We start from the raw sequence: 69542 nt of genomic DNA, 5'->3' as shown, positions 1-69542 counted from the left end.
CCGTTTGTTTCTCAAGCACAACCATGCTCCGAGGTGTCCTTATCGTGTGCATGAAAAGCCATTTGACCGATGATGATGGTGCCAGACGGTGTTATTTACTTCCGACAAAACCGATACGAATCTGGCGGCAGGAATTGTTTCGCATTTTTTGTGCAACACTGACAGCTGCTTGACCCTTGGTACAAGTTGACAACCGCCAAATCCTTGGATCTTTTCCACCCAGCCAACCCTAATCCATCCATCACGCCACGTGAGATAGTTTCGCTCAGCGTCCTTGCCACCCCAGCAGCACAAAGGCTTTTGATGTGACGCTTGCGTGAAGCCAAATTGATGCCTTTACTAGTGCGGGAAAGGAGTCTCCAACGGGTGTCTTTACAAAGCCTTACTTGCCCACTCGAACCCGCTGAATTTGGTTTATTTATCCACAATGCGATCGGTCACTCACTGGCATTGGTGTGTGCGTAAACCAATCTGCCGCCTGTCAACCGGCACATCAAAACAAATTAAGGAATTGAGCCACTCAGGTCATGTCTCCGAAGGTTCCGCAAGAGACGAACAGAGATGTTGTTTGTTTGTTTTTTTCAGTGCCATTCCCACCATCCGATACCCGAGGCCCATTTCTATATTGCACGGCATCGGGTGGGATATCCCGGACCGCTTGTGAACTCGTCCACCGGAAATACCACACCGATGGGTGGTGGGTGGAGAAAATCACCACCCGTTCGCTAATGGAATGCAACAGCTCGAGCTTCATCAGTGCGGGGACCCAAACGCGTCACTAGCTATGTAAATAAACACCAGAATGGTGATGAAAAGGAAGCCCGGGTGTTCTTCCCCGGGCGTGAGTAATGATCGGTTAGACTGAGGTTCTGTATGCGAAACGCGATCCGTGATGTTTCGATCGCGATCACTGTCACAGCCTCGTATGACCCCGGACTGTAAGGGCCCATGACTCCTCGCTTGATCGGTCGATCGGGAACTTTAATTGAATTTATACTTTTAACAGGGGAGCGTGCCGATGCAACCGGTGGTTTCGATTGAATAATTGCATTCTACCGACGCGTGTATTTCCACCTGATCGGGGTGTTCCCGGTTCCAGACGTGCGATGCATAATCAAGCCGTCCAATTAATTTATGCTAAGCCGAAGCTGGTGGTGTTTTTTTTCTGCGCCTGAATCGATGCTAATCGCGTGGTCATACGCGCCGTATACGGTTGGAAAGAGCTATTAGCTGGAGTTGTGTGGGAAATTTCCGCGTGAAAAAAGCCCTCCGCCAGTCTCAAGAACGCTGCAAGCGTGTGATTGCGAAGGTGCTAAAACTAGCACACTGCTGGAGTGAAGCAAACAAATTAGATGAAGATGTTACCGATAATTGTTTCCGACTGTGGCTGACGCACGCAGTTAACCCATTAGTCGCGGGTTAAAAGTAAAGTGCTAGGGCCACAATTACAACGTCATTAGAAACGACCGAACCGTTGAACCGTTGAAAGCACCCAACTGATCGCAACCCATAGCGGTGATGGGTGCGAAACAATTCGAAGCCCTTCCTGACCTCGGACGCGATCACGCTCGACCCTTTGACCGTGCGCGATGGCAACACCCCGATAAGGTTGAATGACCCTTCTCCGAGCTGGCGCGTAGCGCGTTAAACACGCCAAAAGGACGCAGGTCCTTCGACATTCCATCAGCCCAAGAATGCTGGTGAATGTCAAGGTCAGTCAGCTCTGTCACGGTGTCCTTCCGGAGCGGTTGGAGCCGGTTTTTTTTTTCGAAAATTGTATCCCGAATGTGGTGTCCGATTTCGCTCCAGGCAAACGTCAAGGGTTGCCAAATTTTTGACAGCCCGTCACAGATGTGCGATCAGGTCAGCATCGTGACGCCAAAAGCTGACCAACTGCTGGTCAACGCAACGACAAATGGACTCATTCTCATGGGGTTGGCAATTTTTTTTCTTCGTCTTGTTAATTTGCCCGCATTCATTCTCCTTCTTTGCGCAAGACCCGAAACCATTCGCACGCGTATCCGGACCGGATTTGCCCAAGGACATCCGCCGTGCGTCGGCCACGCGCCAGAGCGAACATTTTGAAGCAACGTTTGTTGAAGGGGGTTGGTTTTTTTTCTTCTTCGTTGTACCTTTTTTCCATCTGCACACCGTGAAGATAAGTTGCTTTGGGCGGTTCGGACAGGCCTCACGGTTGGGGAGATGAATAATTCATCGATCATCGGCGCCGCCGTTATTGATATACATATTTTCTTCTCAATACCACGAGCACGGGACTGCGTGTGCGGCCTTTTTTGGAGGGTGAGATTTTGCATGTCGCGTGCCTGCGAACGACATTAGCCGTCACTTGATGATAGAAAGGCATTCGCGTGCCACCGGATCGCGATTAAAGGGATCCGAACTGGTTCAGGTGTGGGAATTGCCTTCGTGAGCTGTGGTAGGGGTGAAAAAGAAAAATCATTAGGCAATCGGCAACGTATAAAAAATATGCCCGCTGCAGTTGCTGCAACACGATCGTACGATGGTCGCGTTTTTGTCAAGCACTGTCGAGCATAGCTCCACTTTACGATCCTTATTCACGTGGTACGACGCAAAAAGCCGGGCCCACCTGCTGGCGGCAATAAATCATTAAAATTAAATCCACCACATCCGCACATCGCAGGGATCCCGGCGATCCGGCAGCAATCATTCAATAAAGTAATTACGGGCAATTTTCAAATCTCGATCCCGACCGCCACTACGACGAAATCGCGCGCTAGCCCCGTGATTTCGTGAACCGCGGTTAATTGAATTACCCACAAACCCGGGAACCAACAAAACCGAGCACACAAACCGACATCAACCCGGTTTTGTGGCGGAACCAAAAACCCCAGTGCGACTGGAAAAGATAAACCTTGGCGCGTGTCCTCGGCGCATCATCGACCCGGGGACACGCGGGATTGCCCGCATAATGAGCCAACGATTCGTTGGCCTCGGTTTTCGGACGCCATCAGAAATGACGGCGCAACTCTTGGAGGCGCATTTTTGCGTCGTCCTAGCTCGTGTTCCTCGAACAAATGGCCACCGACAGTGGTCAGTTGGTTCTGCGGTTCAATCAGGCTCCCCTCAGCAAACGATCGTTAATTAAATGTTCCCGCAATCATCCTCACAGGAGGACATCCTGTTACGCCACTCGAGAGTCCGCGTGATTGCGGAATTTGCAACACATATTTCCACGGTCGCGATCACGGCGCTCGATCACCGATAATTAGAGCTGCCTGCTAGGTGAATCTCGGACAAAGGATTATTACGACAAGTGGTGGTGTTTTTTGTTTTTGAAAATTGCCCCCCGAAAAACAATTAGCGTGAATGCGATCGATCGCAAACAAGCGGAATCGTTTTGTTTTGTGGCATTCTGCGGCTGTCCTACAGTCCAGCAGCTCATTCTCCGTGAGGCAAGAATAATTCCACTTGAGTGCGAGCGATTTCACGGCTCGTTTTCGGGTTCAATGAATAACCTTTTTTCCGAAGTGTACGTCGAGTCCCACTCCTGTACTACTTCACAGGGACATCGAAACCAATGGTGCGATTATTCACCGCCAACACCGGTTGTCATTTAGATTCGGATGGCTTGCATCCAGAGGCGTACCGGTACGGTGAGTTGAATGGAAAGTAAGAGTGTTAACGAGCTGAACAGTATTTAAACTAGTCAATGGAATTGAGCTGCGCCAAGGACACGAGGAAGCGCAACAGAACAAGGTGCTTATCCTGCTTCTGAATGGTGGTGGTTGCCTGGACATTAACCGGTGGCTAAGAATAGCCAGCCCCAAACCTGTCCACGGAACCTTGGCACGTCACCGGAATGCCACACAGGATAACCCCCTACGAAGCCGTACGTGGGAAACGTGAGTTTTACGATCGCGTTCGCTTAAAATAGAAACGAAGATCGCTCGTTCCGGAAATATCACGCGCTTGCAGCCGAGCTTTTCCATACCGGCAAGGACACCGATGGAGCGCGTTCCAAAAATAGTCCACCCGGTGGGTACACCGAAGCCGATTTGAGATTTAAGGTGCAGGATGCCCTTCGGAGGGAACGGCGATCTCGTGCACGCGTAGTGATGAGGATCGTGGTTTTTCCGTGCCGTTCTTCCGGGAGGCACCTGTATCAAATCGTCCCATGGTGCGCCAAATGATGCAGGAAGTGACGGTTTTGGACAAAAAGGATAATTACTCCACGGCGGCGCTTAATGATCAGGGGGCATGCCAGGAAAACATATTCATCAGAAAGGCGACAGGCGGTCGCCACAATTCACAGACATAAGCTTTAATTTTCGTGCACCCGATTGTCAAATGTCGTCAAGGAGAGCAAGGAGAACGGCACCGATGCTTGAGTTAAGCTCCCTGCGCGAAAATGGAAGGGAACCTGGGAACTTCCTCCCCTCCGAAAGGCAAGCATCACGCGACGCATTCTCAGGGCCAAATCGCGGAAATTCTCGTGGTAGCAAAATTCCAGCCCCCCTGAGGGCAGTGATGCGACAGAAAAGGATACCAAAAGGAAACCGACGCGTGGTATTATTTATAGCTCGCGTGCATGCGGCACGCGACCAGCTTAAGGGCAGCCGTGTGGAATTGCTGGTATGGTATGGTATGCGATTGTACTTCCTTCTTTTTAGACCTACTTCGCGTGGCCTTGTTGTGAGGTAAACAATCGAAAATTCGATCGACCAATATCGGACTAGCGAACGGCACGCGTGGTGAGCACATTTTTGGAGGGTGCGCCCCTTCATTCGCAAGGGCGGAACCCAGAAGGAGTGCGAGTTTTGCGCCTCCATCGCGAAGGATCACGCTCGAATGAGCAGCGTGTCCTTGTGCGTTGTGAGATGGATCGTCACTTTCAAGTTCACACACTGTCCCTTTCCGTGGAGGAAGGCTTGCAGAAGGGCGAACGGCGAATGACTTGCCAACTCATCGGCGGTGTGCAGAAACAAATAAATTAATGAAAAATGCATCCAACCAGTGCCGACGAAAAACATTCACCAGGCCCTGAACGGGGCCGAGTCGCTGTTGAGACTCCTAAACAACAAAAAAATAAATACAAAAACCGCCACAACAAACCGGTACCACCAAACGAGACTCGCGAACGGGTTGGGTGGCGTAAAAACGTCGACAGCGGTTCAAATATGAGACGAAACGAAACGAAAAAGTGCCGCCAGTGGAGAACAGAAGAGAAAAAAAGCAAATCCCATCAACGCCCCAGGGCGATCGTCAGCCCGGGGATTACCTTGAGGGAAGGTTGTCCTGCGCCACATCAAACGATCGCGCGCCCCGTTTAGCGCTGCACCAAAAAAACGGCGCGCATATCTCTTCATCAGCGAGACGCGTGCCCAATGACGCCTTACCACCTTTCACACCGCACCCGGAGGGGGATACGCAATAAATAAAAAAAAATTGAAGCAAAAAAAAAGAAACGAATCTACCTTATTGCACCGGCTCGTGCCAACACCGGGCGCCATGTCGTGACACCGGACGTGCCGCAATACCGGTAAGGACGCACCGGACGCGAACCAGTTAGTGGCACGCGCGTCGAATAACATTATCGATTAAATTAAACGACTTATTGCGAACCGACCTGGGGTCGCTTATAGCAGCTTAAAATATTACCCCTTTTCGACGTGAACGCGATCGCGGGCATCGCAAAGAAATGACTCCCGCTGCACTCGATCAGCGTCCATTAATCGATCGCAGACCAGAGCTGACATTTACCATTAACACCGTTTAATGTCGGTGTGTCGCGTGCTAATACTACGATTTGTGACCGTGTGAAGCCGTGAAACCACCACGATCGTCCTTGTCCCGCTTCTCAACATTAGTTCCAATTTTGTTCCGTTTTGTTTCACTTGCAGGGCGCCCTCCCCCACCGGAAGCTGAAGAAAGTGTGCGGTAGAAGCTTGCCTCTAGCTCTGATCCTCGCGTGAACCACTAACAACATGGGCACCCTGCCGCAGCTAGCCGTCGTCAAGGGAAAACTGTGCCGGCTGCATCCGACCTTGCTGCATCGCACCTTCGAATCGAATGTTGACAAATTCTGCGGCACCGATACGGCTCTCATCTACAACGGTAGGTAGCTGGGAAGAGATGAGGGAGGAAGGGGAAGGGGGGGGTCAATTCCGAACTCGTATCGATGTCACCGCGCTTGGTTGCGTTTTAGAAATCTGGCCTTCTTCCGGCACACGGTGACCCTTCGACCACGGGCGAACAATTCTTCGAGCCGGAGGTTTGTGGCTTCACTCGAATGCTCGAGGGGCGTGATTCGTTGTAGCCTTCAATGAGAGAGGACATCGAGTTACACGGTTCGGTTCGGTTCGGTTGTTAGCTTTGCTTCTACAAGAAAGACAAACTAGGGTGCGAGTAACCTAAGCATGATCGTTTCTAACCCACCAAGATGGTTAATCTGTGCCGTTTTTGGCTTGCTCTAGCTCCGCTTGTGGCCAATTTTGCACGTGTTTACGACGTTCGAGAACCTCCAACCAGCACGACCTTGATACCTTGCCCACCGACGGTTTCACGTTGCATAATTGCACCGTAGCTAGAAATAAAAGCGAAAAAAAATCACAAACATACTCACCCCACCTTGCTGCACGAGATCAAGTCTCGGGTTGGCCAAAGAGGGGTGATTTTTCAAGCGCCCCATGTCACGTGCAAGCAATTTCGCTTAATGTGCTCCTTTCACCGAGCCGTTATGAGATGTTTAAAAAGTCAACCACCACCGAACGGGTTCACTGCTCGTTTATGCGTTTATGTTGTGGCGAGTTTGGCGTTGCTTGGGCGATCGTAGCAGGCCATGACGACCCTGTCAGCGACAGAAACGCAACAGCCAAACAACGAACCATGAATTCTAGTTCAAGGTCAAGAAAAGTGAGCTTCCAGGCGTGCCGTGCTAGGCCGGGTGTTTTCACCGTGTTGCGCAGCACGCGCCGGCGTTTCGTTTCGTTCGTTTTCAACTGAGTTTTCCTTCAGCCCGCACTGACCGTGAGAGCCGAACCGGGGGTGTTTTGTTTTCCTTTTTTTTTCTCTCCTTTTGCGGTCGTCATTTGTTGCCGTTGGTGTTGCTGCTTTTTGCCACCCCTCCGTTGGGGTGGTTTTCTCGCTTGCCACCTACCCCAGCATAACGGTTTCCAGCGCCAAAGTAAGGTGCGCCTCGGGCGGTGGCCACTCACGAAGATCGTTGCATGTTGCCCAACGGCGGTATCCACAGCCATCGCTCCCTCGTTCAAGTGCAATTTCGAAGGGTTAACCGTCAACCCAAACGCAAATCCACGGCCATAACGGGTGTCGGCAATAGAGGCCCCGATCCGGGGGGCCAAACTGGCTGAACAGGTCCACGGTTGCGCAAACCACCGCGGTACACTTTGGTGCGAACTTTTGCGCAATGCCCTCGTTCATCGGCGTCATTACCCGAGCGGTGCAGGTGCGGTGGTCAGTTCTTTTCGCACCGTACTTAGCTTTTGGTTGCACACGTTGGACGCCGATGTTTAGCCGGCCATTAAAGCACCTCCTCCGGTTGCTCGGTTATCCGTTATCCAAGGTTGCGGACATCCGTTTCCGATGCTAGATCAAGAACGATCCATGGTGCAAATTGTTCCCTCGTCGCCCGTTTTCCATTGTGTAACGGATTCTGCCAACGATCGATCGAGATCTGCGAACAATGGCCGGCCGTTCGGTTCACCTCAAACAGGAAACCAAGTACGAGAGAGAATTCACGTAATGCACCTGTGTTTTTCAGACCGTTTCACTACGATGACATCGGTCGTTCGGGGCTAAATGTCAATTGCTTCACGTGACAGCGTTTTTTTTTATTCTATTTGTTTATTTGTTTATTTTTCTTTTTTGCCCACGATATTCTTCCCACTGACTAACAGACGATGGACGCGGCGAGTTGCGAATTAACTACAACGTGCTCAACTCGACGGCGAACCGATTGGCGGCGGCCATGCTGAACCGCATCAAGGATCACTTCCGGTCGCAACCGAACGGTGACGGGGACCACATCGTAGCCGTGTGCATGCATCCGTCCGATCGGTTGGTAACGACATTGCTCGCCATCTGGAAGGCCGGTGCCGCGTATCTGCCCATTGATCCGACCTTCCCACCGAACCGTATCCAGCACATCCTGGGCGAGGCGAAACCCGTGCTGGTCGTGTACGACGATGACTTCGACAACGCGCCCATCTTCGGCAAGACGCCCTCCATCCGGTACGCCGAGTTGCGCAAGCGGGCTAGCGAACTTAGCAACGCCAACATCCGCCCGGATGCGATGCTTGGCAAGGGTGACTCCCAACTCGCGCTGGTGCTGTACACCTCCGGTAGCACCGGTGTTCCGAAGGGTAAGCAAGAACCAGACCCAGTTGCCAAAAGGCACACTTACTAATGTTTCGAATTGGGCCCGGATTTTTTTCTCATTCGAATCCGTTCCAGGTGTACGCCTCAATCACGAAACGATCCTGAACCGGCTCCAGTGGCAGTGGAACCGTTTTCCGTACTCCCCGACGGAGCGCATCGGAGTGTTTAAAACGGCGCTAACGTTCGTCGATTCGGTCACCGAAATCTGGGGTCCACTGCTCAACGGCATGGCCATCGTTGTGGTGCCGAAAAAAATTACCAACAACCCGGAGAAGCTCGTCGATCTGCTGGAGCACTACCGCATCGAACGGTTGGTGTTGGTACCGACGTTACTCCGATCGCTGCTGCTCTATCTGCCACTGCAGCAGCAGCAGCAGCACCAGACGCCGCAAAACGACACACAAAAGCTGCTGTACAATCTGCGCATCTGGGTGTGCTCTGGTGAACCGCTGCAGATTGCGCTGGCCCGCGAGTTTTTCGACTACTTCCAGGAGGGTGTGCATCAGCTGTGCAACTTCTACGGTTCGACCGAAGTGATGGGTGACGTTACGTACTTCGTGTGCGAGTCGAAGCACCAGCTCGAGAGCTACGACAAGGTACCGATCGGGTATCCGCTCAGCAACACCATCATCTATATCCTGAGCCCGGACCTACAGCCAGTCCGGACGGAGGAGATTGGTGAGCTGTACGTGGCGGGCATGAACCTTGCCGAAGGGTACGTCAACGGGCGTGATCCGGACCGGTTCATCGACAATCCGCTAGCGATTGATCCGTCGTTTGGGCGGCTGTACAAAACCGGCGATTACGCGTCGGTTAGCAAAGGTTGCGTGTACTATCAGGGCCGCACGGATTCGCAGATTAAAATCCGTGGCCACCGGGTGGACCTGTCTGAGGTGGAAACCAACTTGCTCGGGTTGGATGGCGTCGATAAGGGGATCGTGCTGTGTTATCACGCCGGTGAGATCGATCAGGCGTTGCTGGGTTTCGTGACGTTGGAGAAGAATGCCCACTTTAAGACGGGCCTGCAGGTGGAAGCTGCCCTCGGGGACAAGCTGGCCCATTACATGATTCCTCAGGTGGTACTGCTCGAAAGCATCCCGCTGCTCGTGAACGGCAAGATCGATCGGCAAACGCTGCTGAAGATGTACGAGAACACCAACAACAACGGTAATGATCGGAACAACATCGGAAACGAATTTGGGTGGGTGCCACAGTGGAATAACGAGTTTTGTTTCACATTTCAGATGACACGCAGATCGAGATCGAGTATGACTACACGAACGTGCCACCGAGCAGGATGACCGTAGCGAAGGACCTCTTCGAAACGGTTGGTCAGGTGATCGGTCGATCGACGCGGGCCAAAATTTGCCTGACCAGCAACTTCTACGAGCTCGGTGGCAACTCGCTCAACTCGATCATCACGGTGACGCAGCTGTGCGGCAAGGGCTACCCGGTCAGCATCACCACGTTCATCGGTGCGAAGAATTTGGGCGAAATCCTGGACAAAATCTGCGCTGACGAGCGCGAACTGCAGAAGCACCAGTTGGACGGAAACGGAAATGGAAACGTTTCGAGTGGCATCGACTATCGCATGCAGTTAACGGCAGTTCCGCTAGCGCTGGAACACAAGCACGATACCATCGAGTAGGTTTTTGTGTTCTTTCTGCCAATCCCAAACGACGTAAACTTACAAGGGTTGCATTCCATTCGCAGCATCATTACGTCCAGTTTCTTCGAAAAGGCAGACCTCGAGCAATGGCTCAAGCCGCAGATCCACGAGACGGACTACCGGGACATCCTGGAGGACATTTGGACGGTGCTGATCGAGAAGGGGCTGAGCTTCATCGTGAAGGACGAAACTGGCCGCTCGGTGGGTGTTTCGTTGAATTTCGACGCGCACGACGAGCCGGAAGTGACGGTCACCAGCAAGCTGATCATCGTGTTCGAGTTCCTGGAATTTGTGGAGGGACCAATTCGGTACGTACCAGACTGCTACCTGCAAACCTGCGTTACTGACGATGTCCTTATTTCTCCCTGCTCGCGTAGTGACAGCCAGCTGCCGAAGGGAACGAATCAAATCCTGCACTCCTTCATGATGGGCACGTGTGCGGAGCTGTCGGCTCAGGAAAACATCGAAGCTATGCACTTCATGGAGAGCGAAGTGTTGAAGCTGGCGAACCGCAGGAATTTTGCTGGCATCTTCACCACCAACACCAACCCGCTCACGCAACAGCTCGGTTCGAACGTGTACAGCTACGAGACGATGCTCGACTACCAGGTGAACCAGTTCGTCTACAGCGGGGACGGCTCGAAACCGTTCGCAGCGGCTCCCGATAGCCAGCGAGCTGTGGTGCACTGGAAGGACATTCGGTGTTGATCCGGCTGTGCGATACCAGAGCGATAGAGCCTAGAACTAGACGATTAAGCACACAAAGTACGCTGAAATAAGTTATTTTATTTATGATGAAACGGAAACACTACGTAACACCCGCATGGACGCTCGCTCCCGGTGCGGACTCCCTTATCTATGAATCTCACCTTATATGACACCCTACTTTTTAAGACAATCGGTACGAGGGGTTCCATTTTTCTCGGCGGTAACACGCTCGTGATCGTGATATCTTTAAGTGAACAGTATTTTACGGTACGGTGTAGGAATGCGCGCTACATTCGATTAAGCATTGCATACGTCGAACTAGAATGTTTTAGTATGCCTCTAAAGGAAGTAGTAAGAGAAAACGTTGTAGAACAACAACGAAAAATTGTGATTGATAGCTTTGCAATCGGGGCGCATGTGTACCAACAATACGCTTCGGGGCAGGTTCTAAATCGACAAACGAACAGTGCGCGGAACAAAAAGGAAAAAAATACACAACAAAATGTCGAGCTGTACAATGAAGCTATATAGATAATAGGGGTAAAGCAATAAACGATCATGCGATCATTGATGTACAAGTACACTCGTGTTTGGTTTAAGTGAAACAATCGTCCGGTACCTAGACACGTGCCAAGGAGCTTATTGATCTGTCAGCTATTTTAGCAACGCCTACTGCAACGTGATCACAGCTCAGCGTTCAAGGGATGGAACTCTTCAACAGATGCATTGTGGAAATGGCACTCTACAGCCATGGGTCGATATTAAAACGCCAAATGCTCTAATTGATGATGTTTGTTTATTTATTTCTTTACATCTTCACCAATACTCTCGACAATGTCAGGATTATTCGTGAGCCATAACTTGTTTTTGAAATAAGTATCGCATATATTACTTATCGTTAATAGTTTATACACATTCACTACCTTATATCCACTGTATTGCCTGGTTTGCATACTCGTGCAACGGTAGCTTCACCACTCACACGCGCTCAGCAATCAAAGTATGCACATTTAACTACTTTAGTAATCGCTCTATCCGTTGTCCAAAACATTAGCAAACTTTCTCTTTGCCAAACTATATTTTGCTAAAGGCTAACCTATGCCCGGCTCGTTTAAGCTCACCGAATTGGTGACTCACGCTCTTCAGCGTTTGTAGGGTTTCGTTATTTAAGACCTTTTATGACATGTTTTCGTAAAAACGTAAATGTACTTTCCGACCGCTCGTCTTTTCCAATACGCGTATTTTTGGATATACATATTATATACTTTTATTTTCGTTCAGACGAAAAGCAATCGATCAAAGCTATTTTATACGTTCACCGTCAACTAAAATGCATCTTCTATACAAATAAAACCTACTGCAAATAGAAACTAAATCTTAAAAAAAAACTGCGAACCAACAATTAAAAGCAAAACATAACTAACCTATTGTCTTGAGAATGTGGAGGACAGCATATTTTTCGAAGCTTAAGATGCCGTTTCTCCTGCACGAGAAAGCATGTTGGAAATATACTACGGGTCTCTCAGGTATGCACAGACCCGCCGAGACAAATTGCGTCCTGCGTTGGAATACTTCTTCATGCATTCCCACGCTGAACTCTGTCCATCTTGGTTCCTTTACAACAGCCTATAAACCGCATTAGTACTTGGTTTTGGATTATGGATGAAAGCGATCCTCACCGCTAAAGTGCTTGCGTGTTAATTTGTGATATTCTCCTTGCCAAGGCTCTACAGCAATGTATGAGTCTTTGAAAGTACTCACTATCGTTACAATATTTCTATATATGTACACATTTTATACGGAGACTTTCTTGCTCTGTTTACGTGGCATCGAAAAACGAATCAAAAAGTTAGTATACATATCACCATACACGATATAGCACTCGGTAGCAAACAACGGTAGAACAAAACATTTTTCCTATCCCGACATCGATACATTTCAAATTAAATCAGCGACGTTTCTAAAAACCTATTACAAACGTTAAGCTTGATTCTTAGAATCTCTCAACAAAAAAAATCCTTCCGCAATCAGCCCACGTTGATGCTTCCTATAATGTTTTTCTACAAATATATATTAATTTGTATGCTAACAGTTTGCTCAAGCCAGCTAGCGATTTTCTTTGACACGCTTACTCAAATTTTACAAAGTTGCCATGGGATATTACTGGATTCTCTGCTAAATGTGAATGATAGAAAACGCTTAGTATAATGAGACGATCATTAGCTAGCTTGAGAAATCCTGCACTCAAATTTGTGCAGCAATGTCCATCTATCCATCGCCACGTTTTTTGTTTAACATTATAAGGACTATTTTCCTCTACAACGACTTTTTCACTGATAGCTGATGTAGTACTAAATGCGCCTTGTGATAGACATGACGTAATATATGTTACCGCTTGTTACTATTTTTGGTGCACTCTATGCTAAATATTAAATAACTACCGAGTTATGCTGACCGGTAGCAGAAGCCGTCCCTCCCGCTCCGCTACCACCGGATGGCGCACTGGACGCACCGCTCGACGCGGTCGTTTCACCGCTGATTCCCTCGGCCAGCTGCTGGGCCTGGTCTACCTCACGATACTTTCGGAATGTTTTCCACTGACCCGAGTTATAGTCCAACGTTATGAGCGACTCAACAAGCATTAAAGCCGTCCTGTCGTCCTGATGTACTTTTTCCTGCAAATAAACAATATTAAATTCATATTACCAACTTCACAGAGGGTTCCGTATGTACATAGACGTTAGATTTCACTTACAATACTTTCGTTTAGCTTAATGGTGACAATATTCTCTGGAGAGGGTCGTGGATTGTTTCGGTAACCGGCCATGAAGCCAATAATTATAGCTTTTTCCAACCTTGACACACAATTGGCCCGTTTGAACATGTCGTGCGCCTCCATGTAATACTTGCTCTGCAATATATTAAAATTATCAATAACTCATTTGGCTGTATCGATTACGTAGATACGTGAATTATAATGAAAATGATAATCAGATAATTTTAATCGAATTCAACATTGATATTGACATTTATAACTTAATCTCTCTAATTGAGCGCATTGAAGATTCATTTCAACTGTGTACGGATTACATTTTTCAATAAGTTGTTTAGATTTTCAGAACATAACTCCAAGAAGCTAAGATCAGTCAGTTGGCTAAAGTCAACTCACCATTGCAGACACAATAATGTTTAATGACTCCATTTAGGATTGCTATCTTGACCAAATGGGAAACCATTTTCACTGATTTATAATTTACTTACCGATATCGATAGCCCTTTCCGTGCCCCAGGTTGTTGCTGTTGCTGTCCCTGCTGCGATTGTTGCTGACCACCTCCCTGTGCTTGTTGTTGGATCGTCACTGTCGTTCCTTGTTGTTGTTGTTGCTGCTGCTGGACTTGTCTCACTTGAGTGCGTTGTACTTGTATCTGCTGGGTTTGCTGCTGCTGCTGCTGCTGCTGAGGCTGTTGGACAAGCTGAATGGTCGTACCGCCTGTCCGCTGTGTTCCCGGCGCTTGGAATTGAATCGTGTGTTGCTGCTGGGGTTGCTGTTGTTGTGGAATTTGCGTTATTATCGTTCGCTGGCCTGCCTGGCCCGCTGTTGCGGCCGCTTTTAGTATCTGCTGCTGTTGCCCTGCAACTGTTGACTGTTGGATTGTTTGCACCAACTTCGGTTGTCCGCCCGGCCGTTGGATGAGCGTTATACCCTGCGGAAGCATCGTTTGCACATTGTTCGCTCCACCGACCGGACGGAAAATCACTTGCTGCTTTACTTGTGGTTGTTGCAATTGCTGCTGCTGTACCTGTTGCTGGGTAATGTTTGTTATCAACGCCGGAATCGTAGCAGTTTGCTGCTGTTGCTGCTGTACCACGGTGGTGGTACCTTGCTGTTGCCCTGAGGCGGGTTGTATAACGACGGGCGTTAGGGCTGGAATATTTTGGTGCAAAGAGCTAGTAGGGACGAGTGCAGGAATTTGACTCATCTTTGAGTCCGGCTCAGTTTTGATCAATCCAGGCGGCCCGGTCAAAATTGTAGTCCCACCCAATCCCGACACATTTTGAAGCGGAATCTGCTGATACACCGTATTACCCGACGCATCCACCGTCTGTATGATAACTCCTTTCTGGTTAAGCACGTTTGATACATTGGCAGCGTTCGTGACGTAGAACGTATTTCCTTTCACGTTCGGTGGCACTACAACTTGCGTGTATTTTGGCTGCTGACCAACAGCTGCAGCTGCGGTTGCTTGTAACGCTTGCTGTTGTTGTTGCTGCTGCAACTGTTGCTGATGCTGCAATATTTGGGCTACCGAGGGTGTCATCGCGGCCGAGGGAGGGTTCTGTGCCGTTATTGTGATAGTTCGCTTCTGCGGAACAGCAGTGGGGGTAATTTGAAGCTGATTTTGCTGCTGTTGCACTGGCTGAATATTCAGTATCGTAGGTTGTGCCGAACCCGCAGGGATCTGCGTTGAAATTAGCGGTGGAATATTTTGCATTAACTGGCTGTTGTTCAGTGACACGGTTGGAGCCGTTTTAATCTGCACAATCCTAGTCGGTTGAGAGAGACCCTGTTGTCCTTGTACTTGGATTTGCTGTTGCTGCTGCTGTTGAAGCAATTGCTGTTGCTGCTGAGTTCGTGGGATGGTCGTAGTTAAAGTAGGCGTACCCGTAGAGTTTACATTCGAAACTATCCGTTGAATATTGAGCTGCTTTCCGGGTGAAGTCGTATTCAGCACGTAAGAGGTAAGTGGTGCTTTCTGCTGTATAATAGTGGCACCGCCGGATGTCGTCGCCGTGCCCGTTGGAACCTGTTTAGTGGTGAACAAAATATTTCCTCCACGATTGATGATGGTCGTCGATTTTGGAATAGACGCATGGAGCGCACCGGGTACGATCGATTCTGACGATATAATTTCAATCTTCGACTGGGAGTTGGTGTTACTGCTGCTCGTAACCGCTGCAGCGGCTGCGGCAGCCGCACTGATCGATTTTCCAGTTGATTTTTGAATTATCTGCACGCCTCCGGTTAGTGTCGGTTGCGTTTGTAGTACTGTCTTGGTTGGTTTCGTAGCTAATGGAACCGTTCGTACCAACGATGGCGGCTGCGATAACGAAACAATCGTATTCCCCACAGCACTAGCAGCAACACCGGTAGCATCTGTTTTAATGACCGTCGCAGAAAGAGTTTTTGTGGCAGGATATGCCAGTGGGGGCGGTGCCGAACTAACAATTGGCATAGAGCTGACCGCTATCGAAGTAGGCGTTGTTAAGCTGATAGACTCCGTATCTATATCTTTCATTTCTACTTCTTCCTCCTCCGTTGCCGCAAGAGTTGTTTGCGTGGGCGTTTGTTGTTGCTGCAGCGGTTGCTGCGATGTTTGTTGCTGCTGCTGTCGCTGTGGTGGCTGTAGCGTTTGTTGCGATTGAGGCGTTAGTTGTTGTTGCTGCTGCTGCTGCTGCTGTTGTTGTTGCGATGACGACTGAACTTGAGCCTGCGCAGGATTAGCAATGGAAGATGACATAATGCTGGAAGGTGCATCTTTGCTGCCGGAGGTGGCGGGCATTGGGGTTGCTGGCTGACTATACACTGTTGAGGGCGCCGTCAAACCAGCCGCATAATCCGGCGTCGTTGTAATCGTCGGGGACGACGTAGTTGGTGTCGTAGCGGCTGGTTTCACGTCGGTCGTACTTTGAGTCTGCTGTTCGGCGACCTTCTTTGCTTGCTCTTCCTTTTCTTGTTCTCGTTTTCGTTTCTTAGCTGCCGCATATCCTAGCGGTTGCTCTCCTATCTCAAGAAGCTTGATACCGCCATCCTTCCTGCCAGCTGGCGTACGGCTCATGGTGGGTCGGGACTGACCAGGCGTGGTCGGAGGAGACCGAAAACCACCGGTTGGCACACGTGATGGAATTCCTTTCAGCGGGGTTGTGTCGGTCATTTTTCGAGGGATCCCCCGCGACCGCAAAGGCACTGTCGGTGCTGAAATCTTCTTCAGGCAACTCTGTGCATCGGTAGACTTTTGGATCAGCTCCGCGCGTAAGGCCGCACTTTTTGGTTTACGTTTCAACGTAAAATGTTTCACCGGTGTTGCCTGCTGTCCGACGACGGACACAAGGGTTAATTTGTTCAAATACTGGCACTCGAGCGGCAACATGCCGAGATCCGCATTTTTCACCACCAGCCGGCGCAGTTCGTTTACCATGTCTGTAAAAATAGGTCGAGTCTCTTCGTAGTCTGAGATCTCTGTATTCAGTGAACCGGTCGTCGGAAGCGTTTTTATCGTTTCCGCTATCATTGAGACCCATAGTTCCGAGTCAAGACCAGCAACTTCAATCACCTCCTCCAATTCAGTCTTCCACTACAAGAAAAGAAAGTAATAAAAGTTGTACAAAATACTCAAATCTGATCTATATGCTACAAAACTAAATTTCAACTTCAATAGAAAAGAAGGCATCCCTTTGATGCCTGCTGATCGAGAATGATGATTCCGAATGTGACAGATACGGCTCGTTATTTTGTTGTTGTTTATGTTACACATCCAGAACACCAACACGCACTTTTTGTCGATGTATTTTTTTTCTTTCACAGTCCCTGACATATCTCTATGGAACATTATCACACAACAACGGATGGACTAAAACGAGCGGAATGTTACACACATTATCTTTGCCAAACTTTTGCAAACTTCTTTGTTAATTCATCATTTACGAACATCCGGCCCAACAAAACACATTTTCTTCATGGTTGTTTTTCTGCTTCTTTTTTCCAAGCACCAACACTAACGCGCCTGCAACATCAGCAATGCCAGTTTTTACGACAATCCGGCGCAACGATGATGTCGTCATGGGGTTTTGTCGTCTCACTCTGACTTACTCCGTGGCATGCTGTTGGCGCCTTTGCTTAATCGACCGCACGCCATCTCTCTCGCACGCTTACCTCTTCGACGATCCGTCGCGGAATTTGGAAAAAACTGAGCAGCAGTTTCAGCTTGACCTGAGTCTGTAAGTCTGGAAAACACTCCTTGATATTCCGTAACACTTCTTTGTTCAATTGAGATGTGATTGAGCCACTTATCCACGAATCGTTCGATGTTCCAAGCTTATTGTGTAGCCACAGAGAAATGTCGCTGTCCCGCACGTTCGCCATCTTGAAAAAAAGATTTGAAATGCTGGATGAACTAGAAACGTCAAAGCCTTGAGAAAATGCTGCTCAGCACGCTTGTGTCACATGCGGTATATCTTCACCTTGACCATGTTAATGTCAAATTTGATTTTCTACATGTCCTATTATACATTTTTACCAGATAAATGCTCCCTTTATTACAACATAGTAACATTAAAAAAAAAGATCATTTTCTTAATATTGTTGAAAATTTTATTGTTTTCTTATTGATATTATTTTCTGGTGCCTGGAAGGAATCATCAAACCGTTACTAGACGGCTACCAACGAGCGTAACGCCATAACGATTTTGTTGTTTGACGTTTTCCATGAATCAGCAGCGTCAAAACGAATAAATTCCGTAAACAATTGGTGTGTTGATCAATGTTTTAGTTTATTTTAGTTCGTATAGTTAGTATAACATTGTGAATCTATAATAATTTTTCTTCTTGGCTTGCGATGAAGCCGAGTCACGTGTTGCTGCTTTTGTTTGTGCTGCTGTTTGATGGTAAGAATCATTCTCCTTCAAGGATGCCTCCAATAGGGCGGGGCTCGCCAGGGCATACCTCAAGCAAACAAGGCGTTGCTGCTGCTAATGAGTTTTAAATGAATTAAACAAAGGGTCGTCCTGCTCCGGTTTGTTGTTTTAGTGTCGTTCGTATTGGCGAAATTCAACTTTACCATCCCAAAAATATTACAAGGATCATGGTTTTCGTGGGAGGTCGGGAAACCCACATTGACTGTTTTAGACGATCATACTATGTCCGACAGAGGCGATCTAATTCGAATGGAGCGAGAAGGATCAAACTATACATTCATTTTCCAAGGAAGAAAATGTTTCCACTGTGTACATGCCTTTCCGCGGACGGTAAACATATTTGAAAAGTTTGAATGTAAGTTCTAATCTACACATCCTGGACTTTTGTAAGCAAACGCAATATGTTTTAATCAATACCTTACGCTTCTAGCTGCTTGTGTGACACTGGGTTTAAACGAAGAACCGTCAATAAATCGTGTATGTCGAGGAATTACAACGGATCAACAGTTAATAACTCTTTTTAACGAAAACTACGTGCCCGTCAATTGTCGCTCCTCGCTAGAAGGTGTGTGGCAGTTTGCATATCAGAATCGATTCCGCTTCACAGGAGAGTGTGATCATCCGGATGCACGGATACATTCGTGTCAGCAGGCAGGAACACAGTTTCTTATTTCTAACGAAAAGTTTAACATAACCTACAAGCAGTGCATCGGTATGGCGGAAACATTTAATGGCGTGGTGGAATACAGCTGCTTGGGTGATTGGTTTGTTGGAAAGAACCACTACTTCACCGTGGCTAACACGAAGGAATCGCGAAAAGATGAAAAATATCGATGCTTTCTCAAGAATCGAGATGATGATCTCTATCTAGGCGTTTCAATCACGGCCGAATGTAACACTCTGAAGACGGTTGAAAAATCACCGGAACGTCTAAGAATTACTCCAGTGAAGGCTGATGTCATTGAGCCAGGTTGCCGATTCCCGCAAAACTTCACCGGAGATTGGATTAACACGGCTAATATAGACGGTGATGTTAAGATAAATGAAACACACATTGTAGAAACGTACAAACCAGATCAGTCGCGATATCGTCGCACGATATATGTTTGCCGAGAGCAAAGAGACACTCGTATCATGATGGCCCGACTGACGGTCGACGGTTGCCAGACAGATTACGTGTGTTTCGATTTCGTTCCCAAACACCATAACGTTATTCGTTACCGACGCGGGTTAGCCGTAATCCAAGACGATTTTTCAACGGTATGCTCTTGGAAGCAGTTCCCAAATAAGGAGCAGTGGCGGTATGATTTACTGTTGGCAGCAAAACCCGTCCCCATTCGGTGTCCCGTAGCCGGCAAGTTTAATTTTACGCAGAAAGGAGAAGCCCCATTTAAAACTCGTATTCTCGGCGGTGTCACGCTTAGCCCTCGACCGGATATTCGTTGCAAGCAGAACATATCGGACTTTTCGGTTTGCGATGGAGATCAGAAGGAGATGACGATCGATGCGGACTACTGTCTATCAGTGGATTATCTTGGACGCCCCATCGATATTTACAGCGATCCCGATTATCGCATGAATTGTATCGGATACTGGCAGGAGAATTTGAAATCCTACCTCATCACCTATGACGATCTGGATCCACTCTCCAAATACCGCTGTTGGGTTTATCAACGGGCGGATCTGAACCGTGTGTTGATGTCACAGGCAGTCGGAGCCTTTTGTGACATTAATCAAGACGTTACCTCGTGGAACTACACAGAGGGTGCCGTTGTTGCCATCGACATGACCGAATATGAACGCGAGCGTGATCAGTGTCCAATGCACTTTGATGATGGAGAAAACCCTTGGTTGGAAACAGAAAATTTCATAACCGTCTTTCCGTGGGTTATTTACCGCTCCACCGCTGCTCTCAGCAGCACTCTGACCTCATTCCTTATTTCGCTAGCAGCGGTATGTTTGAAGGTTTTCTTTTAATCTTTTAGTTTGAATCTCTCTGCAGGAAATTTTATCCGTCCAAAATGCACTGCCAGTCGAGTGCAATGTGCCTTCATTCCATCCATAAATGTAAATGTAGTACCTCATGAGAATTATAAATAAAGACGTGGATGTTGACTCTACTATAACAATTGTGTGGTCATTGAACAGCATCAACTAATTTCCATTTATAAGAATGCTTTACTTTACAAGCCAATGTTCCACATATTTTTACAGGGCTGAAGGGGATGATCCTAACAAATTGAGTTTCAAATGAATTTGAGCTCACAGACGTTTTATCCTGCCGAATGGTAGAGATAAAAGATATCTTTTATGTTTGCGATCTTTTGCGTTTTCAACAAAAATAGAACAAACATCATTTGAATTGGAAAAGCTTGCGATGGCAGTAGCTCGTTCACTGCGTTCTACCCCACCAATCGGGTATTATCTCAACAATTGATTTACACTCAAATTTATTTTTTTTAAGTTTTATCAATTGTGCAATGTTGCTAAATTAGGTTTCGATTATGATGACTTTGAGAAATATGTTTCATTTCAAATTCCAGGGGGTAAGAAAGCATCAAATTGTGTATTGTCAACATGAAACCAAAGCTGTTTGTGTCGTTCCCCCTTGGCAAACGAAATGAGAAAACCGCATATCGAACGACTTTATCCTTCCTTGTCTTTCCCATGGTGTGAGCGAAATTGAAAATTTTTCCGTACAATCACTTTGCATAAGAGTGATGAAAATTGGAAAATTTTTAGGCTTGAGTGCAAGTTAAAGTGTCAACAATCTTTATCATGGAACAGTCAAGAAGCTTCTTCGAAATATACCATAATACCACGGAACAGTGGCAGGAACAAAGCTAATACATATGGTTTGAACGTCGTCGTACCCGTCGCCGTCGTTGTTGGTGCTAATCCCTCCAACGCGTTTCAGATGGTGCGTACGGCGGTAAAAGGTGCAATGGCTTTGACTATCCATTCATTCGCTGGCGATTGGAAGGAGCTATCGCGTTTCTGTGTTCAGTGTGAGTGGCGTTTAGCAGCCAAACGAGTTCCTAGTTCAGCTAGTCTCAAACGCGCTGCAAACCGTTTCCTCATTTAACGCGAGTGTCTAGTGACTAGTGGCCGTGCACCATGGTGTTATCCTCGCTACCGCTTCTACGAATCGAACCCCAGGAGAGAAGCTGAGTAGTGGAGGATTTTAGCCGAACAGGCACGTCCAACAGCTGGCTGAGCTGTTAATCTGCAGCAGAAAAGACTCAACGTCGCGCTTGTGTTGTGGGCCCGGACTGTGATTCGTTTTTCGTGTGATGTGCATTTTAGAAAACAAATCTTTCAGTCTCAAGCGTAAAACGAGCTGTGCATAGACGATTCGTAGGGGAAAATTGCAAGCCAACTCGCCGTCGTTCGTAGTCGGCCGGATCGCTTTCTTTTCTCGCGAACGAGCACAACAAAGCGCTGTCAAAACATCGCCAGAACAAACGAGAAAGAGAAGACAAGATGACTTGTTGACGTGTGCGAAGAAACGGTGGATAGAAGAAGTGTCAAAAGTGCAGTACTAGAACGCGTGCATGAATGAGCTGCGTGCAGTCGAACGGGATAATTTGTAAAAATAGAAAGGGCGAAAGAATGCGCGGCCTATAGGAACGATCGTGCGCGAAAACGAGACCACCGGACCGAGAGGAGCACGTGTGCTGGATGCGGTGCCAACGGTGCTGTGGCCAAAAGGAGATAGACCCAATTGCGGGCACAGCACAGCTGAGCTAGGAAAATTGTCTGCATAATCGCAGATCGCAAGGGAAACAAACCGTACTGCTTCGCAACAAGCCAGCGCGCATCCCTGCGTTCGATAGTGTGTTGTTGTTGGGTTCCGCATCAACCCACAACCATCCAGTCCAGCCGTGTCGCGTGCCTCTTGGTGCCCCGTTTCGTCCGTTCGTCCGTAGCTTGCACATTTCTCGAATCATCCTACCCGAAAGGTTCGATAAGGTAAGTGCTCCGGCTTATCATCGTACACCGCTCAGGCACGAGTCATCTCATACGAAATCGTCATACTTCGTCCCCGCTTTCCATTAATCTCGCCACACATGCTGACCTCCGCGGACGTGAACGTCAGACCGAAATGTCCACTCGTCGGATTACTTAACAGTCCGCCAGTCGTCCAGCGTGTGAGGAAATCGCGCTCTCCATCCTTGCAATACCCCTGGCTGTGGCCTTGTCGCCGTGGGTCCGTGTGTCCGCGTGCGAGGTTTATCTGGTGTCGATGTTGGAAAATATTCGCACCACCGTTGACGAATTCAGCTGTCGAGAGCGTAGCTTCTACCACAATGCTACAATAGCCCAGGGCAGGGACAGAGAAATCGCGACGACGTCACGAATGGCGCGTGATAGTGCCGTTGAGATTTACGCTCCTTTTTACTCTCACACACCGGTGTCGCGTAGGGGTCGTCCTCTATTGCAGCATATTGCATCACGTTGTGCGAATGTACTAGCTGGCGTTGAAGATGAAATTTTTCTCCTTCCGAGGGACATGTGGGACAGCTTGCTTTAAGCATAACATCAATAATGGTTCCATAGGTTTTTGCTGCAAAAAAGGCAGCATATATTTGTTGTTGTTTTCGTATGTTCTCGCTCGTATGCCCGACTATTTGTTTCGCCCGAACCGAATGTGCCAGCCATTTAAAAGTACAACAGTTAGTTACGTTTCGATGATCTTTCAGCAATTTAAAACACCTGCAAGGGGGAAGTTTAACGGAAGGTTAGCCGCGTCTGCCGTACCACAAGCAAGCCGTCGTGACCGTCCACTCGAATCACATCCAGCGCCAGCAAACGCTCCGGAAGCTCATCCACATGCCAAGGCTTAAAAAAGCTGCTCGATGGTCCGTCCGTCCGTCCGTCCGGTGTGAAACCGAATCGATCGTCGGTTCAGCGGTTGGAACCGTTCCAAATTCAATACGACAGAGCTGCACTTGAGCGTCCGTTCGTTAGCCACCCAAGTGCAGAAGCCAGTTCCGGGTATTTGCCAGCTCGAAGCGGTTCTATGGGAAACGGTTCGCTTTTTGAACGTTGTTCCGAGATGTCTGTTGTTCGGTTGCCTGCTGCACGCCAACATCGCTCTCTTATACACACTCCTGCCACCGAGAGATAGAGAGAGAGAGAGATTGAGAGGGACGAAATCACCTTCTTCTGCATGTGAAGTTTCACCAGCAGCTCGTTCGGGGCGAGGTCCGGGACGACCGTCGTGGCCAGCGGCCAATGGCCACCGCATGTGCCGAGGGTATATGTAACAGAAAGAGATTCCGGATGCGGAACCGCACTTAGGCTTGGATGGTGCACGGTGACGTAATTTGAATTCGGGCGCACCGTTTGAAAACAGAAACAACGTCTGGTGCTGGCACGAACGGTGAAATGTGATTAGCATAAATAGATCTCCCAACGGGGTGTTGCAGGGGGAGAGCAGAGCAAACGAATACGGAATTATGGCAATTGTTGGCTGGGTTTGAGCGATTGATTGACGGTAATCGCAAGACGCAAGAGCTTGCGTCAAAGCCACCATGGCCTGGATAGTTTTGGGACGCGCCACGTGGTGGCCACAGCACTCGAGTACACATGGGAGCGGTTTTTGGGACGTTGCGACGGCGAGACAGGTTGATTTATCGTCGACGAGGTGCGAACAAAGCCTCAGTTTGACCTCGTCAACACGGATGTCGGAGAATCCTGTGGAAACGCTACAGCTCGTTCGCTAAATGCACGTATGAAACATCAGCAGCAAAAACCGATCGCAGAAAAAAAAAATGCCCAATCAACAATCATCGAAACAACGCGCGTTTGTACCGTTACCAGCAGCACGATCACACGCACCCCTTTCCGTGGTCACCGTTGTTACATCATCCTGCGTTGGCAGTCGAGCACAGTGCCATTAAAGTTTTGGATCACTTCAGCGCATTTTGATAAGTGTGCACGTACACGCTGGCTACTTCCATCGATCGATTGATCGATCGAACGAGCGATAGGATCGATCGCAGGATGCTCCCTCCCCGTCGATTGGGTGACGTTGGAATGGCTTAAGTATTCCCCTGGTGCCGTGCAAGGAGGTGTTGCACGAAGTATGTGGATGTGTGTTTTTTCCACCTCTTCCCTACCTCCCTCCCTCCCGTTTATAAGGCATTTTGCTAAGCCCCAACACCCAGGGTGAATATAAATTTGCTTCGTTTCATTTTTCATCCCCTAATCGGACCGTTTGTATGCGGATTTCAAACGCGAGAATTCGTGGGATAAAGCCTGAATGAACACTAACCTCCACCGTGTCGTTTGTCTCTGGACCCAAACCCGGAAGACGCCACGTGGCCGATGGCCGTTTAGTGGTATGATGGCCACTTCTTATCGGCACCACCCGCATGTCGGGGGTAGTTTTGTAACGTTGCGTGAAACTTGCGTTACCCATCGTAACGGTGTCGTGTGCCACAGGTGTATTGTTCACGCATGCTATATTTATCCATCGTAGCCCATTGCCGCACTTCGTGGCCATTTATTTTCGGTATTAATGACATTTCAGCTCCATTCCACGGGTTGGCCACAAGCTTTGGGCCACTTCCTTTCAGCCAACGGTCAGCTTTAAGAAGCTCGAAATCGTGCCGGGCACGTCGCGGCGAACCATGTGCGGGGTGAAAAGTAAAAGTGAGTTTTAATGGGCCACTCTTTATATGTTATTTTCGGTTGGCGCGTCGGTCGGTTTCGTTACCTTTTTGTTTTATTTTCAATCAATCAAAACTCCTCTGCTACAAATTGTGCTGGAAGATATTTATTGAACCCGCGCATGTAGGGGCGCGTGTGTTATGACCAACGGTTCATCAATTTGTAGTGGGCAATTGCACGGTTGACATGAGGAAAATATTGTATTTGATTTTTGGCACATTCCACCATGGGTAATTACGCCGACCAAACAAACGGGCAGCCAGTCTCTCTGTAGCGCCTTTTAAACGACACTCAACCCCAAACGGATCGTGCTGCAGATCGCATTACAACGTTTGGGGAGGGAATTGCATCGCCATCGATTATTGCCGAAGCGTGCAATTGCAGTGCCGACGTACGAAAAGTGAAGAGAGCGAGCGAGAGAGAAAGAGAGAGAGAGAGAGAGAGAGAGAGAGAGAAGAAACAATTGCACACCATGTCCAAACTGGTCGGCTGCCAGTGTCGTAGGCAATGAATATGTGCTGCACTTGCACTGCCGGTTTGTTTAGTTTTTTTTTCGTTCATTTTCAGTTGGTAGCATTTTTTTCAACCCCTCGCTCTGATGCTAACCCGCTCCCCTGCAACTCACTCGTCCAGAGCCATGTCCAGGGCGGGCGAAGCCTGAGTTGGGCTGAACATACCTACCAAAGCCGTTGCATCGACGCAGGTGGGCTGACTTGGTTTGCCTTACACCGAAACCCCAACACTCGCGGTTTGGCAAGATGGGGGCGCAAAATCGAAGGAGCAAAACAGCGCCACCGGTATGTGTATCGGGTGGTAGTGTAAAATTACGCGATTAACCAATCACGCTGGGAAGAGGACAACATCATCGCGCTCACGGTTCAGCGATCGTTTGGTGCGAAGCACGCGCATCAGCAGTGATCCTCAGGTGTGTGTGTGCGTTTGACAAGCGAGCTGGCATACTTGTGCCATATTCTCACCCGTGTATGGTCTCTTGATACCACTACGCGCCACCTGGCTATCACACGCAACCTGAGGATGAAGGGTGTGAACCCAACCGATCGGTTTCGAGGATGGCATATCTCTATTTCTCCCCAGGCTACTTCTGGGGTGTGCCCCGATTACGCAGTCGTCAATTCCGCACAAACACACACACACATACGGAATCGACCGCACGACCGGTTTACCGGATTGTGGAGAGGATGACGAAAACACGGGGCCCACAAAGTGGTCGCAATGACGGTGACGATCGTCCGACTGGGACGCGAAAAACTTGAATGAATCTACCGGTAACCGAAAAAATCGCAATCAAACGGCGGGACAGCTTGTTGCTGGTGTTGCTTTCGGCCATAACTCCGCCTGATTTGCAGCAAAAGGAATGATAAAAAGGACGAATTACGCTCGGGAGGGGAGAGCTGCAGAGCAATATGAAGGTCTCGAAGCGAAGGTATGGCGTAATCGTTTTGGCACCTTATTCGAATGAAAGTGAAGACATTGTCGGGAGCTGTATGGCTTGATCGATTGAGTCTGGGGGCCATGGTTCTCTTTCTCTCTCTGTCTCTCTTTGGGTTAATGAGATGTTGGAAAATGCAATGCGTTCGGTAAACACGGCCTCACGGTGCAATGGCTGCCCATCCAAGACAGCTGCGTTAATTTGTTAGGGTGATAGAGCCATCCTGTAAACATTGCATCAGACATTTACTATCGGAAGATGTCAAATTTTCGAAGTGCCATAAAACAACACACGGCGTATGACAACCGTCAGCAAGCGCAAACCGTTTTTGTCTCTTCAAGGCTGGCTGGTTGTTGTCGTTTTTTGTTTTCAATCGAAGCAACCGGAACAACCGAGGACTCTACTTTTGGCACCGACGGCCGCTGACAGTTGATTAACCCTACGTCAACCAGTTCCCAGACGATCGTGATCGAGACGCGCTCACTCCGACTCAGAGATGTCATCCATCTCATCGGTGGAGAGTTTGAAGCTCTCCGACGACGGCGCAGTCGAAACCACACAATCACAACCCTACACACAACGTGACGTAACTTTCACTTTCTTGGCGCGCGCGCGCGCGCGCGCGCGTTCGTCTTCCTTTCGCGTTCAATGCCGCGGGTTTCAGACTTCGCTGAGCCCCGCTTTACACGCAGGTTTCTTTTCCGAATATGTTTTATTTTATCATTAACAGCAATTGCACCGCAAAGGTGTGCCTACGTGTGTGATTGCCACGTAGTGCACGCGCGGTGGCTGTTTTTGGTGGGTTTGGCAAACGCATCAGCCCACGCCGCCTTCGGGCAACGCTTTTCTCCTTTGTTCTGCGATCTTTCGTACTGCTGCAACGGGATGCTTTTCCGTTGCGAGCGTCTAGCCCTTACGGTGGATTTTTTTTTCATCGCATTCGCTTTCATCTCACCCGCCAGGGAAGTAGGACAAACGTCCTGAACCGTCGTCGTCACCAGCACCAGCGGTTATCTGGAATGCGGTAACTAATGTATTCACGCGGCAGTCACGGATCTTTCACGCCCAGGCTCACGATGCAAGAAAGCTGTGACAGATGTGCTTCTGTCTGGCAACTCTGGGAGGCACTTTTATGGTCCTATTGTTTTATGAGCAGCAATTTGTGTGGTTGTGAGAAAACGTACCACAAGCGCACTCGTGCTCATGTGCTGCAAGTGTTTGCGAGTGTTTGGAAGGTTAATGGACGGCAGTACCGCCCGAGACGAGTGCTTGTTAACCGTATCCGGCTCTTGGATCCATTAACTTCTGTCTCAAGCGATAGATTTTCACGGTCCAATCAACGGCCTGAACTTGAGCTTAACTCGACAGTCACAACGGCAACATTGGACGCGATCGCGATCTCTCTTATTCTGGGTAGCTCAAGCTTTACGAACTTGCGATCGATTGATAATCTACGAAAGCTTCGCGCGACACAAAAAGCTCCAACCGGATCTCGGGATTTGGGACATGGAATCCGAACGCATCACTACGGGTAGAGGGAAAATGTTGACACAACAAAATTGTACAAAGCTGCGACAATTATTCTAACGACGAGTGATATTGGTGATGCGTCTTTTACGTTGCCAAAAGGTAAAGTTTTTGATCTCAGCACCGCCATGTTGTAAAGCTTGCAAACTGCTCCGTTCCGATGGGGCCAGCTGTCCGCATTCGGAAACCAATAATGTGGGTCATCAAAAGAGTTTCACTTTTTCGAATTTTGCGCGGCACTTTCTCGCGGGAAACGGACGAACCGGATTGACTTTTGCCGCCGCGCAACGACGCGCCGAAGTGTGTGCGTGAGGGAAGCATCTCGGCTGTGTGCGGGACACGCAGGTTGATAAAAAAAAGGGGAAAGCATCGAATGTTGGGAAAGGAAAACGGCATGCACCACAAGTAACGAGCCGCTATGAGGTTGATCGGAAATTGTTAAATTTATTGCTAATTTCGGAGGACAAACAGGATCAGAAGTAGGTTATTAACAGACCTTATCGTTGTTAAAGTATTGCCCTCAAAACCTCGCAAATTGATACGACGGAATCGGTGAAGATCGAAAAATGGCTCTTTCTCTTTTTATGCGTATCTCTCGTTGTTCTGTGCTTTTGACCCGTTGTTGATTTTTTTGGGCAGCCAATGCCATATAGGTAGGACATCGATCCTCATTTGGAAGCTTTAAAAACATGGCCCAGTCTGTGGTGCCTCAGGCATTGAACGATATGCTTCTCAGGTGGACCTCCTTTTACCGTTGGCGTGGGGTGCAACATCTTCCTTGTCGCGTTCGGGTGACATTCGTTCTCCTTTTACTCCTGGAGAAGTATAACGTGGGACTTTTTCTTGTAGCAACTGTTCATTTGAGAGAAAGTATAAAACCTCACATTTCGGTGGTTTCGGAAATGGGCCTTTCCGGTGCTGCCACGATCTGCTAAGTAGAGCAGAGTAACGTGCTGCTATAAAATTAATTAAGCTTATAAATCGTCGAGTCCTTCGCGATCGAACCGTTACAAACAGATGGAAATCATACACCCGTACGTGTTTGCCTTCCAAAAGGTGGGCTTTCGGGGCTGAGTAGCCTTAGCCCTGACTGTCTTAGCCCTGTGCCCCACTCTCTGCGTATGTGTGTGGATCTTCAATCCAGTTTGAAACGAGTCACAGGTCGGTTTGAAAACTTCAACGATCCCTGACCGAAAGGAAGGTTGCCCACGTGTCCACCGGATGGTTTCAAAAAAAAATAAAAAGAAAACCTTCACCAGCGCTCAAGGCGGACAAGGCGTGACCCTTGTGAAGGATCGAGCCTACGTTTCGTAACAAACCTCCCTGCGATACCGGTGGCTCTGCCGAGGGTGGCGCACGTTTCCTAATCAGTACAAAACCGAGATCGGTTTGACTTATCGGTGGAGTCAACGAAAAAAAAAAAACAAAAAAAAGGAAGACTCATTTTTCATCGACATGCAAATTTTTTCCCACAAAGACATTGACCCTCTTTCCCGTTAAGGAACTGGTTGGTCGGTACGAAACGCTGGGAAAACGCTTCCCAAGAAATAGCGAGCGCACGCTCACGCCCCTATCGCGGGAGGCGTACGAGAGAAAGAAAACCGTAGGAATTTACGTTATTGGTGGGTCAATAAAAATTCAAATGATTCTTCGCTAGATCGCCACGTTACGACATCGGGTGTCATTGATATTTTGGTTACCCTTGGCAGGCACCCGGGCGGTGGAGGCTGCTATTTTACGGTACACAGCTGAGGCCTCGTCTTTTGAGTCCGGTGCTGGTGGCCGTGGGACAGAGGAGTTTCAATCACCCCCGTGCCACACAAACCTGGGTGCGCTACATCCGCTTTCGAGGCGCGGTAAGCCGGTCCAAAGCCGCGAAAGACAAATGATTTTCGAGTTTAGGCTTTTAGCTGCCGAACACGTGCAGCATCCAGCTGTAGGGGTGAGAGATTGGAGCCTAGATGAAAGCTAATCAATAAAAGTATATGAATAAATTTTCCTACGACCACCATTCCGGCCGGTTAGCAACAAGTCGCGAGTCACTAGCCAAACCTCTGGTGGTGGACAAAATGTCATAAGTGATCGAACAACGCCTTCAACGGGTCTGTTGGTGTTCAACCACGAAGGTCATGATCGAGCATAGGTGGGGACGATGCTTTTAGCACGTTCATCACCAGCGGGTTCGTTTGAATCAACGGGCAGCATTGTGGGCAGTTATCAGCGGTATCGTCGCATTTCACAGTTATCTGCGTGATTTTTTCGGCAAAAAAACTGAAATTGATGGATTGTCGGGAGAAACGAACAAACTAAGACGAGCCGATTCCAGCCGGATCTTAAAAGCGCAACTAGGACATGCGCTAGATCCTTGCAAGTAAGGGCTTCGTTTGTCGTGGATTAAACCAACCCTGATGTGTCATCCGATGGGGAAGCACACCCACAAAAAAGGGGTGTGCCGAAGTGACAAAACTCAGGGGATCCACATCAGCAGGATGAGACGATCGTCACCAAATTGTCACCAGGTTCAGAAAGCAGGAAGCAGACCGGTCGGTTCCATTAGTATTCTCTCAATGAATCGCGGCAATGCCACGATGGCAGCGGCGTTTATTTGCCTTTTTAACCGGAATGGTTGCTAGTAAGCGCGTCATCTCATAGACCGACGAGCATGAGCAAACGAACGAAGATATCCCCAACCTTCTAACGCGTTGCTCACGCTCGGGGTTTGTCTGTTTCGTCGAAACAGCTCAGTTGTACACGAACCAGGCAGATGACTCCTCTTCGTCTGCGACGTGTGGGATTTTTTTTGTGGCTATCGTTTGTTCATTATCTTGAATCGATCTCACGCAGTCGGTCCTTTTATCACCGCACCTTGCGATTAAGCAAATATGAGCTGCGATTCTTGGCGAGTGGACATTCATATTTCATGCGTTTCTTTTGTCCAAACCGGCAAACCACACCTATAACCGGTTTCGAGGGTGTCACCATAAGCTGCGAGCAATGATGGTTAGTTCGAAAAGAAGATTCGCTCGACGGTCGAGGAAGGAAGAACTATTTACAAGCTTAACTCATATCTGGACGTTGCTATTATTTTAGCACCTTTAGGCATTAACAGTACTATACAATGTATCTGAATTATGCACCAATGTGGCTTATAAATTTTAAATGTAATTTATTTTCAATTTATTGTACAGTTTAGCATCTGTACAAAATTTGTTGAAGTTCCATAGAAGCACGTCATGTCTGATGTGCGTCATAAAACCGCTGCAATAACCTGCTGTCGTTGCAAATATGTCTAAATTGTTCTCAGAAATATTGGCTAAATCTGGTATCTAGATCGCTCTGGTACCCAAAGCGTAGATGCTGGCAGAAGCATGAAGCATCGCGTCGAAGATGTGTCTGCTTTAGATGAAATGTGCTGCCGGGATTCAGGTAAGGTTAAGCCTTTCTCCCAAAAACATAACTACGTTGCAATCTCGTAGTTACGAATTTGGTGCAAGTTCAAAATGAACGCAATTAATTTTCATTCCATTCAGTTAAAAAAAGCGCGGTTATTTTATTTATCCGAGGTTGATAAATGCTCACCCACATGCGCATTTGCAAAGTACCAGCATCCACTACACCGCGAGTCTGCTAAGACTCATGTTTCTGCGGCCAAGCGTTCCTCAAGAAGAGATCGTCGAGGAGGCGTCGAGGTCCGCTTTTGAAACGTAAACAAACACTGTTCCGGCGTTTGCGCCTGGAGGTAAACATTTCCGTTGGTAATTGTGAGCTGACCCGCTGCAACGCAACAATTTTCCCTCGAGTTTCCCTGCGGTGGGTTTTGCTCGATTGAGGCGAAAAGTGCTTGCCAAATGAGATCGATAGTAACAGTAGAAGCAGCAGCAGCAACAGCAAGGCGCCGCCCGCAGTGTGGCAACAGGTTCTATTTTCGTAAAGTCAAACCCATATGCAATTGTGAAGTGATTGATGCACAGAAACTCCTCCACAGGACTGTTTGCCTGTGGCTTGCCGCTTGAGATGCTGCTTGAAGAATGAAAAAATAAATCGTTTACGTCAGTGTTTGATTGCGTTCTGCCTAATTGCTGGATAGCTATGACGAACTACCAGAATGGTTTCCGCGGCAATTAGCCAGCTGGTTCGGGTTCATTATCAAATTGCGTCGATGCAAAATACCTTCTGAACAGAGAGAACACAACCCCAAAACCGGCTGATGATCCTGGTAATTAGGGAAACGTGGAATCATTATCAACACCTTTTTTTTGTTGCTGAAGCTCTCATGAGCTTCGTACCTTCGAGGGAAAGTGTCGTAAAACATTTGACGCAAATTTGCACCCAACCCAATTAAACCCGTTTCGGTACGATCGAAATGATTCATACTTTTTTTCTCTGCAGCAGCGCACGCATGCTTAATGAAATCTGCGCGATATCCCACCTTCGGGAGGTACAGATTTCGATTGTTTATTTTGCCACCAAATCGGTCCACCATATGGTTTCAATATCGGCCATTTTCCGCCAAAGAACGAATGAATTGTTGATTTGGGCAAGTAGGGACGTGGCTCAGGTCGTGAACTCGTAAATATCGGCTATGTCTGCAACGTGTTACCGGTAAAGTGTTTCAGTTTGGTGTTGTTGTTTAGCGTTGCCTGCCTTTTGTTGGTAGCATCTATCCGCAGGCGAAAGGAGCAAAAATGTACTTTATTAGTCACCCGGTGCAATTTCTGAGAACGTATAAATCTCTGTTTGCGATTAACGTAGCAGCGATGCAATTTGTAAGGTTTAATTTCGATTCGTTGAGCTCATTGGATCTGGATGGTTTCTAACTGGAGCTTTTTTCTGAACTATTTATTGTTTGCTAGAGTAAAACATCATGTTCTATCTCATTTACTTCGGGCGAATTGCCAAAACTCAACCTCCCAAAAGATCATTGATTCTTTTAAACGTTCTAACTGATCCCATACCTCGATCATGTGAAAACACATTCAAATCGAACCGTAATGGAACGTTCCACTGTACCATCAGACGACGGTGTTGAGGCACCATAGGAGCTTTTAAGTCGATAAGAGACGAAGTGGTGCCAAACTTCCGCAATAACGTATAAATAACATGTGAGAACTTGAGCAAATATTAGTCCAATCTCTGCACGAAGGTTGCCAGACCACCGTGACACCAACTGCTTCATGCTCCGGCCAATGTACCATTGGTTTGAGATGAGTTATGCACACCTTGCTCTGGGGACGAGTTGCCCACCGTCGGAGGATCGTCAGCACGGACACGGATGTGTGCGTGTGTGTGTGTCCGTGCATACGTTGGCCTTGTACATAACTTCCCACAATGCTTCAATCGACGAAGATCCAGCTGCTGGTTGGAACCGTGAATGAAGCCACCATGAATCTATTATCTAATAATGGATCGTGGTATTGCGTTTTCAACATTGCTATCGATGAATCGGCTCACCTCAGGGGCAAAATACTCCCGCTCGTTTGATTTGCTAAGGCTTCTCAAGCCTCGTAGTGCTAATTTTTGTTTTTTTTTTTCGGTTTGAATTGCTCAATGTTTGGAGACGCAATTTGCGCTCCTGTGAAGACGCTGCAAATGGATTCGAATCTAAGACCGCCGCATAAACGCTTGATAAACAAATTCTGTTGAGGTTCACGATGCGCTGTCCCAAGAACGACAGTAGATCAATCGTATTGTGATCGCACTGGTAATCCAAATTCATGGAAGGTAGAAACAAACTGTCACTAGACAATACATCAGGCGCAAGACTTCAAATTCTCCACAAAAAGAACCAGATTTTCATCTTCTACCTCTGGCGTGCTCCAGCGGCAGATAACGGGTTAGATAAGTGGCATTTATTTTTAGCTCCCTGCATACAAAGCGTTCCTGTGGATTGTCATTCGTACCATTTAAAGAATTCAAACATGCCCCCACACGGAAGTGGCAGCAGATTGATCTTTAGCGCATTATCATATCCATCCTACCCATTCGAAGTGTTCATACTGTTCCAGGCTCCATCACGTGCGAGTGCAACTTTATGGAAACTTCCAGCTCGCTTTAGTCGACATGATTTGGGCTCAATATTTACGCCACATTATGTCTTGTCTATTTTCAGCCACACGTCTTCCTGTTGCGGGCATCTGTTACCGATAACCTCAGCGCTCTGGTAGGGTAAACCTCCACGCTGGTTTGCATACAAAGTTCACGCGCTTTATTCGCGACGTCCTGCGGCCGGACTCAACGTACGACGACATATCGAACAGCAGGCTCGAATTGATCCGCCATACGACGTACGAGCGAAGAGACAGAAGCAGAGGCAAAGGCAGCAGAAGTACGGCGGCATCCATCCGACGGATCGCACACCGATCGTTTCCCAAGCCGAAAAGGCTGAAAGGCTGAAGATATCGCGATCGCGGGCTCAGTCGCGTCGAAACCGCGCTACGGTGTAGAAGTGTGCGCCACGTTTCATCTCAGCCGCCGAGTATCGGGTCTGTGGTGTGTTTCACGCACGCACGAAAAGTGAGACAAAACCACCGCACTCGCTCTCGCGCTCAAGATCGTGCGCGCACGCTCTCCCTCTCTCTCTCGTGATCTTGCGCTCTCTCGCGAGGCCGGATATGGACCTTTCGAGTGGACCGCCGAAATTATCGATCCGCGGTTGAGCGAAGAAGACGTGCCCAAAAGCAGGCGTGATCGTGCTTTCCTGCGAGATAGTTGAGTGGTTCGAGTATCGTGATCGTGATCTAAGGCAGTGTGGGTGCCGTGCTCTTCCGGTTCCGGGTCTGACACGTTCGCCGGTCGCCATGCAGATACGTTTCTAATTTCGTACCCTAAATTCACGAGGACCTACTTTTGTGCCGTTGCCGCGTACCAAACCGGCCGGCGGCTGCACTTCCTGAGGCCACTTTCTGAGCAGCGTGTTTTGCGTGTTTGCACCACGGTGATTGTGTGCGTGCGTGCGTGTGTGAGAGTGTGTGCTGTTTGGGTGGGAGTGAATCGTAAAGGTCAAAGCCACAACACCTGCCCTGCCCTGCGTGTCGTGAACTGCAAACTTCACCCTAAAGCCCTAAACTACAGCCGCCAGCCCTACCATGCGTTTCGGGCGGGTGTTTCGTGCGCACGGTGAATTCTGTGCCTCCCATCCGTGGGAGGTGATCGTGGCATTGGTCACGATGACGGCCTGCATTATCACGATCGAGAAGGGTACGGCCGATGCGTCCCATCAACCGCCCGTTGGTGAGGAACGGATGCAGGCTTGTCCGAGCTGGCGCTATGGACATGGACAACGTACCGTCGATGGTGTTATGCTGAACTGCGAGGATGCCGAACGGAACATCATCGACGTTATCCTGATGATGGTGGTACGCGGGACGGCCATCCTGTACGTTTACTATCACTTTTGCAACCTGCAAAAGCTGGGATCGAAGTACATTCTTGGTAAGTACGGTCACCGATGTTTTGAATCAGTTTGTGTTGGGGTTCAAAGCTGACTTCTTTGAATTTTGTACGACCTTCGAATCAGGCGGGTGTCCTCGTTGGCGCTCGAAAGTGAGGCGTTTCCTGTCCAACACCTTTTTCTCTACGTTCAAATTCATCTATTTCCCACCACGTGCAGAACCTGCTGTCAGGCTGTTGTTTCCAAGCGCCCTTTAACCAACCGGTGCCAGAAAGATCGTCAGTCTGTGTGGAACCAAATGAAACACACCACAGAACTCCACGTAGCCGATGGCGTGTCATTTGCTTTGGGCGTTAGACGGTATTTAGCACCCTCGGCTTTGGAATACAGTTCAGCATTGGGGATGTTCCGACGTGTTGCTGCTACTGGGGAAGGGACTTTGACTCCGCTTGTCGCGCACGCCGAAAGGCTTTCACGGTCGCCGTAACTGGCGCTAAACGATCCAAAACCTGCTCGGTGGCCGGTGAAAACGGTCAAGGTTCCATTTGTGGCGGGCGGTGATGATAATTTCAGCGCTTGGATTTGGGAGAATCCACACAAAATCGTTGGGAAACGTACGCCGACGATTGGAAAGCAAACATGTTGGCTCACTCGCACTTGAAATTGAAATCGACCGAGACAAAACGGGCGGACCATGGCTGGGAGTTTCCCTGAGCCACTCTGGGCCAGCAAACACACCAGGCCAAGAGTGGCAGTCCTGTGAGCATGGCTGAATCAGCCATCATTTTCTGCCATTTTTGTGAACGATGAACATCGCGAGCAGGTTGATAAATCCACTCGGTCATGCCGTTTTGAAATTTGAAAAAGTTCATTCCGTTCATGCGATCTCAGCCAACACGCGACACTGCCTTAATCGTGCCCCTAAAGCGTGCCCATTTGCACGTAGCAGGTTCGAAGCTTCGCAAGAGATTCTAGTAGCACTTGAGTGCTCGAGTCCATCGAGATCTGCCCTTTCGAGATTGTGCGAATCTTCGATTTCCAAATGAACTCTGCGGCAGATGCCGTCGAAATAGAGAGGCGTTCCGTTTGCATATGGTGCGACATGCCTAGCGGCGAATGTCGAGACTCCCGGAGTGTGTTTCGCACGTAGCCACCCTTTTCGAATGACTTTGCCAAAGCGTGGAAGGAAGTCAAGGGTAGCCACATAGGCCACATCAGTTTGCGATCGCTATTAGTAACGCCACCGTGGTGCGATCGCGTCGTAATCGACTAGATATCGGTCGCAGCCTTCTAGCCTGCAATCAAGTTCACTCTCGCGCGTCGTGCAGTGGTGTAACGTGCTGCAGGAAGATCCCTTCCGACGATCATCCAAACCACGGGTGGCGCAAAAAAAACCCTAACCCCGAAGCGATGCAGGCGTTCGCGGTAGCATGAAATGATGATCTCCCACCACGGATGACCTCCGGCTGTAATCGACTAGGTTGCATGCAGAAGGTAGTTGAAAGGGTCGAGTGCTCGTGCTTCTGCAAAGAACTTGCGCAAACAGTTGCATCTTGTCGGTGCCACACCCGTTTATCGTTTGGTATGCGGAGTTTCGAGAAACCCGCAAGTTGCCGGAAAGTGGGGATGAATGAATGATCGAAGGGTTCTCCTCAGAGGTTGTCATGGCAAAACCGTAGGATCGAAGGTATTTAAACAAAGAACCAAGAACGGACGGCTTTCCCACGACCTTATCAGTGAAACCTAGAGGGGGGTTTAATTCGCGTAAGATCTACTACCCGCGGGCGTGTGAGGATCAAGATGTATTGTTCGTTTCAAGAGCTTCACCCTGACTACGGTTGGACGTCACACAAAGAACAAATGTCGTCGTTTTGCAGGCCACGATACCGCCATTAGTATGCCACTTGCGTAAGCATAAACTCTGCTGCATTCCCGCGAAGAAGCAGCTCATAATCTGCACGACTGATGACGATCGTGATGTTGTGGCTCCGGTTCAAGGACAAGCAGTCCTGCCCAGCGATCGTTGCCATTAGTGCTTCGTTACTCGCGGAGGTTCGTCAAAACCTGTTCGTTCTTAGCAGCCAGATCCTTGGGGGGTCGGAATTTCCCAACCCTTTTTCCTTCTCCAGATCTAGATGGACGCATCCTGCCGTTGCTTGGAATGACGTCAAAGAAAGAGTACGACAAAGATAATACAACGGCTGGATGCTATTGATCTGTGATTTCGTGCAGACTCGCCAGTTGTGGTTATGGTTGTTAAGCTTTCTTTTTATAACTTCGCACCAGCTTTTATGGCCGTTGACGTAAATTGATGTGCCTTACAAGGAGGTGTGTGTAGTAGTGAAAATATCACGGTTTAAAATGTGTGTTCTTAGCGAAGCTGAAACACTAGTTGGGTCGTTGTCCTGGAACTGGAATAACTGGATGTGCTTTCGCTCCCGGGCAAGTCGATGGGAAATACCCAGCCTAGACGACAATTGGATCGTTGTGGATAATTGATGCTTGTGTGGTGGAGCTGCGTTGCGTGTGAAATGAAGAACTTTCTGGTGTCACAAATTATCGTACCATCGTGAAAAACGTTCTAAGTAACGAATTCTTCTGCTCTTGAACGGCATAGGTGGAATGTAAAATTTCAAGTTGTAAAAAGCATATTGCACCGATACAAACCTTGGTGTTGTATCTGTTTTTTTTTTTGCATAATTTATTTATGATATTTTATTCTACTTGCTAATATTAACCAAAACCAGGTGACAGTAACAAAAAGTGTCTTAAGCGAGCTAAATTTATTGTGTGTGTGTGTCCCTTTCTAAATCTTTCCTAAAATAGTTATCTTTAAAGTTACATAAGTCGCGCAACATAAACGTTTTTCCTTGCTACCTACATATTTTTAAATAATTTTGCTTCTTTTTTTTGCAAAACAATACCCAACAACGGTGGGTGATTGGTAACAACAGTTTGGTTACATAAGACGCAGCATAACCAGAAATTCACGCGTGTTCCAAAGCAAAACCGTACACGTCTGGGAGGAAGAAATTCAAAATTTACAGTACATTATTGCGCACGGAATGGTGCACGAGCGGGTGGTGGGTTGCGTTATGATTGATTGATCGACCAGGCCAACCTGTGTTCCGTTCCCAGTTCGAACACGCAGCCACACCGGGCACGCCGCCAAAGGGAGCAAATCAAACAAACAAAAAAACAAAATGAGCCCTAAATTGTGCCATTCACTTTGCTCCTTTCGGTTTTTTTTTTTATTTTCCGCTTGTTTATGTGGTGTCAAGCCGTGCCAGGCTTTATCGCCATTCGCTTCCCAACCCAATTGCCCCCTCCAAATGAAATGAACACGCGGCCCGATTCGATCGTGGCTTCTTCAGATCGCACCTTTTTCGTTTCGCAATCCTACTGTGACGTCACTAATGACTTATGTTGATCGTTTTTGTTTTCTCGTTGTTTGTTTCGTTTTTTGTTGTCTGGAGCACAGGCTGCCGTCTGGCGAGCCCTGCGAGTGTAACATGAGAGTCCTGAGATCTGGCACAATAACGCAATAGTATCCAATTGCTGCCAAGTGCATGATGCTCTCGTATGATATGCCCTCGTGGTGGCTTATGTCATGTGAGTTCTGTTGTTGTGGGATCTAGTGCTATCGCAGTCGTACGGTGAAATAAGGCGAAAAACTAAGATAGAAAAAGTGTCTGTCAACCGTCCGTTGCTGGATTGCCTACGGGTATTGGTTACTCGCGCGTTTCGCGTCTCTAGCAGCATTTAAGTCATCGCGGTTTTCGTCATCCCCTGCTAGGGAGCGATCGTTGGTTTATCATAACCGCTCATGGAAACGTTCTGTGTAGCATGGAATGCGAACTCCTTTGGAACCCGGTACCGGTCGTTTCTTTGACATAACAGCTGCGTTGGAGTTTTATGTAAAGTCGGCATGTAAAATGTTCATGTTAATGAGCTCGGCTTTGTAAACGTAGTTTCGCGATCGGTTTGCAAACTTCCGTGAAGCTTATGCCTATTCTTGGTGGGAGGTTGAAACCTTCGCATTCCGATTAGGTTTTTTTTTCTTGTTAAAATTAACATAAAAACTTTTCGCTTTTCTGCTATTTTAAATTTTAATGAGCAAAGGTGTCTCGACGAAATGTGTTCAAACTGGTTCCGGGCTAATGAAGGAACGATTTCCTTACCGGTATACCATAAGACAAACCAATTCCTGGTATCCGACACAGTGTAGATAATCGTACAAAACTTGAGCCCAAAGGACGTTCTCTGACGTGAAATAAACCGGTTTATTTAAAGATTCGTCCCTTGCGGTTTTGCGAAAGCACAGAACTTGCGTCACTAAAATTTAATTTCTTTCCAAATCGCTGCTATTGATGTTTAATTTTCTACCTTTTCTCACCATCCGTACCCCAAAAAGATGAATCGATTCAAACGATTTAATTCTCAAGATTAGCAGGTAGTTTACGAAAAAGTCAAAAATGACCACAAATATTTGTTGGATTAAATTCATATTAATATGCAAATAGATGTATTTGTTCAGTCAGTTTGCATATAATAAGTTCGGTGTACTCACATACAAACAATGCTCGCTGGACTCTCGCAGGAAATGGTGAAAAAAGCTTAAATAGTCTCTTATCATTTCAATCCATTCAATGCCACTAAAAACCCCCTAGATCAACTATGCGTTTGGTAATCATGCTGGGCCAACACACACACACACGCACACACTGGTGATCGATCCATACGGTGCGGTGCTGTTACCAGGCAGCCACCGTCGGAAAAGGCAAGAAAAATTCCGAAACCAAAACGACCGAGCGAAACGGAGCTAGAATGCACGTGGAAAAGAGAGTTTTCGAGCGCGGCGAAACAAGGTCACCCAATGCGGCATGATTTGGCTTCGCTCGCCTAGGATGCGGGCCACACGCTCTGCCGCCAGTGTGTTAGTGTGTGGGGTTTGGTTAGCTACCACTACGCACTGTGGACGCTCGAAAAAGATCCGTTCGCATCACGATCGCGAACACGGCGGTCGGTCACTTCGGCATCGTAGCAATACCGGGTGCAGCGAACGATCACGCATACGATTCACTGACCTACTTAAAATATGGGGCCGACCCAACCGGCATCCACGTACACCAGCGTACACCACGGGTCGAAGGCAGCTGCTCGGCTTCGGAGGCTGGCACCTTTCCAAAGTCAACGCACAATTAAAGCCCCCATGACGGTATCGCCGGCCTAGAGCAATGGCGGACGCCGCTTTGAGCCTCGGAACGTAAAGTCAAGCTCGCTTCAAGGCGCGAATACGGAACACCACCGTTCCAAATTGCCCTCATCGTAGACGGTGTTCCGCTGCGTTTCAGGTTACTGGATCGGTTGCCGAATATCGGAAACCGTTTAAAAATATCGATCCTCCCCAAAACCGGCAGCACCATATCAGCCGGGCTGTAATCAATTCCGGTTTGCTTCCCAACGCTTTCACCGCATCGCTTGTGATGTGGTGGTTTTGCAGGTCACACGAACTGCAATCTTTCGTGCGAGCCGGCCGTAAATAATGCACCGCCGTGATCACACTGCGATCCGCGATCGGGTGTCACTTGTTGCCATGCATTTAATTGGCAGATCGAAACGTCAAAAGCGTGAGCGAAAAGCCACCGCTTATTGATGGTGTTTAATCTGATTTCATGTTTCATCGACGTGCGTAGCATAACTATGTGCTTAGATGCCGCCAATCGACACAATGGTTGTCACTTTTCTTACACTATGTGTTTTCATTGTATTTATCCGCGACTGGCGGGTGTGTAGATCCATCGGCAAAGCTTGTCACGGCATTCCATTAGTTGGCTGCATTTGCTCGTGTTGGTGACGTTACCCGGGTGCTCGTTAATATCTTGCGCACAAAATTGCGTAAACCTTCAGCACCGATAACCACGGAAAAACGATGATCGCTCGAGGTCGAATACCGTTGATAATGATCATCGTCCATCATCATCATCGTGCATCGTGCGATGCTAATTGGGCAAAGTAAAAACGTCACAGCAACAGCAACGACTCTGCAACCGTCCGTTCTTCTTGGTTGCTTCGACAACTGGCTGCACTGTGATTTGCATTCCAACAATCGGTAAGGCTCACACGATCTCGCTGCGTGCGTTTCGTTCCAAAAACTCGATTGAAGAAGCGCAAAAACTATGAACTCATTATTAGCCAACAAACGGGCGGTGCGTGTGTGTGTGTGTGTGTGCGTGTGGCAGCTTCTAATGAACCCCACGTGCAGGTCGAACCCACATGCATAAGCTGTGAACGCATGACCGGTTTTTCAGTGGTTCACATTACTGTGGCTTTTTTTTTCCTTTTTTGTTGCTAAATTTTTCAACCCCCGCTTGACAACCCCACCTCCCCCCCCCCTTTCACCCCGCCCACCCATTGGCGTCTCCGAAAAGCGCGCATTAGCGGAGAAAGTAACCGCGCGCATCGTGCACGCACCCTCAACTTACCGCCACATTCCGCACGTTTAACCATTTGCTTTCTGTTTGTGTTGCTTTTGTTTCCCTCTCCGTGTTTTTTTTTGTTTCTCCGTTGACCACTTTCGGAATCGGTTCAGCCACGCAGTGGGTGGCTCCTTCCCACTGCTGTGCCCAATTCCCAACCCTCTACTTTGGCTCCTATGCTAGACCCCTATGCTGACGTACCCTTGCGGCTTTATGCTAGAGCTACATGCACCCATTGAACATTGGTGAGGAACACGCCAGCACACGAAGGCCACACCATTAACGCATGGTTAGGCGCCCACGAGGAGTATCTTCCGGATTCCGCTGGAGTATCGATATTTCCTCAAAAGCTCGAAAAAGCCCGCATGCTCGCTCGATCGTTATGCTGCACCCTACGGTGCGATCCTCACTGGCTATTTCAGCCAGTTACGCCAGTGGGCGAACGCCATATTCTACAACCACGAGGTGGTGCCACATTTCTCTAACGTCGGCGTTGTGCTGAGCTTCACGCAAAGCCTTTCTTTTACCTCTACCGGGTTGGGTTGCGTACGTGAGGGGATGCGCTTTCGCAAGCCTCACAGAAGGGGCTGTTCACCAGCGGGAATAATTTGGATGCCGCGATCCGAACTTCTCATAACCAACGCACGTAAGCTACGTTAGAATACACCCAGTGAAGGTTTATTGTTTTTTTTTTGCCAATTTCACGAGCAAGCGCGACCAAAATTCCACACAAATCAAACGTGTTCGACCTTTCCGCTCGATGTCATTTCCTATTCATTCAGTGTCCTTTTCATAATACAATTTCTAATCTGGTTGAGTTCCGGGATTTCACTCGAAACCTACGAAACCGTGGTTGGATTTGGGAAATTATAATGCGGTAGTTAGGAAAATCCAATAAAATATAACATATTTATAAGCTGAGACTGAGGATTAAAATTTGCATCTTGATTTCTTTCCCCCGCTTTTTTTGGGTTCTCTTTTTTAATTTATGCTAATAATATGATCATCAAATCAAAACTGTCATCAAGAAATGAAGAAATGTGTAAAAATGGAGGGATTTTGTGGCATAGAGCTTAATTTGTTTTGCAATTGCATTGAATAGGTCATCTACGATCGAAACAGAGTTGACCAAAATTGTTAGAATGAAACCGGTGTGGCGTCCCCTTTATGAAAGTATGAAGAATAATGAAAATCATTGTTATCTGAATATGCATGAGAGTTGTTTATGAAAATTACCATAACGTCTCAGTTTACCCATTGCATTTCTAAAACGATGCCTCTGGCGGCCACATTTTGCAACGGCAAATCTTTCCACAACTCTCGCTCTTGCTTCCGGTCTTATCTCTGCGTAACCAACCGAGAAAAGGGCTCGAATCGGGTGGCCGTGAAAACTGAAACCCATTCGCTTCAGTTCATCCTCTCCACACGTACCGTTTTCAGGGGGAAACGGCCATTTTGCTTCACGTTTGGGAAACCGTTATTCACGCGTACAATGTTAGGCGATCATTGGCGATCAACACGGCGCGAATTCGGTCACACTCACCTTGAACGCCATTAATTTGCCAGCCTAGACGTGAAACATCACGAGATTTGATCGTTTTTTTTTTCTCATTCCCCTCTTCACCATTTAATGGCAACCTTCACGCTCAATCCGCTCAAATTGCCTTCGATCGTGTATTATTATTTATAAAGTTTTTGGAAATGTGGACATCGGCGCGATCGAAGAGCGCATTGTCGCCACTAACGATCGCGTTCAGAAGATCGTGATCTTAGGGGGGGGTGCGTGAAAAACGGCGCCAAAGCTTCACGAATGTCACGATCAAAGAGCCGGTCTGACTGCCTGCCTCGATGAGGGGGCCTCTTCGATCGTCGATCGTAACGACAATTCCGTGTTGTTGCTGTACCAAACTGCGCGTAATTTGTGTGATGTGATGCCCACCGTTCACAAGCCCTCGGATGCACTTTACCTTCCGCGAAGCGCCTCAAGGAGGAGCGATCGCCTGTGACCGCAGGCATAAATACTCGTTTGTCGTTTGTCCTTCGATTCGAGATGGCCCATTGTCATGCGTGACCGGCGCAAGATGGTGATGTGTGCCGAGATAGGAAGGTGCGGTAACCTCTCGCATTCAAAGCCCAAAATTTCCATCACCCTGACAGAGGGGCCACGTCCGGGTGATCACTTCCGGTTTCTTTACATGACAAACGCGATGATCTAGTGCGAGAGATTCGGTCACTAATGAAGATGCCGTTGTGTGTGTGTGTATTGGTCATGTGTTTATTTTTCTCCCCATTTTGTTTGTATCTCTTCCAGGCATCGCTGGCCTCTTTACGGTGTTCTCCAGCTTCATCTTTACGTCGACGGTGCTGAACTTCCTCGGCTGCGAAGTTTCCGATCTAAAGTAAGTAGCATTGTTGTAGCATTTGTAAATGCAACGTGTCGGGTTTTAGCAAATTCAGGGGTTGAATTTTTAACCAGCTTTCATATTTAAATTAACACGCTGTGTGCCACGACAGTTGGGGTAGCGTGACCGAACTGCTCCTGGTACGAAAAAACTTGCAAACGATTTCCTGGTTTGAATCTCCCTGTATATGGAGCTTGCATTATGCCTGAAAAAAAATCGCATCCCCATTTGACCTCCGGTGTGTTGTTTCTGAACCCACAATGGCGCACATGTAATTAGCCGATTTGCTCTGAGTTCAACAACCGATTATGACGTTATGCCAAATTGCTGTTTGAGCTAATTACTGGTCAGCTTCATCATCGCAGTGAGTTGTGTTTGGGAAACACACAAAAATAAACCCCCTCGATGTACGAATCCGTTCTCTTTTAGTGAGAGTTTTGAGATACTTGTGACCTAGCGGAAGGAAGTTGAGAATAGGCCAAAAAAACAGACTAACCATATCTCAGTTGTCCGGTTTGGTCGAGGTTCCCAAACACAATGTACTTAATCAAATCAAACCTTGACGTGCGCGTGCGCGTCGCGTTTGATTGATGCGTTTAACATTGAAACTCTTAATTCACCCATCGCAAACGCTGCAGGACACCGGTTCGGCTCTGCCCAAAAAGCTCTGCTCGGTGCGGGATTGAGGAATAAAAAATTCCACCCCAAAGAAACCTCACAACCTTCGCCGGTGTTTTAGATCTGATTCACGACACGCGTGCGGAACGAAAGCAAAACTCGAAACAAATGCTCGATCAAGTGATCGGAGGTTGCACGGAAATGGCGCCTCGAATGAAGGTGCTAGGTTTCTTTTTTTCTTCTTGTTCTTCTATGACTTAACTTCCTCTCGCGAGGACGTTGTCACTTGACAAAATCCAGAAACGACATACCCCCCAAAATTGGTGGCCTTATTTGCTTCGCAACATTTCAACTAACGCTGGTTTTTTGTTTCGCCGATTTCGTTACAGAGATGCCTTGTTCCTATTCCTGCTGTTGATCGACCTCTCGAAGGCCGGCATCCTGGCCCAGCTTGCCTTGTGCGGTGCCACACAGAACGAGGTGACGATGAACATAGCCCGCGGTATGGAAGTACTCGGACCTGCCCTTACACTCGACACGCTCGTCGAAACGCTGGTGATCGGTGTTGGGACACTGTCAGGTGTTCAACGGCTGGAACTCCTCAGCGGATTCGCCGTACTCTCGGCGGTGGTCAACTACGTCGTGTTCATGACCTTCTATCCAGCCTGCCTGTCGCTGATACTCGAACTAACGCACAGTGGAACCAACCGGGTGCAGAAGTTTGGTGGTGAAAATCTCATCCGACGCGTGCTCCTGCAGGAAGACAGCAAACCGAATCCGGTGGCGCAACGTGTCAAGCTGATCATGTCCAGTGGACTTTTCCTCGTGCACGTGCTGAGCCGGTTTCCCATATCCGACAAGGAGTCGGATGCCGCTGAACAGATCATTGCATCGCACGCGCACGAACATCTGGCGGCACTCAACAAAACGGACACGAACGAAATCTCCGAATTTATTATGCAGTAAGTCTGGCTGACAGGATGATGTGTTACTGCTGCATGGGAAAGAAAACTTATCATCTTCGTGTTGCGCCCGGCGATGGTGTGCGAAAACGTCGCAAATTTCCCCACATCATCTCCCGCTGTTTGGCAATCCCTCGTCGCAATTGAAAAATGTTCCGAAAACACCACTCTACGCGCCTCTGCCCGCACGATTGTCACGCGGTTTGGGTTTTTTTTCTCTCTCTTCTCGCCGCATCATTTGTCGCGAAGTTTCCCGTGCGCTCAGCAACCGGCGATGATCTTGACATAGTTTTTATTTGCGCCACAGCATTTTGTGTGCATTTGGCGATGATGGAGGTTGTTTGCGATCGCGTTTTTTTTATTGTTGTTGTGTCCAGTTGGTCCGTTTTGCGACATTCAAACAGACGATGGTTTTAAATCCCTTAAAAAATGATCCATCGGATGATCACATGATCGCATAAGATCGCAAATTTGGGTTTTTGTTGTACAAAAGCATTTTTCTGTACACTTACGCGGCGGTGCCAACATTATTTCAATATATTTTACGAGCTACCATGCGCCTCCATTGCACTTGGAATTGATCGCTAGGGATCAGGAATCGATTTTACGATCAACTTGTTAGCCACTACGCCTTCACATTGTCCATATTTCATCAGCAAAAGATCATTTTGGCTTGGTTGCAATGTTTGAGCTTTAGATATTTTATAAAAACTATCAATTTCTGCAATCAATGTTGATTTCAATATAATAATTCTTTCTCTCTCACTCTCTCTTCTTTCCTGCAGCTGGTTGTCGATCAGTCTGGAGCAAATCTTCACCTACATCCTCATTATTACGCTGGGCATCAAGTTCGTGCTGTTCGATCGCTACAACCTGTCCGATCATCTGATCATGTCCGTTGCCAACGAACAGGCTGCTGCTGCAGCTGCAGCCGCTGCCGCTGCCGCCGCCGCAGCCGCTGCGCTTAACGAGAGGAACGAAAAAGAACGTCAGGGTTCATTGAGTGGTGTGGTTTCACCACCGGTTACCTTTACGCTGTCCGAATCCATCACCCTCGAGGAAAAAGCCACCCAAAGCGAGCTGAGTTTAATCGGCAAGGGCCGGTATGGTCGCAAGGCACGGAAACACACCCTCGTCGAGGGAAAGCCGTACGATCCGAATCACACCACAAGTGACGAAGAAGACGATGCAGAAGATCCGCTGTTCGACAGCGAGGAAGACATGGAGGAGGAGGTCGAACGAGAGCCGCGTCCACTGCCGGAATGCGTGCAGATTTTGCAGGAAGATGGCGACGGTAAACGTCTGACGGATAGCGAGCTGGAGATGATCGTACGAGCTGGTGGTGGCATATGTCCACTGTACAAGATCGAAACGATCATCGGTGATGCGGAGAGGGGCGTACGATTGCGACGTAACATTATCCTGAAGGATGCGGGTCGAAGTGCGGGCACGTTGAAGGATCTACCGTACCTGAACTACGACTACTCGAAGGTGATGAATGCGTGCTGCGAAAACGTGCTTGGGTATGTGCCTATTCCGGTGGGTTATGCTGGACCGCTGCTGCTGGATGGCAAGAGATACTTTGTGCCGATGGCTACAACCGAGGGTGCCCTGGTGGCTAGTACGAACCGTGGTTGTAAAGCCATCTCGATTCGTGGTGTGACGAGTTTCGTCGAGGATATCGGCATGACGCGAGCCCCTTGCATACGGTTCCCAAATGTCCTGATGGCGGCACAGGCAAAACGATGGATGGAATCGGACGATAACTTCCAGCGCATCAAGAAAGCGTTCGATTCGACGAGCCGTTACGCGCGTCTGCAGGATCTACACATCGCCATCGATGGGCCAGTGTTGTACGTGCGGTTCCGTGCGTTTACCGGTGACGCGATGGGCATGAATATGCTGTCTAAGGGAACCGAACGTGCGCTACGAGACATCCAGGTCGTGTTCCCGGAGATGGTGATCATTTCGCTCAGTGGAAACTTCTGCTCCGACAAGAAACCGGCCGCCATCAACTGGATCAAGGGACGCGGCAAACGTGTCGTCTGTGAGGCGGTTATCCCGGCCGATAAGCTCGAATCGATCTTCAAGACAAACGCCCGGACACTCGTGCAGTGTAACAAGCTGAAGAATATGACCGGTTCGGCGGTTGCGGGCAGCATAGGTGGAAATAACGCACACGCCGCTAACATGGTGACCGCGATTTACATCGCAACCGGTCAGGATCCGGCTCAGAACGTCACCAGTAGCAACTGCTCGACCAACATGGAACCGTGTGGTGAAACGGGTGAAGATTTGTACGTAACCTGCACGATGCCGTCACTCGAGGTGGGCACGCTTGGTGGCGGAACTGGTCTGCCCGGACAGGGCGCTTGTCTCGATATGCTTGGCGTGCGTGGTTCTCATCCGACGCAACCGGCGGAAAACGCGAAACAGTTGGCCCGCATTATCTGCGCCACCGTAATGGCCGGAGAACTGAGTCTTTTGGCGGCACTGGTCACAAGCGATCTAGTCAAAAGCCATATGCGACACAACAGGTACGTGTGTTTGATCGAAAAGCAAGGTTCCAAGGTGTACCAAAGTGCGTTGTAATGATCGTGTGTTTTCTCCATTCCATTGCTTGCAGATCATCAGTAGCAGTCAATCCAAATCTACCGACGCAGGCGATGGTGGCGTCCGCGAAGGGTGGAGAACTAAGCAGCGGCGCATCATCCTAACGGTTATCCGCCAGCCGGACAGGGAAGAGATGACCCTCATCATCATGCTAGGAGGAGCAAGTACTCATTGGCACACGACACGACACGAACACGGTTCATTCATCTATCTGTCGACTAGAGGGTGTCGAGATAGAGGGTTAGGGGCTGGTTTGCTTCGTATCCGTGGCGCAAAACCCGTAGGTCTATAATTTATTCCACAACGACGATGAAGGGCAGCAGCAGCAGCAGAAGCAGCTGCAGTTGCAGGACGAGAGGTCCGTCGAATGGTCACGGGGGTCCCGGTGAACGGATCCACCCGTCGATTCGCACGGTCCGCAGCCGAATCTTTTTCGTTTATTTGTAAATAGCATTCGTTTAAGTTGGCGGCGGATACTTAGCTTGGGCTGAGGTGAAGCACAAACAAATCGATCGGTAAAAAGCTGATATACAGCGTTGTGCAACGAAGGGCTCGATCACCCCTCTGTTCAGGAAACAGGCACGGTACTTGAGCGCGTTGGGGAATGCAATAACATTAAGTGCGTCGACCGTGCATTCGGCTGTAGGGTAGCATGAACTTAACACAAGTGAAACTATGACGCAAGGGGCTTCCGTCGCGGTGGTACGGTACTAAAAGTATAGGTTATATGTTTTCCATATTTGACTCCCGCTGTAGAATGAAAAAGATGCTTCAATCCGAGCGCGAGCTCTTTCGGTGGGAGAAATGTATGTCACCGAAATAATAGTAACACACCTAATACCGAAATGCTACGCTTGCTTAGATTGAAGAAATGCGCTACAATGTGCATAGTTGGGCCAGCTTTGCCCGTGTATGGTCATCTGGAGACGTGGGTTTGGTTAACATTGTTCTTCATACATACAAAAAAAAATCTAGATAATTTACTGCTCCATTTTAGTAAGCTAAAAGTGCATGTCCCTTCCCCGACAGGAAAATGTTGTTCCTTAAAAAGGTGCAAAAGCCCGGTATTGCGAGAAGTGCGACGTTAAACGCGATCGCTCGCGAAAAAAAAACACCGAGTGCAATGGACAAATAGACAATGTTTCTGAAACGGCCAAGCAATGATGATGCCAGCATCAGGGCCCCGCAGTGCATACATGTGAAAGACAAAATGATTGTGAATGACGGCGCAAGCGGGGGCGTATGGGGTTTTTTTGTCATTGGGAACGAGGAACCTCAGACGCAAGAATGCCTTGCAAACGCATGTATGAGATATTGAGTTTTCGTTTTAAATTAGCAATCTTTAACCACGTCGTAAAATGACAGTCTGAATAAAATTTTTCGTAAATAGAACCATTCGTTCGAAAAACGCGATCTATCACGTCTGGAAAGAAACCGAGTGGAGCGCGGTGAGTTGCATAATCTCTTCAGCTCGGCAAGTGTCATCAATTCACATGGGGTGTGTAAAACGCATTTCAAACAAATCGTTTTCGTTCTTCTCGACATCTCGTCCGTGTATTGTAAACGCGTTCGTCGGAGCTAAGCGATTCCAAGCGTGAAAACCGAGAGGGAGAGAAAATCCGCACAGCACATCCGGCAGCATGCAAAAGGAAAGTGAGGCAGCAACTTCAATCAGCAGTCGTTCGCGTATGCTTATTTCACAGGATGAGCGCCAGTGGAAAAGCACCACGATCAGCAGGAAGGATATCAGCATGCTCGGTAACCTCCAGTTGACATCGTCGGCAGAGATCCTCTGTGCTATCCACTTGATAATCACCGTCTGCACACACACACACTATCCACGACGGGACGGACAACGGTTGGTCAGCATCGGATGCGTGCGTATTCGTACGATCGTAGGATGTTAAAAGTTTCTGCCCATGTACACGCTTGAGTCGGGTTCGGTGCAAGGGATCTCCACGAAACCGAGCTTTGCGTAGAACTGGTAGAGAAACCGATCGCTCCGGTTGATGCACACGTGCACACCGAACGAAGATCCGTAGCAACGAAGGGCCGCCAGCAGCACCGTCACCACGCGCTTGCATACACTCTCGTCCTCGAGGAAATGCTCCTTCAGGATGCGGCAGCACGTCAGCGACGGGTGTTTGCTGAGTACCGCCGCCGGATAGTCGTTCTGGAAGTTGTGAAAGTAGTGAACACTATCGCGCACCATCTGCGCCGTCCTTCCCGCGCTCGGTGATGGGAGTTCGTCGGACGCTACCGCACTGCCGGCTTCCGTGGGAGGATTCGCGAGCTCCAGCGGATACTTGAGACACATCTCCGGTATCCAGCACTGTTCCATGTTCCGGATGAAGGTGCGCGTGTCCAGCGCTGCACACGCGTACCCAACGATCTGCTCGTCCTGGTCCTCGATCACCATGCAAAACTCGGGTGCCATGGTTAGGAATGGGCCCAGGTACCGATCCGCCACCAAGTGCTCCAGCTGACTGTCGGTAGGGCGATCTTCAAGCGCGTCTCCGTCGTTGGCGGTCCGTTGGCAGATCTCGTACAAGGTCGCCTCATCGGTGAAGGTGTACGGACGGATCGAGTACAACCGCACGGCAGACGTTTCGGGCGTTTTGTACAGGAACAGATCGTTTCCCGCGTCCAACGGAATCAATCGTTGCAGATCAGCCACCAAACCGCCTCGGAAGACCCACGGTTCCTGATCACCGGACATGAACATTTCCTTCCATCCTTTGCTGAACCCTGCAAGAGATGCCAACCGATCGATAAACAATCGCACACGAGGCCGTGCGTATACTTACAATTATACCCGCCCTGGGTGTAGGAGTTGATGTTGGGTGGAAAGTTTCCCAAGGATAGCCACTTCACTAAGGCGCTCAACAACGACAGCACGCTCGCGATGTCCCATACGTACGAAAAGAGATCGTAACACAGCTCCTTGTTTGCGCAACGGGATATCTTCCCCGTCAGGATGAAAATGTGTTGGCAAAGGCTCTGAAACGATTCCGCGCGCCTGAGCCACTCCTGGGCGTCACATTTGCTCAAGTCGCGGCCCTCCGTCGATGGACCGTTCGCTTCCTCCGTTATGTCCTCCGGGCCGGTGGTAACGAGTGAAGCTCCCGACGTAGCAGCAGCCGTTCCGAGGCTTCCCACGCTGGTGCCACTTGCCGTGCGTTGTTTCGTCCCCGATCGGTTCGTGCGCTGGGCACAAAGCACGTACGCATTGTTCCGGAGCCAGAAAAATTCGCTCAACAGCTGCAGCGCCTTCGAGCCGTGTTCGAACGGCAGATAGAACAGATCGCATAGTAGCGTGATGTCCGCGACGTTTATATCCTTCTCGTGTCCGTTTCTGAAAGCGAAATTACGACACAAACAACCAAATGGTCAAATGGGGTAAAGGGGGTGTTTCGTTCACCGTTTTTCGCTGATGTACTTACTTATCTTCGGCCATTTCTAGCGACGTATCGGAACCCTCCACCTGCATCGTGCCGGAGCAGGTCTGGAAAAAAGGTGCCACATTATCACGATTTGGCGCGTTGCCCTCCACCGGTGCGTCACTTACCGATGTCGTCTCCGACATAACGACATCATCGAAGTGCGTTTTAAGCTGATGCTTTGGAGAGGTCAAATTGCTACCACACTCCATCGGCTCCGGTACGACCGATCCGGTCGCTAAACCCGCAACCGCAGCATTGAACACACCACCGTCCGCCTTGTCGTCCTCGTCCACCATCTTATCGGCGGGTGGTGGTTGTGGCTGACTAACCGTCACCTGCTCATCGCTGACCGTCATCTTATCGTCACCTCCGTCCAGCTCCTCGCTTGCGTCGACCATTTTCACCTCGTTCTCGTCCAGTTCCAACATTTTCGCTTCCTGCACCGAACCCTCGTCTTCCGCGATCGAGCCCGACCGATCGTCAAGCTTAGATTCGTCCCGTATCACCGCGTCACCGTCTAGCGCCGGAAGCACTCCGGTCGAAACCCCATCGGGGGACGCTTCGCTTGGGCTCGTTTTGTCTATGTCTATGCTGGCCGCGGGTTCGCTATGGACCACCACCACCAGGTCCTCGCTTTCCGCGGGCTTGATGTTGAGCAGCGGCACCGGAATACTGGAGATCGGGATCGTCGCCGGGATGGCAATGTTGCTCACCGCGGCGGCCACCGGATTCGGGAGAGATTCATTCGTCACCACCTTGGTGGCCGAGACTAGCGAGTTCATGATCGGGTTGGGCAGTGTTTCGGCGGCATTCGTCACCGTGCTGCAAACGTCGGCAAACAGCTGCAGCTGCGTGGTGTTCACTTCCGGCATCGGGAGCACCGTGGCAGTGGTCGTCGTTGTCGTACTGGTCGACGTCAGTGTCATGCACGTGTTCACCGACGGTATAATAGGAATGATTGGCATCACCACTAGAACACGAGAGGCAGATAAGATTAACCCGAATCACGAATTAGTGTAAGCCTGCAAATTCATCAGTAACATCTTACTTACTCGTCACAGCAGGTTGGGGTTTGGTGATCGGTCCCCATGCTTCCTTCTCCTGGAAAAACTCCGGCAACCAGTTGGCTATCGCGTTCTTCAACGCCGACCGCGGATGGTACACGTTCTCCGACAGAAACGCCGGTGCGTCGCCCTCGCATATGCCCTGCTCGTTCTCCGTCTCCAGCTTGATGTCCGAGGAAAGCGAGCTCGCAATTTTCGTGTCCGCGCTACACTTGCTCCAGTAAGCCAGGGTTTGTATGGCAATCGCGTTAGCGTGGAACTCACAGTTAGGATTTGTTACGACACCCCGCAGCAGCGGAATAAGTTCCGGGGAACGGCCAGCGTAAGGCCCCAGGAACACTCGCTTCTGGTCGTAATCGTTGGCGTGCAGGTTGTCCCAAATCACCGGTGGCCTCTTCAGCACCTCCGTAATCTCCTCGATGCCCTCGATCGTTAGCACCTTCGAAATGACCTTCGGACCCGTCCACAGGACGTCGATCGCTTTCACCAGCTTCGAACCGAGTGTGTTTAAATACTCCGACTGCTTGACCGTTGGGACGGCACGGGTGCTGCAGTATTGCGTGGGACAGAACAGGAACCGAGGACACTGCAGATGGTTGAATATCTCGTTCGTGACCGAAACTTGTGCGTGCGCAAAGCTTTGGAAAACCTCTTTGTCGGGTTTCGACATTTCAGGCTCGATGTCGTCGAACAGCAGGGCGAACGCCTTGCACCCAAACTGCGATACTTGATCGAGCTTTCGTTTCAGGACACCAACCTCCTTCGCGCTGCTGTACGTGATATCGAGCCCGGGCGAGAGGGCGTAGTAAAAGTTGATTCCTTGCTCGTGAGCTGCCGATATCAGGCCGGTGAGATGGTCCGCCTCTTCTACGGTGTACAGCTCACGCCAGTACGCCCGGTGTTTGTAGTCGTCCTTGGGAGCGTAGATGTACGAATCCATACCCCACTGTTTCAGCTTACGGAACAGATCCTTGCGCTGCTCTGTCGTCCATGGTCGACCGTAGAATCCCTCCACCACACCACAGATAAACCCGGTGCCGGGTGAGTCTTTCTCCGTGGCCGCTTCCACCCCGTCGGGGACTAGATCGTTTGCGGAGATGGCATTAGCGGGGGCACTAGCAATGGCGATTGCATTGCTCTCGACCAGCGGTACATCGGAAAGAGTCGCGTCCGAAGGAGTGTCTGCAACGGCTTCAGCCATGTCAGATCGGTATCGAAAGTACCTAGACTCGTCGCACCGTGTCGTGTCTGTATCCACACGCGGGGATTATCGTGCAGTGTAGTGAAAATTCACACGGGTCTTGCCACCAGTTCCCGGTTTCTTCACGGTCGTACGCAAGAAGCTACGCAGAGTCAACACGAATACGCGTCATGTACTACCTCTTATTTGCTAGCGGTAGCGTGTGTATGCCAAATAAACGAAACGTCTAGCAGCTTTAGCCCGCGCGAAGAGCGAAAAATCAAATCACATTCAAACGGCAAACAACTCTTTTGCACTATTTTCCGTGCACTATCTTCTGACGAAAGACGAAAACTCAGTTGGAGACTTTTGACGCGCTAGGCTCCCAATTGTTTTGACAGTTCACCCTCAGGAGCAGCAGACACATAATCTTCGCTACTCCTGACACTGTGTGTGGTAGGAAAAATGTCAACAATCGAGCTGGACAAACAGTTCACCGATTCCGCCGGTCCGGTTCTCGATGGCCACCGCAAACCGGCGTCACTTTCCGGGAAAATTCTCATCGGAATCACCGGTACACGTTACCCTGTGAATGGCTGTGTGTTAGCTAAGTTTGTAAGTTTGAAAACGTCTCCATTCTAACACGCTCGCTTCAGGTGGCATCGCAGTAGGCCTATCCATCGTGTGCTTTCCCTTCGTGGCGCCGGCCCTACGGAAACATTGTCTACCGTTCGTTCCTGCCACGCCGAATCAAATTAGGAATGTGCTGTCGTTCGTAAAGCCATCGGCCAACGGTAGCCGCCTGCTGGATATCGGATCCGGAGATGGGCGCATCGTTATCGCTGCCGCACGTTCCCAACCAGGGCTAAAATCGGACGGTGTCGAGTTGAATCCCTGGCTGGTTTACTACTCGCGATTGGCCGCGCTACGCGGTGGTGTGCTGAACAGGACCAGCTTTTTCCGCAAGGATCTTTGGAGATTCAGTCTTACCCCGTACGATCATATTGTGATATTTGGTGTAGAGCAGATGGTAAGTACGGTCCCAGTGGGTTTGCTTTTAGACGTAGTATGGTCTCGAACAACAAAAAACCGTAGCTTGGATTTTCACCTTTTCTTTTCTTCTTGGCAGATGGAGGAATTGGAAAAGAAAATACTATCGGAAAGCGCTCCTGGAGCAACAATAATCGCGTGTCGTTTTCCGTTCCCATCCATGAAACCTGTCGAACGAATAGAGGAAGGCGTCGACTCGGTGTGGGTTTATCGGCCAACGAAACAGCAAGGCGTGATGTAATTCGCATCAAAAAACCAATGTTGATCATACTCCAGTTTAGCAAATGAATGCGAGGCGCGTTCTCGTTACTTAGTGTTATTTCTGCTTTTGTTCCATTTATTGATCGAAGGGTAAAAATTCGTCGCCAAGCACGTTTACCTTACTTCCATATGTCACATTTGTAATACTAATACGAAAGAAAACATTTTTAAACAAATACCGTCATTTCGAATGTGCATTGCGACGGCCGCGCAAATTCTAGTCTACACTTACGAACGCATGAATGAGATAATAGCGGAATGATCGGCGAATTGAATGCTGATGCTCGTGTGCCAAACACGGAACAGACTTATTTCCTATTCCACGGGCACTTCAACGTTAATTTGCTCCCGGTTTTGATTCCACTCGTGCAGATCGATTCCAAGCTGAGATTTCATCACTTTCAACGTGTTGCCGATGATTTGTTTGTGATAGACTTGCCGTATGGTGAAGCCAATTTTGAGATAAATTTCTCGCACATCCTGATCGCACTCCGACGTTACAGTTTCGATCGCGTACAGTTGGCTATCAGCGGCGTGCTGCAGTACTCGCTGTATGAGGTATTCCGTCACCGGTGTCAGACCGTACTTTGGGCTGACGGCTAACCGGGTTATGAACCCGGCATTATCCATAGCCAAATGGTTGCGGCAACTTATCGTACCGACAATGTTCCTTCTCATCTTTCCCAACTCTTGCTGCACTTCCGGGCCGGGACGATCCGTGTAGCATCGTTCGATTTGCAACGCCTGCGCTTTTGTTGACACCGCTAGCAGTGGTTCGTAAATTTCCGCCACCCAGCACAGTTTGTTCGAGCGCAGAGCGAGCTCGTTCGATTTATTGTAGTAACTGCCGTACACTGTGAACCATATCAGCGCTATGACGCAGGGTATGGCAATAGCGCACATGTATAGGGGAATACCGAAGAAGATGAACATAAGCGCCCAACCAAGTACGATCAGCTGCAACGTTATCTAAACGGAAATCCAAAAACAAAGCCCATGTTAGAACGTCGTTGAATCACGCGTAAAAACGTGTGAGAATCGGTATATTATTACCAGATGTTTACTTTTTTTCTACCGTATTTTAAAACGTTCCATTCTGCCAACAGTAATGAAATAAAAGCAGGTGAACAGAACCACTTGCCCTCTCAGCTGCTGGGATCACTTACCTCGCGAAATAAGCACGACACAAACGCTTCCCAAGCTCCGGACATGACGAAATCTCTGATAAGTCGCTGCAACGCAGCATTGTCCTGGCTTTCGTGCTTGCGAATCACTACGAATGGTTTCACGTTTGTCGATGGAGCCATGGCAAGAATGAGTCAACGATGCCGGTCAAAGTTTCCACACGCCGGTTCGCATCGGTGCTGCAAAAATTAAATACACCAAATATTAGCAAACGGGACACCTACATGGTATCTTCAAATTATCATTTGTCGTTTACGTTTGAACACGGCTGATAAATACTTACCCTCGACGTCGTCGTAGTTCTTATGGTGAACCACCTACGATGTTTTGTTTACGTGAAATACCGGTGCTGAAAGCGGCACTCCTTACGTCAGTGAATAGACAGGTACAATCAATTGTTAACTTTAAAAACAACACATCGTCGAAGTATGCACTTCCAAACGTTAATTAAGGTTTAAGTATTTAAAACAGTTTGAGAATGGACACGGAATAAAAGCCTGAAATTATAAACAGATAAAATAACATTCGAACATATATTTTACCGTACCTGTAGCTTTAATCTAATTATAAATTTGTGTACATTTTTTGTTATAAATGTTCATTATGTTAAATATTGCCCCTCAAATTGAGTTTAACGTAAACCACGCAACAAACAGTTTATATGCCGAGAAATGTTCCTACGCTTGAAATATGTACATGCCTGTGCATTCTATTACTGCATAGTGAAACGTCAAAACAAACATGCACCAATGCACTCGGTGAAATGCATCGAACCACTATGGGCTTGCCAAAAGCTATACGGACAAATGCATCCGCATTTTTCTTTCACTGCTCATGGCAGCATTATTTTAGTGAAAGTTTTTAATGTTATACTACATTGAATATGAACATGATCATGAAAAATCTGTATCTTCAATTCCTTTTTTGATAATCTTCGTGTACGTAAACTTTTGAAAATATCGTTAGGCTAATTTGAAAAACACGTGACCGCAAGTTGAAAATTCTCACGCATGAAATCAACGTATTGTTTGATTGATAAACTTATGTATTTTATGTATAAATATGCACATATGCATGAAAAATATTTTTAATAACTCTTTGTAATGGTAAAGAAACAAATTTTCATCAAATCAGGCACGTGCATCGGTTTAAATATGATTTGAAGCATAGACCCCAAATATGCTCTCAATACCAAGATCACTTCATTACTATACGAAATATAGCAACAGATGAAAAATTAATAAATTAAGGACGAAGACTAGGAATCAAATTAACTTGTGATACGTTGGGGAAGACAAACATGTAACATTTCATCGTCGCTTTTTTTTCACCTGTCTTGTACATTGAACCGGGGTAAGAAATTTAAATGACTGCAGAAAAAGCTAAACATATCGAAAATATGGAAGAGCAGAACGCTGACTTTTCGGTTTCAATTTATTATTTTATGTAAACGTGACAAGGGAACTTACGGCAAATTCCTATGCTTACTGAACTAACATATTACATAAGCTCAGATGAATTAATTATAGCTATTGTGTCATTGAATTTGATAAAAAAATTGTACTACTCAAAGACCGTTTACGTAATGTTTTGTTCAAATTCGATGACGCAAAAAAGATAGTTAAATAAACTTGTTATATAGCCTTGCTAACACGTTCCACACGTTAGAAGTTGACTGGTTTATTTAGCTTTACTGCTGAGTACGAATTACGAGCAGAAATAGGAACAGATTAGAAATGCAGAACTAACGTACTTACTGTAACTGTAATTTTATTAGCAATCTCACTTGAACACCATCGTTCCTAAAAAAAATGTTCCATGATCAATCATGTGAATGGTGGGCAAATGATTCAAATGTCTCCGAATTTCGTAGTAAATCGACGTTACGCTATTCCATCGCTGATTTGTTCCTAACAATCACACACAAACACATGAAAACGGTCAGCAACTATCATTATCGGTATTTGCTGAAATCATATGATCACTTCTTTTCTGCTACACCGACTGCATCGTAGAAACATAAAAGCCATCCTTAGCGAATAAACTAATCCCTTTCCCAACCCCTCTCTTAGCGTAGAAAACTCCAATAACCGATCCCGTGTTGTTTTTTTTTCGACTATTGCGTTTCTATTTCAGCTTCATTTTCACAAACAAAAGAATAAAGGACACATTACGCGGATTGGCGGAGAAAGTAAAATTGTCCACAAGCGTCTCTATTGCAGTTTTGAGGATTTGGATGGTGTTGAGTAGTTGGTCTCCCTCCTGAGAATACATATCTTTACATACACTTTGTTCTTTGCCACCCTGCCGAGACCCGTGACCGCGAAATGATGAAAACTATCCCGATAAGAGCAGCGCCAGGTTTCTCGACAGCGGAGACACACATCGCACACGCAATTGCGTTTGGTGGCATTCTGAATGGCTGGGTGGATAATTGTTAGTTTGATTTGAATTGCGGACCGTTGTTTTGCTTTTTCGTTGATTTCTCGCCGGAAGCGCCAAGCGCACTGGTGGCCATCGTAACACGTCCCGAGCTGCCGCTATCAGTTACCGTCGTCTGAGTGCTTTCCGCACTGGATGACTGTGTCGTTGTCAGGGTCGTGACGGGAGTAGCTGTTACATCGGCAAATACCACAGCCAGTGGGTACCGTTTCTGGCACAGCTTCTTGAACGCAGCTAGTTGGTCTTCACAGGGGCCAAAGTAGCCGGACTTCAGCAACAGGAATAACTTTGTTGCTTTCTGTTAATTGTACCAAAACCAAAAAAAAGCAATCATTGGAAAACTCAATAAAACAGTTCGTATATTTTCTACTACGGTGTTACTCACCTCCAGAGGAACCTGCTTCAAATCAACACCCGTTAGTAGACCAAGCGCTTCATCTCGCCGCTTCTCGTCCAGTGTATACATTATTTTAGCCGCCTCATATACAGCTTCTAAATTGTCACGGTTAGACTGCAGATAGGCATCATTTAACGATGTAGCATTCTGCTGACCATGGAACAAATTTTCTCGCTCGCGATCGATCACTATACGGACGCTTGGATCAACGGCGTTGTCCGTGGCAGCGAGGCGTTGCTCAAGCACCCGTTGGAACCGAACAATGCAACCGTGAAGAATCGGATTGCTGGCATCGATTTTTCGAGCACGTTTCAAGGATTGCAACATCAACAAGAGCTTGTTACGGCGCAGATAAATTTCGAACGCCATCAGATGCGTCTCGATGTTGTCTTTGGCCAGCATCTGCAATGGCTTCAAAAACTCTATCGCCTTCTCCAGTGGATCATCTGGTCGAGCTAGTTTCTCCGGTACCAGTTCGTCCAGCTGAGGCGCCTCTGGATCGGCACCATCGTATAGTTGCTTCCTGATATGTTGCTCCTTTTTCTGATTTTCTTTCGATTGAGCGTTCTCCTGTTCGGCTTTCTTTTTTTGCGCTTTTCGCTGCTTGTTGCGTAGCTTCTTCAACTCTGGCGGTGGCAAATTTTCTGTGAATAAATTTAAAAAAAAAGACGCATTATTATCAAGATGATGCCGATTATTGTTACATTTTAGACGCCACTTACCAATATCTAGTTCTTCTACTGCTGATTCAGCGGCCAATGGTTTATCGAATAGTCGCAAATAAACCTAAAAATAAACAATTAATATATATTAGGACGGCAGATGATAAAGGTACACTGATTGTGTTAATGATTCCACTCTTATATTGCTCATTTCAGTGTATTATTGACCGAACTTAGTAACTCAATAACTAAGAAAGATTTATAGTGTAGAGTAATTAAATTAAATTTAAAGAGCAATAGTGTATAAATAAGGAATGGAATATGGTTATAACGTTACAAATAGCATGCCAAAAAGGTTTTTAAAGAATAGTAGAGAAATTATTCGTTTGTAAACACGTTTTTCAATTCACATTCCATCATAAAAGCCACAATAGAGTCCAGAAGCCAGAAAGTGAGTAAGTGATCGAACAGATCATTTCGAGCAACATCCACTGTTACATTTAGAACATTTACCTCAATCGCACACTTTGCCGCCTTGAAATAGAACGGATGTCTTCGCAAAACGTCCTCCAGTCGCAACAATCCCACGTATGACCGCAAGGTCATTTTGCGCATGCAGTACGTATGAAAATCGAACTGATCCTCGATTATCTCTGAAAAGTGTCGATCTACTTCGTGACACTTTTTCAACGCGTCGCCCCACTTTTCGAGCCGCTGGTAGCTTAGCGCGCACTCCGTCTGGAACCACATGCACTGCATTTCGTTAAGGTTCTCCATCGCGGATACACTTTCACGCGTAAACTTTGCGCAGATATCTTCCGCCTCCTCGATCTGATTGGCACGTAGCATATACTTAGCGCATTTCGAGTTAATGTACCGATCGGCTGTATCGAGACTCTGAGCCTCATCTAGCCACTTAACCGCTTCTAACACGTCGCCCGCGTGCTTGTAGATTCGGCCCTTGGTTACAAACAGCTCTATTAGCGTGGGCGTGTGTTCGATCGCAGCATTGATGAAATCAAGTGCCTTTTCCGACTCTCGCAGATAGTCGTAGTGCTGTGCGAGGTAGTACATCGTCCACAGGAGCGCTGACGCCGGTTCCTTGCGTAAGTCAGCATTGGCGGCGTCTTCGGCGGAAAAGAAGCCGCTACTTGTTAAATTTTGATAGTAGCATTCGACGAGCTTGCCAATCGTTTTCACCTTCTCTTTGTCACGGTACAACGAGCGAAGATTTACGAACAACGGCGGTACTCCTTTCCGTAGGTTTCGTCTTAAATGCTCGTCGGCCAACGCTCGGAACGTGTCGCCGTTAGCGATGTCAAGCGGTAACCGCCTAGCGCAGAACGATTGCGGATATTCGCTTTGCATCGCACGGTACGCCTGGATGAGGTCCGACGCATTAGAAAGCTTGCTGGCTTCCATGTACTTCAGATAATATTCCGTGTTGTCCGGATTCCGTTCGATTAGTTCCTTGAAGATGGGTACCGCTTCCTCGTGACGACCAAGCTTAAGGCACAGTGCGCCCATCGATTCCTGCACGGCCAACTTGTCTAGTATCTGCTGCTTGTAATTCTTCAGATGCTGCAGCGCTTGCTCGTAGTTGCCGGCCTCCTGAATTACATTGTTTTGGTACAGCAACAGCTCGCTATGCTTGTAATCGAACGTGTCCATGGTTTGCGACGAAAGGAACGTCTCCAGTATGTTCATGGCTGTCTCGTAATCTCCGAGTAGATGGTAACTCATTGCAAAGCCAATCCAGCTGGCATGCTGGGAGGGCCGAAGCTTGAAGAGCTGGTGCCGCGTTTCCCGGTAGCCCTCGAGATCGCGCATTTGAATTTGCAGCAGAGACAGATCGCGCAAGATCTGTATGTTGTCCTTCTCCCATTTGAGCGCGTTTCGGTAGCACTTGATAGCTTCGTCATACTTCTTGTCCGATCGTTGCAGCAATCCGTACACGTGCCAGCAGACGTGGGACTTCAGATCGTTGCGCAAACCCCGGCGCACATGGTCGTACGCCTCGTCTTTGCGCCCGAGGCAGTTTAACGTTAAACCTTTCATGGCGAGCGTTTCGCCATGTTCCGTGAACTTCGGGTTCGTAAGAATTTGCTTGGCCAATTTCAGTCCATTTTTGTATTGTTTCATTTCGTAACATTTCTAAACCGGAAGAAAAAAGGAAAGTAACTACATATTAGTAAAAATTGTCGACCGAATGCAACGCTGCACTTGAGCTGCATTTACTAATATCACGCGAAATCGGCAAAACACTGGGAGTTTTGGTGCTTTAAACCAGGAAAAAGACAGTTCGTTTCGACGAGGGTTTCAATTTCCCTGTAGACCCAGTACATTCGCGATTATTTTAATTCATATGTTCTTACTTAACTCTAGCTGACTTAGAATTCTCTTGACAGAAGACACTATTTTGAGGTTAGGAATAAAAAAACGGCACCTCGTACTGCTAGACTCAAAACAAACCTCAACCAAATGTGCAATTAATGGGAGTGAAATACTCAATGTATATATTATACACGGACAAGTCATTATCAAACATTTTTTACCGGTATGTAATGGGAAAAAGTACTCTACATGGGTAGTTTTGCCGCATGCAGATTCGATTTTTCACTCTCAACACTCGTCGTCTCTTTCTGTAGTACCGTCTACCCGTACGCACACTATGGTTCTGCCATCTCTCTCCCTCGCACTAGATTGTACTGTCCGAGCTCATCGGTTCCTTTAACTGGCCGCCCCACGTTGGGACGAACTTCAGGGCCAACGCTAAATAGTTCTTCACTTACCAGTATCTTACGGAACAGGGCACTTTCCTTCGGTGGCAAAGGATCACTGGAAGGCATTTTGCGGTGTGTGTTGTTTTCGTTCTGTCAGAGAAATCCAATCCTCAACTCAACGAACCCAACACTAAGAGTCCCACGGGAAGGCGAAGGCGCAGAACGAAGAACACGAAGAAGCAGCAGTTAATCTCGTCGGTCGCGCACGTTCACTGTAAGGGAGCATAAGCATAGGGGTGCTGTGAAAAGGCTACTACTGGCCAACGAAAAGCTGTTCGCTCTTCACCACGGACACCACGGAAAATGACTGCCCAATTAAGAACAAGGAATTTTTGCAATCGTTCTGACAGAAGCAGGCGACCCATCCAGTGTTGGGAAACTGCACTAATATTAACGTTTTCTCGCCACTCGTAACTAGAACGCTCCTAAAGCACTCATGCTCGCACGAGAACACTAGCTTAGAAGCAGTGAAAGATCGCACGCACCTGTATCATCCAACCGATCCGAAAATAACGTGAACCCACTAGATTCGCAGCGGTATCGCGGAAACAAATTCTCTTCGCAGCGTTCCTAGCTGTCACTTTGCGCTCACAATTGTCAGCATGCTCGTAGCAGGAGTGCAGTGGGTTGGATCATCGTAAATAGGGGTGTCTAACTTGTGCTATTTCTAATAATCGAACTCATCTACATACGGCAAGGCCGTTCTTAAATGAATAACAATGATCGAACTTTACATTTTAAATCTTACTTCATGAAGCAGGTAGCTTGAACTGCGTAAAATGTTGTAACTTTATCTAGATTTTTACATATTTCCCTGCATACGTATTGTAATTCACTTGTTATTGATTTATACGCACCATTATGAATTATTCCGATATTTGTTCATCTTTTAAAATTTAAATTAATCTAAATACATTACGCGTCCCTGAGCTTCGTGTCACTGAACACTAAATGTATTGAATTTGCTAAAAGAAAAGCTATAGTTTTTTATTGCATGTGATTCAAAAGTTTTGAAGAGCAAACTATCATTGCGATAATTCCTGTTGACATTACGTCATTTGCCAACCTTCTCAACTGATAGTAAAGCCACCAATGCGTATTAAAAGATAAACATTCCGCAAGAGTCTGATATAGTGTTTTTGATGTGTTCGTCTATTCGTTTACATTAAATAAAGTGAATGTACCAAACGTGCATGTAAGAAGTGCAACCTTTGAACTCTTTTGGCCGAGAGCGTTAGAACGAACCTGTCATGTCGTCGCCTCTGTCCGAAATTCAAAACCTGTATGAGCGATACGTAAAATGGGTATCGGGAAATCCGTCCTCTTTGGCGGACGTGGAGCTGACCGTAAAATGGCTCTCATACTTCGTAGCCGGTACGGATTTGTTATCTGTATATGTTATATTCATTGGTATTCTAAAGGACACCGTTAAAAACTATCTTACAGGGAAAATAAACAATTCGTCCGCCGTTTCCGAGCTGGTGTATTCTTTGTCGAACTTACTCGTATTTTTTAATGACCGCATCATCGAGAAAGCACACAAAAATGTAACGGAGGAAGGATCCGCTCTTGGACGACACCTGAAGATGCTGCTGACGACGCTGGAGTATTGTGAAGTATTTATCGAATTATCAGCCCACAAAATTTGGGGCACCAGAGGACGGTGGTTTTTTATCGCAGTTATACAGATCGTCAAGTAAGCAGACAAGAATAAAAAGTGTCTTTATGTTATTCACCATTGACCATTATTCTCACTATTTCAGATGTATAGGCAGACTTGCGCTAACACTGTACTGTAGAAATACTAAAATTGTGCACAATCCACCGATTCCCGTGCTTGATCGAAAAAATGTGCAAGCAGCCAATCCAAGCGAGAATACCTCCTTCCGTGACAATTTATCGGAGGACAGTTCCGGAATAGTCCTTAAACGGTCCGGGCGCGTTATGCGGAAGGTCAACTTTTCTCCTCCCTTAACGTCTAGAACGTGGAAACCGCCAACCATAGGGAATCGAACGAACCAACCGGTTGCATATGGTGGCAAATTTCTCGGTCCCGCCGAGATGCTCTACATAGTCAAACCGATCGTGCATCTTGCGAGCATGAGGCGTTTCGGTATTAAGAGCTGGACCAGTTACATTGTGGCGCTCGCACTTGACAGCGCGAGTCTCCAAATGTACTATAAGAAACGTGAGGTGCTGTCTAAGGAACAACGCGTGGAACTGTCTCGCAGGTGTGTGGCGATGTTGCTGTACCTACTTCGGTCACCATTTTACGATCGTTACACGAAAAACAAGATCGCCAGCGTGCTCAATGGTATCGGTAACAACGTGCCACTGACGGGCACCGTTACACGGTTCATACTTTCCTACATTCCGCACTGGCAGGAGACCTATTTTTACATGTGGTCGACGTAGAACAATTCACGGTTATCACTAGGGTACATTTTTCTTACGATAGATGCATATGGGTGTTGTTATTTTACTGGGGTTTACAGTGTGGGGCAGTTTTTCACTCAGCATATTGAATAAACGTTGACCATCAATTGATACATGTCTCAAGCATGTTTTTGTTTCGTTAAGAGACATGGCCTGGGAAAAACGCATCCTTTCTTACTTCTGCTCTCCTACATGCACACACATGTACGCCAAACAGTAGATGATTGAAATCAATTCAGTTCAATTTATGCTACTCAACGCAGGACCATTAAGAGATAACACTTCACGTTCGCATCAAGCATCGCACAAACAGTGAACACTACGGATGCATAACGCAGCAGGATTTCACAACAAACGAAAATCAGACCAGACGCCGGTGTCCTATCCATGCTCGAAGGCAATATGGGATCAGATTGCAGGAAGCAGCATAACGGAAAGAAAATTGAGCAATCGCAGCAAGTCCACGATTTCTTATGCACCATGAGCATCGCTTGATTGGATTAACTATGGCTAATAGCATAACTGTCTTGGCTTGTGAAGCGTAGAGAATAAAGTATATGCCCCTACAATGCAGATATTTTGCTCCTCAAAATAATGCAATACATGACGAATATTGTATTCCGTTTAGTAGAATGTATAACGTATTTGTATTTGAAAATCGGTTGCACCAAGTTTGACATAGTTTGTAGTAAAAGAAAGGAAAAACTCCTGCATCATTAGCTCGTACTAGCAAATGCAAATGGCGAGAAAAAAAAATAACTTATACATACTGTAAACATTGCACACGTCTGAGTTTTTGCTGAGCCGTAGAAATATGCATTTCCCACCTAGCTGCAGTTGCGATGTTGCAACTGTTATACCTGACCGATGCACTTTTCACAAGTGACACCGTGTGGGGGTTCCAAGTGTGTTTCACTTCCTCCTGCTCCGGAACGGTTTGAATGGTGGTGGTTTCATTGAAAAACTGCATATAAGTATAGGGCTAGTATTGTGCTTGCTTGCTTGCTTCTACCAAACATGACTCACTGTGTGATACAAAACGCACAAAATAAATGCACCCATTTCTGCGTGACCCAATTCGAACGTAAGCACTTTCCATTAGAACCCTGCGAATCGCAGACGACTTGAAGGAAGGCGAATAGGTACGCAACTCCTTCTGGTTTCTGTTCCCGCGTGGACAAAATTTCATCAAATGGCACAGTTTCAAGCCACAACCTTGGGTTTGTCGCACTGTAAATTATCTACGCACAACGCAAATAGGCCCAGCGTACGCTCTATATGGGCCAACAAAAATTGCTATTGACCGCAGAAACGGGCGATTAGTTCCAGTTGCGCCCGTACGGCTTTGTGCAAGCGAATCGTGAAATGCACCGCAATAGACACAAGCGTCACACCCCACTATCTTGAACGGGGCACCCTTTTACTTTCGGGGTGCGAATGGTAATTTAGTAACGGATCGATTTCGCTCAAATTTCGGAAGCACACGCCTTGTATAAATTGAATTTGACTCTGTTGCAGACCAGCGTGAAGGCCAGCCGTCTTGTTTGTAGGGAGGCATTCGCTGGTTTGGTAGCTCTGCTGGTTTAGGTGAATGTAATGCGATGAAGCTTGCCAAAATCTTAAATCTGGCTCCGTAGACAGGGATACAGTAAGTGGTATGATGCATTAATTTCAGAACATCTTAGGTTTGGTTTCTTTTGATATTATTCTAATGACTGACTATTCTTTTATCAAGCTTGCAGCATTACTATTAATGATACATCATTATGTTAGCTACTCGCTACATGGTTTGCCTTACAATTTGCTCAAACCTGATCATGTATACTGATCAATGGCTTTGCCCGACAGCGTTTAATAGATATTGTATCGTTTTGTTTAAACGTGAATGGTTAGTAAACTTCAATCAAATGGTTAAAATTCTTCGCTTCAAAAGCTTTGTTAAAAGGTCTGGTCTGTTCAAAGTTTAAATGGTATTAAACTAAAACATGGAGGAATTTAAAGTAGATCAACTATAGAATTCTGCGTCAAGTGTAGACGGCACAATAAACGATATGGGCAGAATAACCACCAAATATGTTTTGAATTGGCTAGAACTGCACTTCTGCAGCCTCATCGTTCAGATACAATGATGAAAAAACAAAACGAATGATACAAAATTATTATCATGCACTCGTCAATCGCACGGTAACCTCATTGATGCCGGCCTTGGAGAACCTTGAATCGGTGCTTTTCTCTTTGAAAAGCCGTCAGTAAACATCCCCACCCATGGCTCCTTTCTCCACGATGAGCGCCATAAAAACTCGTTCTTGTTGGATTTCTTGCAAAATTTTGAACCGTAATGCTCCAGAGCACTGGACCCAAACCTGACGCCTATATTGTACACGGTTTAACTTCATATTTACCTTCCCATTGCCAAATTCACCTTCGTTTTGCTGTGTACAGTTTTGTTTTGTTTTTCTTCTCTTGCTGAATCCAACAGGTTCCTGGTCTGGGGGGTGTTTTTTTTGTTACTAGCAGAATTTGAATTTCGTCCGAAAGTAAGTGAACGGCCGCTCCGCCGAAAATAAAAGCAACCTTGTAACTGTTAACCGCAACACGGACTCCAACAGGCTTGGTCGGTGAACCAGAGCTATGAAATAACTTTTTTGCGAAGGTAACAGATTTCATAAGGAATAGTAAGGGAGAGAAAAACAAATGAATACTTAGATAATATTTACTGATGATTGGAATTATGCTTCCCGGTAGCATTGGCACTCCCCCCCGTTGGTTCCTAAAAGCGCTACACATTTAGGATGGCCGTGCACTTGAAAAGTGTTAATGTGCTACAGGTTGGTTAGCTGAATAGACTCTAACCAAGCGAAGCACACCCGTATTTTGCCATTCGTTTTCCTATCCATGAAAAATCGACAAATATTAGCAACACTCCTCTGACGGCCACTGGAACGGCATGGGTGGCATTCGCGCGAAAAGAAATGACTGCGAAAGTTGCACACGCTCTGGGACAACCTGATTTCTGTGGCTTCCTATGACAACACACTGAGAAGAACGACGGTAGCTGTGGTAGCTCACCGAAAGCCAAACCAAAAACGGCAAACCCGGTCCTAACCATTTCTACTCAATTCAATGCCAATCGGTGGCCCCTTCGAAACTGGTCCAGCTGCTGCCAAAACACAGAATGTGGCTTGTGGAGCATATCGCGCACGGTTATTATGCTGGTTCATTTTGTTTTCCATTAAAGCAGGAGGTAGACTGTGGGTGGGTGTGCCTTTTTAAATTCGCACCCACCTCACAACGGCCGTTAGTTGCCTGTAATGAAAAAAACGGGCAAGAGCCGTGTGGTGTGTGCGGTTCGATTTTTATCGAATTTCATTTTTACTTAATCTCGCGTTGCGCAATGCAGACCGAAAGGGAGTTAGCCATCCAGCCCCCCACCAAGGGGACTGCCAGAGAAGTAGCCAGGACGCTAGAAGAGGTTTATCGGAATGGGCCCGCGGTTTGGCAGATTGATCTGTCAAAATATCAGCGCCTCCTACGATTGCAGCGGGACAGCATGCAGCAGTGAGAGTTCGTTCGCTCTCATGTGCTAGTTTGAATTTTGGTTACGGCCGCCGCCGCTGCATTACACTCACCATCAAGCAAAGTGTAGGGTAAACCGGCAAAAACAGCTGTTGAAAGCGCGCGCACTTTGCGTCAGGCACAACCTCTGCATGCAACCGTCTTTTGGGGTCCTATATAGGCGCGCTGAAGGCATTTTCATTTCGGTTCGTACGCCACCGCCGCGTCGAAGCAAAGCATACCATACAATGCCACTATGTCCTTCAACGATCGGCTGTCGCCATCGTCACTGCTGCCGCGGCCACCTTGGCTCGACGATCGGCCGACTCGTAGGTGATCTTCAGCGGCTACCCTTTCAGTCGGTCGAGTGCAACACGCCGAGCAACATCGCTCAGCCCTCGTCCAGCAGTAACAGGCAGTAGCACCAGGCAGTAGTAGTAGTAGCGTTAGTGCTGTTTTCCAAGTGGCCCGTACGTGCACGCAGTCTGCATTCGACGACGCCTCGAACCGCCGATT

The 69542-nt window shown here is 47.8% G+C and overlaps 7 protein-coding genes across 7 annotated transcripts; 4 read left to right on the top strand and 3 right to left on the bottom strand.

Moving 5' to 3' along the window:
- The first annotated feature begins 4576 nt into the window (after positions 1 to 4576).
- On the top strand, positions 4577 to 11307 carry LOC128719995 (mycosubtilin synthase subunit C). The gene is made up of 7 exons (XM_053813641.1): positions 4577 to 5521; positions 5883 to 6096; positions 7899 to 8363; positions 8455 to 9546; positions 9624 to 10023; positions 10093 to 10356; positions 10426 to 11307. Exons 2-7 carry the CDS (start codon positions 5967 to 5969, stop codon positions 10754 to 10756), a joined length of 2682 nt encoding a protein of 893 aa, XP_053669616.1. The 5' UTR covers positions 4577 to 5521; positions 5883 to 5966; the 3' UTR covers positions 10757 to 11307.
- A 1832-nt stretch (positions 11308 to 13139) lies between these two features.
- Positions 13140 to 17898, bottom strand: LOC128731972 (negative elongation factor A). The gene is made up of 4 exons (XM_053825132.1): positions 17689 to 17898; positions 14018 to 17110; positions 13512 to 13667; positions 13140 to 13431 (listed from the first exon to the last, which is right to left on the bottom strand). Exons 1-4 carry the CDS (start codon positions 17896 to 17898, stop codon positions 13186 to 13188), a joined length of 3705 nt encoding a protein of 1234 aa, XP_053681107.1. The 3' UTR covers positions 13140 to 13185.
- A 376-nt stretch (positions 17899 to 18274) lies between these two features.
- On the top strand, positions 18275 to 20572 carry LOC128731571 (uncharacterized). The gene is made up of 3 exons (XM_053824701.1): positions 18275 to 18419; positions 18562 to 18804; positions 18880 to 20572. Exons 1-3 carry the CDS (start codon positions 18371 to 18373, stop codon positions 20424 to 20426), a joined length of 1839 nt encoding a protein of 612 aa, XP_053680676.1. The 5' UTR covers positions 18275 to 18370; the 3' UTR covers positions 20427 to 20572.
- A 23717-nt stretch (positions 20573 to 44289) lies between these two features.
- On the top strand, positions 44290 to 55618 carry LOC128731183 (ATP synthase subunit C lysine N-methyltransferase). Its single transcript, XM_053824286.1, has 5 exons — positions 44290 to 44372; positions 45383 to 45808; positions 54804 to 54829; positions 54912 to 55285; positions 55385 to 55618. The coding sequence occupies exons 2-5, from the start codon at positions 45480 to 45482 to the stop codon at positions 55544 to 55546; spliced, it is 891 nt and encodes a 296-aa protein (XP_053680261.1). The 5' UTR covers positions 44290 to 44372; positions 45383 to 45479; the 3' UTR covers positions 55547 to 55618.
- LOC128731184 (uncharacterized) lies at positions 55618 to 57072 on the bottom strand. Its single transcript, XM_053824287.1, has 3 exons — positions 57035 to 57072; positions 56733 to 56930; positions 55618 to 56535 (listed from the first exon to the last, which is right to left on the bottom strand). Exons 2-3 carry the CDS (start codon positions 56871 to 56873, stop codon positions 55882 to 55884), a joined length of 795 nt encoding a protein of 264 aa, XP_053680262.1. The 5' UTR covers positions 56874 to 56930; positions 57035 to 57072; the 3' UTR covers positions 55618 to 55881.
- A 1109-nt stretch (positions 57073 to 58181) lies between these two features.
- On the bottom strand, positions 58182 to 63610 carry LOC128730592 (N-alpha-acetyltransferase 15, NatA auxiliary subunit). The gene is made up of 6 exons (XM_053823666.1): positions 63521 to 63610; positions 63045 to 63247; positions 60766 to 62406; positions 60313 to 60376; positions 59579 to 60234; positions 58182 to 59491 (listed from the first exon to the last, which is right to left on the bottom strand). The coding sequence occupies exons 2-6, from the start codon at positions 63099 to 63101 to the stop codon at positions 59189 to 59191; spliced, it is 2721 nt and encodes a 906-aa protein (XP_053679641.1). The 5' UTR covers positions 63102 to 63247; positions 63521 to 63610; the 3' UTR covers positions 58182 to 59188.
- Positions 63611 to 64285: 675 nt separating this feature from the next.
- On the top strand, positions 64286 to 65471 carry LOC128732234 (peroxisomal membrane protein PEX16). The gene is made up of 3 exons (XM_053825406.1): positions 64286 to 64409; positions 64482 to 64731; positions 64799 to 65471. The coding sequence occupies exons 1-3, from the start codon at positions 64286 to 64288 to the stop codon at positions 65448 to 65450; spliced, it is 1026 nt and encodes a 341-aa protein (XP_053681381.1). The 3' UTR covers positions 65451 to 65471.
- The last annotated feature ends 4071 nt before the right edge of the window (positions 65472 to 69542 follow it).

The sequence above is a fragment of the Anopheles nili genome, chromosome 2 (genome assembly GCF_943737925.1).
Source record: "Anopheles nili chromosome 2, idAnoNiliSN_F5_01, whole genome shotgun sequence".
In the NCBI taxonomy this organism is placed as follows: Eukaryota; Metazoa; Arthropoda; class Insecta; order Diptera; family Culicidae; genus Anopheles; species Anopheles nili.
Note: the sequence above shows the minus strand (reverse complement) of the source record. Positions and strands in the feature narration are given on the sequence as shown.

Coding starts and splice junctions, on each gene's coding strand:
- LOC128719995 (XM_053813641.1), top strand. CDS start 5,967: ATGGGCACCCTGCCGCAGCTAGCCGTCGTCAAGGGAAAACTGTGCCGG. Junction 6,097..7,898: donor TACGGCTCTCATCTACAACG/GTAGGTAGCTGG, acceptor ACTGACTAACAG/ACGATGGACGCGGCGAGTTG. Junction 8,364..8,454: donor TAGCACCGGTGTTCCGAAGG/GTAAGCAAGAAC, acceptor AATCCGTTCCAG/GTGTACGCCTCAATCACGAA.
- LOC128731972 (XM_053825132.1), bottom strand. CDS start 17,898: ATGGCGAACGTGCGGGACAGCGACATTTCTCTGTGGCTACACAATAAG. Junction 17,111..17,688: donor CGCGACGGATCGTCGAAGAG/GTAAGCGTGCGA, acceptor CTTTTCTTGTAG/TGGAAGACTGAATTGGAGGA. Junction 13,432..13,511: donor TTAAGCTAAACGAAAGTATT/GTAAGTGAAATC, acceptor GTTTATTTGCAG/GAAAAAGTACATCAGGACGA.
- LOC128731571 (XM_053824701.1), top strand. CDS start 18,371: ATGAAGCCGAGTCACGTGTTGCTGCTTTTGTTTGTGCTGCTGTTTGAT. Junction 18,420..18,561: donor GTTTGTGCTGCTGTTTGATG/GTAAGAATCATT, acceptor TTGTTGTTTTAG/TGTCGTTCGTATTGGCGAAA. Junction 18,805..18,879: donor CATATTTGAAAAGTTTGAAT/GTAAGTTCTAAT, acceptor TTACGCTTCTAG/CTGCTTGTGTGACACTGGGT.
- LOC128731183 (XM_053824286.1), top strand. CDS start 45,480: ATGAACATAGCCCGCGGTATGGAAGTACTCGGACCTGCCCTTACACTC. Junction 45,809..54,803: donor AAGCTGATCATGTCCAGTGG/ACTTTTCCTCGT, acceptor GGCGTCACTTTC/CGGGAAAATTCTCATCGGAA. Junction 54,830..54,911: donor AATTCTCATCGGAATCACCG/GTACACGTTACC, acceptor CGCTCGCTTCAG/GTGGCATCGCAGTAGGCCTA.
- LOC128731184 (XM_053824287.1), bottom strand. CDS start 56,873: ATGGCTCCATCGACAAACGTGAAACCATTCGTAGTGATTCGCAAGCAC. Junction 56,536..56,732: donor TGTCGTGCTTATTTCGCGAG/GTAAGTGATCCC, acceptor ATTTCCGTTTAG/ATAACGTTGCAGCTGATCGT.
- LOC128730592 (XM_053823666.1), bottom strand. CDS start 63,101: ATGCCTTCCAGTGATCCTTTGCCACCGAAGGAAAGTGCCCTGTTCCGT. Junction 62,407..63,044: donor CCCTGTTCCGTAAGATACTG/GTAAGTGAAGAA, acceptor CTTCCGGTTTAG/AAATGTTACGAAATGAAACA. Junction 60,235..60,312: donor AGTAGAAGAACTAGATATTG/GTAAGTGGCGTC, acceptor ATTTATTCACAG/AAAATTTGCCACCGCCAGAG.
- LOC128732234 (XM_053825406.1), top strand. CDS start 64,286: ATGTCGTCGCCTCTGTCCGAAATTCAAAACCTGTATGAGCGATACGTA. Junction 64,410..64,481: donor GCTCTCATACTTCGTAGCCG/GTACGGATTTGT, acceptor ACTATCTTACAG/GGAAAATAAACAATTCGTCC. Junction 64,732..64,798: donor GCAGTTATACAGATCGTCAA/GTAAGCAGACAA, acceptor TCACTATTTCAG/ATGTATAGGCAGACTTGCGC.